General features: G+C 35.3%; 3 protein-coding genes and 1 pseudogene across 3 annotated transcripts; 2 read left to right on the forward strand and 2 right to left on the reverse strand.

The window, feature by feature from the left end:
• The first annotated feature begins 8,320 nt into the window (after positions 1–8,320).
• LOC115958973 (molybdate-anion transporter-like) lies at positions 8,321–14,132 on the forward strand. Its single transcript, XM_031077256.1, has 8 exons — positions 8,321–8,579; positions 10,104–10,248; positions 10,342–10,510; positions 11,571–11,841; positions 12,622–12,887; positions 12,974–13,189; positions 13,313–13,415; positions 13,650–14,132. Exons 1-8 carry the CDS (start codon positions 8,429–8,431, stop codon positions 13,709–13,711), a joined length of 1,383 nt encoding a protein of 460 aa, XP_030933116.1. The 5' UTR covers positions 8,321–8,428; the 3' UTR covers positions 13,712–14,132.
• A 1,434-nt stretch (positions 14,133–15,566) lies between these two features.
• Positions 15,567–22,397, forward strand: LOC115958974 (annotated as a pseudogene).
• Positions 22,398–24,758: 2,361 nt separating this feature from the next.
• Positions 24,759–27,503, reverse strand: LOC115959198. The gene is made up of 3 exons (XM_031077514.1): positions 27,321–27,503; positions 25,756–25,915; positions 24,759–25,114 (listed from the first exon to the last, which is right to left on the reverse strand). Exons 1-3 carry the CDS (start codon positions 27,397–27,399, stop codon positions 24,868–24,870), a joined length of 486 nt encoding a protein of 161 aa, XP_030933374.1. The 5' UTR covers positions 27,400–27,503; the 3' UTR covers positions 24,759–24,867.
• A 10,862-nt stretch (positions 27,504–38,365) lies between these two features.
• On the reverse strand, positions 38,366–40,579 carry LOC115961144 (putative protein TPRXL). Its single transcript, XM_031080176.1, has 7 exons — positions 40,460–40,579; positions 40,297–40,375; positions 39,548–39,687; positions 39,342–39,463; positions 39,149–39,221; positions 38,639–38,794; positions 38,366–38,554 (listed from the first exon to the last, which is right to left on the reverse strand). Exons 1-7 carry the CDS (start codon positions 40,577–40,579, stop codon positions 38,366–38,368), a joined length of 879 nt encoding a protein of 292 aa, XP_030936036.1.
• Positions 40,580–54,586: the final 14,007 nt, after the last annotated feature.

Here is a 54,586-nt window from a genome sequence, read left to right on the forward strand (position 1 = left end):
GTCCTACACCTGGAGGGCTAAGATCGCATTCCCAAGACTTCTGTCTCATCCGGAATGTACTAGTAAGTTTCTGCAGTGCAATCTGAGTTGTGCCACCGTTGGTCATGGTCATTTCATCATTAATGCGGTTAGATGAGTAGTTGTCATGCATTTAATGCGAAGGGGGATAGCTTTTACACCCTTCTCCTTTCATCTCCCTCGTAACCCGTGCCGAGTCTATTTTATTCCCTCTGTGATATTTTAACTTTATTCCCTCTTTGCTGATGATTTGGTTCTCTTTGCCAAGGCCACTCCTGAAAACTGTGAGGTAGTTAAAGAGGTGCTTGACATGTTCTGTAAGGCTTTAGGTCAAACAATTAGTGGTGCCAAGTCAAGAGTCTTTTTCTCTCTAAATATTGATCAAGATAGTAAGGAAGAGTTAAGCTCCACCCTCGGATTTCAGTCGACGGATTGCTTGGGGAAGTATCTTGGATTTCCTATTAAGCATCGTGGGAGATCCAATCAGGATTTTAATTTCGTCTTGGATAAAGTTAAGAAGAAGCTGGTTGGTTGGAAGGCGAACCTTTTGTCTTTGGCAGGAAGGGCAGTGCTTATCCAAGCTTCTTCTTCGACCATACCAGCTTATGTTATGCAGTGCAATATGCTTCCTGGTAGGGTTTTGGAGGGGATTGACAGAGTTAATAGGAACTTTCTTTGGGGTTCATCCGAAGATAGAAAAAAAATGCATTGGGTGGGTTGGAGGAAGGTAACAAGACCAAAAGAGCATGAAGGGCTGGGATTACAAACGGCCAAAGGAAGGAACACGACTTTGCTTGCGAAGTTGAATTGGAGATTTCATAGTGAAAAAAATGCTCCATGGGCAAGGGTCTTAAGACTGAAATATTGTAATCATCAACGAGTAAATTCGAGGAATGAGAACCAGCTGTCTAGCTCAAGAATTTGGAAGGGTTTGAAAAAAGGAAAGGATACTTTTAGGAAGGGTGTTAGATGGATTCCAGGGTCTGATAGCAATCTTGACTTCTGGCAAGATAATTGGTCAGCTCTCGGTCCCCTTAGACAATCCATCCAAGGCCCTTTGATCCGTGAATCATTGCATCTCAAGATTCAAGATGTTGGAAATCTGGGGGGGTGGGATTGGTCAAACATCCAAATGGATCTGCCAAACAACATTAAATGGGTCATCCAAACTACCCCAATCCCTCTAGTTTCTAGATCTGAAGATAAATTGGCTTGGAATTTGTCCCCTAAAGGTGTATTTGACATGAAATCAGCGTACCTTTTAACGCTAGAACCTGATATTGAAGCTCCATTCAGGGGGAAATGGATTTGGAAACTTAAAACCTTGCCTAGAATCCAAACCTTTGTATGGAAGTGTATGCACAAAAGCATTGGTGTGAGGGAATGCCTCTCGGCAAGAGGGCTGAACTTGGATACTGTTTGTCCTACCTGCTAGGTTGGTTCTGAATCGATTTTACATGCTTTACGTGACTGCCCCTTGGTCAGAAATATTTGGCAGCAACTTGGTGTATCACCAGTAGATCCATCCTTTTTTACAGAGAGTTTAGAAGATTGGCTCACCTCCAATTGTAAGGTTGATTCCAAGTCTAATGAAGGGCAGCCCCAATGGCATCAAGTGTTCCTATTTGCTATTTGGTTGATCACGAAAAATAGAAATCAATTTGTATTCAAAGGAAGACCTCAATGTCCTAATCTTGCTAAAGAAATAAAGGCCCAAGCATTGGAATATATGCATTGTGTGTGTAGCTTTACAGCTACCAAAAAATTGGTTTTGAGAAGGATCTGGTGGGAGAAGCCCGATACTAGATGGATGAAGCTTAATACGGACGGAGCATCTAGTGGGAGTCTTGGTTTGGCTGGAGGAGGAGGTGTAATTAGAGATGAGGAAGGGAATTGGGTCATTGGCTACGCTAGGAGAATTGGGTCAGCAAACAGTTTTCTTGCTGAGCTGTGGGCTCTTAGGGATGGCCTCTTCTTATGCTTACAAGCTCACATCCAAGCTGTGATCATTGAAATGGATGCCAAAGCCATTGTAGATGCATTCTCTCATCAGAAAAACTCTAATTCTATTATTTCCTCCCTCATGGATGATTGCCGGTAGTTGGTTTCTCAGATCCCTCAGTCAAGATTTAGACATGTCTATAGGGAAGTCAATAGATGCGCAAATTGTATGGCTAAGTTAGGCACTTCTATGGGTGCTGATTTTATTGTGTTCTCTAGTCCACCTGTGGACGTTATTCCTTTCTTTGAGGCTGATAGCCATGGTCTATTTGTAAACAAGCTGTGCCCTGAATCTTGGCTTTTGTTTAGTTTAATGTCATCCCCCTTTTTACCAAAAAAAGAAAAGAAGAAGAAGAAGAAGATATTTTAACTTCATGCACTTTTCATGGTCACTACTCATCCCCAAGGTCAGTTGGTGCTCATCTCGTGGTTAACCAATGCTTGTCCCCGAGGTCTGAGATGCATCCTTGGAAATGATCTTGGCAGTCCATTTAAATGAGATTAGGAGCCTCGTCCACACAATGATAATCTCAAAGAATGTGCTACGTGGCATAACCCATACTCTCCAGTCTCCAACATGAGGTCTATACTTTTATATTGACTAGTTGATTTCTAATTTCAATCATTGTATTCATTAAATATTTTTGAGAAAAAAAATCATATTATAAATTGGCTCACTTTAATAGGCTTGTAGCTTGATAGGCTCCTCCCATCCTTAGTTCATGCCTCCCTCTTCTACTTAAAGAAAAAAAAAAAAAAAAACTTAGTTTAAATCTTGATTCAAATTAATTTGATTTTTTTAGTTAATCCCACCTACATAGAATAATATTCTCAGATTTATATAATTGGCAAAATATACAATTGATTACTTAAAAAAAAAAGATTTAAAACTATGGTTATTTCATGATTATTATTCTTACCATGAGCTCAAGACATCAATTAATTTTTAATGTAAATAAGATTTTAATCTAAATCTTTTAGTTATAGACAATTTGTTTTTACCAATTTAACTTATTGAAATCTACCTATTCAATTAAATATTGATGTGCCCATATTAAGCTTGTTTGCCAAAAGATCAAAACATATAAGGAAAAATTTAATGGGTGCCTTAAGGCATTGATTTAGGAACTATTCATAAAAACTTTTTATAGGAAACTAATTTTTTTGATAGTTTTTTATATTTATCACATGACATCAATTAATTTTTAATATAAACAAGATTCAAATCTAAATATTTTAGTTATAGACAATTTTTTTTTTTTTTTTTTTTTATCAATTTAACTAATTGAAATTTACCTTTTCAATTAAGAGTAATTCTACAAGTACAAAATATTGTACAACATTTTTACAAAATGTTGATGTGGCTAACTTCTTATTGGTTTTCATCTAAGCCTATCATTAATATCACTTTTTCAATTACCAATAATTACTCATCACATTATATTTATCACATGACATCAATTAATTTTTAATATAAACAAGATTCAAATCTAAATATTTTAGTTATAGACATATTTTTTTATTATCAATTTAACTAATTGAAATTTACCTTTTCAATTAAGAGTAATGCTACAGACACAAACTATTTTACAACATTTTTACAAAATGTTGATGTGGCTAACCTCTTATTGGTTTTCATCTAGGCCTATCATTAATATCATCTTTTTCATTTACCAGTAATCACTCACCACATTAGTAATTTGTAAAATTTTTTGTAAAATAATTTGTATTTCTAGCATTATTCTTCAATTAAATACTGATGTGCGCATATTCAGCTCCTTTGCCTAAAGCTCAAAACATACAAGGAAAAAATGTTAATAGATGCCGTAAGGGCATTGATTTAGAAACTTGTGGGGCCCGAAATCTGAGGTCTCAGCCCACTTTGTATTAGAAGCCCAAGCCCAGGCCGAGGAGCCTTATTGCTAAGGACGCGCAATGAAAGCTCCTCGAAGGTCCAAGGATGTGGCCGAGGACGACTTTACGCCCAACATCTTACAGAAAGGCCTGAAGAAAAGGACAAATTCAGTACAAGATAAGCACAAGGGAGAAGGCTGCCAACGCCTTAATGTGGAGCCCATCGCCTGACAAACCCATACTCATATCCTGCTATCCAGCCTTCCCCAACCACTCTGACGTGAGGATTGACAAGACAGGTAACCACCCTGAACAATGAGAAACGGACACGTGGGTGAAGAATGGAAAGGAAATACTAGTATAAAAGGGAAGCTCGTCGCATTGATAGGAGGGGGCTTTTCCATGACCAAAGAAAGGGAGGAGAACGAACTCATAAAGGAGGAGGGTGGCGAGGACGAGATGCTCCTCGGACTAATTCCGAGGAGATAGATCTTCACACCACATCCGTATAAGGCTTAGCCATACAGGCCTAACCGTCGCCCAACGATCAAGGTCCAGCCTTTCCAAGCCCACTCTCTATAAATCGTATTGTTAGGGCCCCTTTGCTTACGAGCCCATCCACGGGTATTTAAAAAATTGTGTCCTTACAATTGGCGCCGTCTGTGGGAAATGCTTGCGCGTTGGCGCAGGTGGTGGTGGAGTCAACTCTCTAGCAAGCAGAGGTTCGCGGAGTTTCCTCCATCTCCGGCGACACGCAGTTGTTGCCTTGACATAAATTTCTGCCAGGAGCTACGCCTTGCAGTGCCAACGGCGCGGACAGCTCCAAGGGCTTCTGACCTCAAGCCGGCTCTCCCCGCCCTGGTCTAGGGGCTTACGTTTGAAAGTAAATAAGTACAAAAAATGAAAAACTACAAGTTTTGGACAGAACCAAGGCCTTGCATGGTCCTCGGACTCAAGCCTATGGGGAAACCAAGTACAAAAAAGAAAATCCACAAGTTTTGGACAGAACCAAGGCCTTGCATGGTCCTCGGACTCAAGCCTATGGGGAAACCAAGTACAAAAAAGAAAATCCACAAGTTTTGGACAGAACAAGGCTTGCATGGTTTCGGACTCAAGCCTATGGGGAAACCAAGTACAAAAAAGAAAATCCAAGTTTGGACAGAACCAAGGCCTTGCATGGTCCTCGGACTCAAGCCTATGGGGAAACCAAGTACAAAAAAGAAAATCCACAAGTTTTGGACAGAACCAAGGCCTTGCATGGTCCTCGGACTCAAGCCTATGGGGAAACCAAGTACAAAAAGAAATCCACAAGTTTTGGACAGAACCAAGGCCTTGCATGGTCCTCGGACTCAAGCCTATGGGGAAACCAAGTACAAAAAAGAAAATCCACAAGTTTTGGACAGAACCAAGGCCTTGCATGGTCCTCGGACTCAAGCCTATGGGGAAACCAAGTACAAAAAGAAATCCACAAGTTTTGGACAGAACCAAGGCCTTGCATGGTCTTCGGACTCAAACCTATGGGGAAACCAAGTACATAAAAGAAATCTCACAAGTTTTGGACAGAACCAAGGCCTTGCATGGTCTTCGGACTCAAGCCTATGGGGAAACCAAGTACATAAAAGAAATCTCACAAGTTTTGGACAGAACCAAGGCCTTGCATGGTCCTCGAACTCAAGCCTATGGGGAAACCAAGTACAAGAAATAAAAACTACAAGTTTCGGACAGAACCAAGGCCTTGCATGGTCCTCGGACTCAAGCCTATGGGGAAACCAAGTACAAGAAAGAAAAACTACAAGTTTCGGACAAAACCAAGGCCCTGCATGGTCCTCGGACTCAAGCCTATGGGGAAACCAAGTACAAGAAAGAAAAACTACGTTACATGGACCTTAGAATCTATCCGAGGAGAACTCCCCATTAGCAGGGGTTAATCCCTAAACTGCATGGACTCCTCAGTCTACTCTCGGATTCTCAGTACCAAAGGGATTGATGTAATATGGAGCAATATGCTACCAAAAACACAATCGAAGTCCCTCACTGCTCGGCTACCCTCTCGGATGAATTATTTAGAGTTTATCGTTCTCGGGCATTTATCTAGCATGCATCACACAGCGCTCGGCTGTTATCCCGGTTAGTTCCAAGAGTTTAATTTATTGAGAATTACCATTGTTATACTTGATAATGTCAATAAATTTAAAATAATAGGAATTTGTTTTAAGGCATTTTTCTGCTCTAAGTATCATTAAAGGCAAGCATATATTTAATATTCGTTCATAAAGTAATTGCTGCCAAAAGGAAAAGTATTTAGAAAGAAGTAAACTCATCTTTTATTAAGACAAAGAAATAGTACAGTGTACAATGAAAAGCTGGAATAAGCTTATACTAAAGCTAATTACATGAGTAAAAAGAAAAAATACAAGAGAATGAAGGTAAAACCGAAGAAGAAGTACAGATGAGAGGTTGGCTGCTGTTCCGAGGAGTTGCGTAAGAAAACCCTTCCTCAATACTTTTACATGCCCATAACTCAGGCAGCCAAAGAACCCAACGTGGGGCCTGCACCGTTGAAGAAAAGGTGCAGAGAACACCTGGCTTCGGGCTAGCGCCGTTGAAGAAAAGGTGCAGAGAACCCAACTGGAGGCCTGCACCGTTGAAGAAAAGGTGCAGGGAGCCGGAAGTTGAGGAGCCCCCACGAAAATTTGCCTGCGACAAGGCAGACGGCGCTGATGGCGGAAATTCCTTCTTTTGACATACCAAAGATCTGGCATGACCAGAACTTGCTTCGGATTTTGACTAAAAGAGGGGGGAATACCATCTTTCCCCTGTCAAAACGAAAAACTGGCTTGAATCTGTGCCATCCTTGTCCGTACCATATCACCTTGAGGATTCGGTGCCTCTGAAGCGTGCGGAGACCCTTCATCCCCATCCACGCCTCAAACATCTTGCTCTGAGGCAGAGTGGCACTAGAAATGCAGATCGTGAGTATGACAGAAGAAATATGATTCTGAGGGGAACAGGAGAGTTCATGTGCAAGTGGAGTGATCCCCTACCCTATTTATACACAGAAGTAAACCGGTGGCATTTAATTCATGCAAGTTTCCAAGGAACGCTACGGACGAAGCAGACTTGGCTCAATTTCCAACCTCATCCTCAGCCGTAGGATCTGAAGATCCTCGTGAAGGCGCGCCTCGAGTACCGAAATGTCAGAGGACCCCGCGTGAGTGAAAAATAAAGGAATGACCCTTATCTTGACACGCCTCCCATGTAAATGAAAAAATACAAATAATAGTGGAGTACTGGATTTGGGCGAGCCATAATGTGGGTTTAACGTCACCAAAACCCTCCTCCCCAACTAAAAAGCCGGGCAGCAGGATTTTGAGGGGCTATTGTGGGGCCCGAAATCTGAGGTCCCAGCCCACTTTGTATTAGAAGCCCAAGCCCAGGCCGAGGAGCCTTACTGCTAAGGACGCGCAATGAAAGCTCCTCGAAGGTCCAAGGATGTGGCCGAGGACAACTTTACGCCCAACATCTTACAAAAAGGCCTGAAGAAAAGGACAAATTCAGTACAAGATAAGCACAAGGGAGAAGGCTGCCAACGCCTTAATGTGGAGCCCATCGCCTGACAAACCCATACTCATATTCTGCTATCCAGCCTTCCCCAACCACTCTGACGTGAGGATTGACAAGACAGGTAACCACCCTGAACAATGAGAAACAGACACGTGGGTGAAGAATGGGAAGGAAATACTAGTATAAAAGGGAAGCTCGTCGCATTGATAGGAGGGGGCTTTTCCATGACTAGAGAAAGGGAGGAGAACGAACTCATAAAGGAGGAGGGTGGCGAGGACGAGACGCTCCTCGGACTAATTCCGAGGAGATAGATCTTCACACCACATCCGTATAAGGCTTAGCCATACAGGCCTAACCGTCGCCCAACGACCAAGGTCCAGCCTTTCCAAGCCCACTCTCTATAAATCGTATTGTTCGGGCCCCTTTGCTTACGAGCCCATCCACGGGTCGTTAAAAAATTGTGTCCTTACAAAACTATTTATAGAAATTTTTTATAGAAAAAGAAAAAATTAATTAACTTTTTTGACAACTTTCTATATTTTTTATGACAACGGTATTAAAACTTTCTTAAAATAAGTAGTAACAAATGTTCTAATAGCACCGGTTAACCGACCAGAGGAGAGACATGAGCACACAGCATAACTATTTTTTGATACCACTAAAACAGTCATTACACAAGTTCTGGAGTAATCCAGCTATGATTTCCTGGGATGGTAGCTGCTAGATCAGCTCAGCACACAGCATAACTTGAACATTCTTTAATAAACTTAAAAAAACCAAAAGTCAAAAGTACAACAACAGAAACATTGTACAACTACGAAGGAAAGCAGAGGATAAAAACCCCAATCTTCTTCCACCTATATATATATACCATACAAATCTCTCTTCACACGTATCTCACTCTGCAGAGAACACACATAACATTTTGCTCCGCCATTTCTATTCTTTCTCTCTAGTAACTGAGTGTGAAAACCCAAAAAGCAAACCAAAAATGGAAATTTTCTACTATTTGTTGTTTGGTGGATTGGGAGCAGTGGTGGCAGCAGTGGAGCTGAGCAAAAATAACAAAGATCGAATCACCACCACACCTGCTTTCAATTCCTTCAAGAACAATTACCTTCTTGTTTACTCTCTCATGATGGGTGAGTCACAGTTCCAAAAGCCAGAGCTTTACATTTATAATTCATTTATATATCATCTGGATCTTATTTAGTTTACCTCTCTTCAGATCTCACTGTATCTTTTTTAGTTACTTTGAGATCTCAATGTGTGTGCTTTTTTCTATGTTTATGTGTAATTATATGTCTGTATGTATGTGAGTTTGGTGAATTTAGATCTGATCTGGTCTCTGTGAATTACAAAGTCCCTTTAAAAGAAGAAAAGAATTTCTGGGTCTTTTTTGTTTTTTAGATTTGGGATATGGTGGCATTGTGTTGTGGTGATCTGGGTTTTGTTGATTGAACATTTTGGGAGCGCTTTTGTTGCTTTTGAAATGTGGGCAAAAGTGTTATTGAAAGTTTGTTGCTTTGATTTTGAAGTGGTTGAGACAGTGGATCTGGATTGCATTGCTGAAGTTGATGGTATCTGGTGTAGATTAGGAATTGAGAGAACAGAAGGTTTTGCTCAAACTGAGCTTTGTACCACTACTTGGCTTAGTTTGAAAGCTTTTACTTTTTGAGGATCCATAGCTGACCCAAAAATTTTGGGACATGCACCAATGGGTTTTGAACCCACAACTTTGCCCTCCACCCAATATTGTGGGAGGACGAAGTGCCATTTGAGCCACAGCTCTCTTTCATTGTTTTCTTGGGAACCAAGAGGAGTTTTGATGTTTTTGGACATCCTCTGTTCCTGTTGTTCCCTATGGTCATTGGCGTGGTATTATTATGTTCTGGTCTGTGAATGATTGAGTTGGTTGGATCTAGTTGGTTTCTAAACCATAATACTTGCTCCGCAGTGGATATATTATTATTTTCCTCATCAATATGTACTTTTTTGGTTTATGGTAAGCACTCTTATAAATCGACATTATTTTGGCTTATATTGAGTCACAGGGATTCATTAGGAAGAAACATGAAGTGGATATAGATAAAAATTTGAAGATCTAACACTAGTTACTCTAGAAAAAAATAAGTATTCGATATTGGACATTTTAATTTCTAGTTATGTAGTCACATGAACCCGTTTATATTTTGATAACAATTTTTTTTGTTTAATAAATATTGATGAATGAAAAACTATCTTAAAAGCAAATCAAAGTAAAGGGCTGAACTAGCCAAACTCAGGCTCAGGGTTTTACAGCCTACCAATTAGACTTAGCCCAAAAATAGATAAATGAATAAAAAGCTTAATGAATTGTCAGGTAACAATTATTACAGAGAAAGCAACCCAAGGGGAATCCCCTAATTCATACAAGGAGTCCTATTTCTTGTTGGAATCTTTTGTTCACCCAAAACTGGTAAGCCTGAATATTATATCTGCAATATTAGACTTCATGACTGCATCTTCATCATTATGGTAATCAAGGTGAATGATAAATTGAGCTTGCATGTAATTATAAATATCAATTCTGGTTTTAGTTGAAAAGGAAAAAAGTTGTTTATGTTGAAGTTTCTGGTGATAGTTGTAATTCTTTGCCTAATGGATTACTGTTTATGCGGCAATAGCTGGGGATTGGCTGCAGGGTCCTTATGTCTACTATCTTTATAGTCAATATGGTTTTGGAAAAGGGGAGATCGGACAGCTGTTTATTGCTGGGTTTGGTTCATCCATGTTATTTGGGACAATTGTTGGATCTCTGGCTGACAAACAGTGAGATTTTCTTAGAACTTTGTTGTATTTTGTCATGTGTTATTGATTGAATTCATTTTCTCATGATATTTTGACTTCATGCACTTAATGCAGGGGTCGAAAGAGGGCATGTGTGACGTACTGCATAGCATACATACTGAGCTGCATCACCAAGCATTCTCCTCAATACAAGGTTTTGATGTTGGGCCGTATTTTGGGAGGTATTGCCACTTCTCTCCTATTCTCAGCTTTTGAGTCATGGCTTGTAGCAGAACACAACAAGGTGAGGGGTTGTTGCTTTACCCTTTCATGTTGATTGTTAACTTGCAAATTCACATTCAGTTGTATGGTTGATATAAATGTTCTGCTGGGTAGTCAATGGGGACTGCTTATCACTTGCAGCTGATAATGTGGAGCCATTATGCTCTCTTTGTGTTTGAAGGTAGGTGAGTAATAACGTAAATGGTAACTTGTATGGTTTAACCCTCCAGGTATTTTGACCGACCAAGCAGAGTATACAGATTTTTAATTTTCCAAAATCTACGTAGTCTCTATTTATCCCCCACCCCCTTCCCCCAACAGGGAACCGGCAGGGTGGTCAGTGAAAAATTAATTTTGTATCTTTTCAATTCCATATTGACATAAAATTCTTTATATAATACCTATCAAAAAAAAAAAAAAACTTTATATAAGCAGATTTTCCATCTCTATAGTTAATCCAAGCGTCTCGTCTGATGCAGTCATCGGCAGTAAGATACCCAAAAGAGACCGTAAACATATAATTAATGAGAGTTCTCAATAAATTCAATGTAATTAGCAGAAATAGATATTTATGCTACTTGTCAAAAAAGAAAACATATTTATGCTGCTTATAAATTTTCCACACAATTATTTTAGAATTCCATTTGCCCACAAGTTGTTTTAAATTCTAGAATATTGTAATTAGAAGGAAAAATAGTACTAGTACTCCAAGGAAGAAAACAAAAAGAGGAAGAAAGAAAGGTTGCTTCCTTTCATGGGTGTCTGAAAGACTGACACCTGGAAGCTGGACTGTTTGAAATTTCTTCAATTTAACTGCCTCGTTCTGTCCTAATTTAATTATTTGGAAACTTTCACAATGCGATATTATCAGTGTCAGTGTCCTGCTCCTGCTTCTACTTCTACTTCCTGAATTCATTATTTGGTGTCTGAAGGATATAGTTTGGAAATTATCACATTTTCAGCTTTTTTTTTTTGTTAAACCAACTTCCAGTATAATTAACAACCGATATTTGATATCTTCTATGAATGTTATCTTCTCATATTAATAAACATTAATTGTGTTTTCCCCTTAATCTGTGCAGAGGGGCTTTGAACAACAATGGCTGTCAATCACATTCTCAAAGGCAATATTTTTTGGCAATGGTCTTGTTGCCATTATTTCTGGGTTGTTTGGTAATTTACTAGTTGATACGTTTGCTCTTGGCCCTGTGGCACCCTTCGATGCTGCTTCCTGCTTTCTTGCTATTGGTATGGCCATCATTTTATCATCATGGACAGAGAACTATGGAGATCCTTCTGAGAGCAAGGACTTGCTAACCCAATTCAGGGGTGCTGCTGTGGCGATCGCTTCCGGTAAAGTTCCATTTTTGATTATACATCTGTTTTATTCTTTTTAAATACAATCATAGCATGTGGATACTGAAAATAGATCTTCAAGAGTACATATCTTTAGAGAGTGTTTGAGCCTGCATCAAGGGCATATCTTCTGATTATTCCACCCAGCAATCAATTATGCCATTCAATTCTTGTTCAAAAGATTGTTATGCTTCTGATCCTTAACATGTCTTAAGATGGTCCCGTTTACTGTGGCAAGTTGTTGGGCCTGGTCAGCTATTAGCTTGCCATTTTTTCTTATGGTTTTGTTCAGCCTGTGTATGCATTTTATAAATACTTTCATGAAATCGTCACCTTCTCTTGGATCCAGGATATTGTGAATTAATAAGTCGATTTTGACAAAAATAAAAGATCATATAGCAGGCTAGTTTTGGTTTCTTTGCCTTGCTTGTTCTTCTGTCCTCCTTTAGTATTACCTTTTGTGGTTTAGATGAGAATATTGTGTTGCTCAGTGCAATACAGCTTGCCATTTTTTTCTTATGGTTATGTTCGGCCTGTGAATGCATTTTATAAATTCTTTCATGAAATCGTCACGTTCTCTTGGATCCAGGATATTGTGAATTAATAAGTTGATTTTGAGTAAAATAATAAATCATTTATCAGGCTGATTTTGGTTTCTTTGGCTTGCTTATTCTTTCTTCATTCTCATTGTGTATTTATATGTTTCCGTGAAGTTCATTTTCTTTATTTTGCTTCATTATGTTTCTCCCTCATTTAGTATTACCTTTCGTGGTTTAGATGAGAAAATTGCATTGCTTGGTGCAATACAGTCACTGTTTGAAGGTTCAATGTACACCTTTGTGTTTCTCTGGACTCCTGCTTTGAGCCCAAATGACGAGGACATCCCTCATGGTTTCATCTTTGCGACATTTATGTTGGCTTCAATGATGGGAAGCTCCCTTGCATCTCGGTTGATGGCCCGCTCATCACTCAGAGTAGAGAGCTACATGCAGATTGTTTTTGCAGTCTCTTCTGTCTCTCTCCTGCTTCCCATTGTGACCAGTGTATGTCATGTTTCCATTATAGCACTTTGATATTGACGTAGTCTTATACTCTTCTGGTGTCTTCTAACTTCAGTAATTCAAAACAGTTCATGGTGGCACCTTCCAAGGTGAAAGGTGGAAGCATCTCATTTGCAGGCTGTATTCAAGTTGTTGGCTTCTGTGCTTTTGAGGGTTGTGTGGGAATATTCTGGCCGTCCATTATGAAAATGAGGTCCCAGTACATTCCTGAGGAGGCCAGGAGCACCATCATGAACTTCTTCCGCATTCCTCTCAATATATTTGTGTGCATTGTGCTGTACAATGTATGTTTGCTTTCCTCTAAATACTTAAATATATTACTTGATTTGAGACTTTATTGGCTAGGGCATGTGTAGATAGCCTCCCACTGTTTGTCACTGACTAGTTCTTTTGGTTTGTCTTTAAAGGTTAATGCGTTCCCCATCACGGTTATGTTTGGCATGTGCTCAATTTTCCTCTTTGTAGCATGTTTGTTGCAGAGGCGGCTCATGGTGATAGCAGAAAAGCCAAGTATAATTCCTAAACTATGTAGTCTTGCTACTTTTATTCAGCTTTAGAATTGGATTGTATCATACTTCATTCAGGCTTGTGTTGTGTTGTAATTGTCCAAAATTAAGTCCATGAATTACAATATAACCCGAATTCTAATCCAAACTCTAAATGTATGTTCCTGGATCATCTGATTCCCGTTACTTATCATGGTATTTTGGTGCTTATAGTTGACTGTGTTTGTATTTGTTACAGAGACACAAGACTGGACATCATTGAAGGAAAAAGATACTGAGGCAGACCCATTAAACATCTAATTGATTTTGAGCAACAGAACTAGGAATTTTCGAGAGGTCGGAAGCGGCTGATTGAGGGTGTATTCATTTTATAGTGATGGCTACGTTATGTAAAGATAGTGCTCCACTCAGCAAAGGAAGGGAGAAGGGGTAGTCAATCTTTCTGTAATTGTTTTCTGGCTGTCACTAAATCAACATGGCAGTGGATTAGTTATCTCTTCAACCATTCTTCAGGGAAGAAAAGATTTGCTTTTCTAATGCTGATGCTATTCTTTTCTAATAGAGATCTATAATTCTATATAGTCTGTAATGATGGAGAGCAATATTTGTTTACATTTTTGTCCATTAATATGTTGATTGAAAGTGCACTCATGAATTAATGCTCTCAATACTTTTCCTTGAATAATGAGTAAATGTATCTTATCTTAGGTGTTCAATTCAATGTTGATGTCATTATTTTTTGTGTACAAAAATTTTATTATAAGTGGAAGGGAGATCACAATTCTCCCTTGGGGTATGGCTTATCAAACATTGACAAGTTTCATACAACCAATCATATATCATATATAATTATAAATCTCTCAATCAAGAGCACTTTGATTTTGTGCCATCTATCCTTCTAATGCCCTATTATTTGGAGCAAAGTGTGTTTAGATTTTAAAAGCACCCAAATTTTCTACCTAGTGTCCTAATTATACTCTAATTGTTTGTTAATTGTATGTACATGCAAATTCAAGTTTCTTAATGTAGAAAATATAAAAAGACTATTCGAATATATTATGCTTCTGTGAGCAGTTTTCTGCCAAATTTCTAGAGTTGGCTCTTGGATCTTGCCTTTTTAATTTTTTTTTTCAATAATATTTTTACTGCAATTTTTTTGGGTTAAAATACAAATTGTATGCGAAATTCATTTTAGTGCTATAACTTTATTTTCGTTTAATTGTATTTTTTAAGTATCAAATTTATTTAAATTCAGGCATTTCGCCTAATTTTGTTTTAAAAAAGTACCCTTAAAAAATATTATTTCACATGAAAAAAATCTATAGATTCACTAAAAATATTTTATAGATTTGTTTTTTTTTTCAAAAAAATCAAAGCCAAGTTCTCTTGAAAATTTACATTCATTGATTTGTTAGTGATTTGCAATTTTATGAAAGAGTGAAATGACTTGTTTGGTTGTGTTGTAGAGTGAAATGACTTGTTTGGTTGTGTTATTTAAACATGCTGTTTAAATAACACATGTATTTTCACTACATTTTTTACCTACACGTATTTCTATAATATTTACATAACGTTACTAGAACAATATTACCAAACAGGAAAAATTGCCCCTACGTTGGTGAGCGCGAGTCCATTGGTTAGCCTATTGTTTGAGATTGATAGTTTAAGATGGTACTGTTAATGGTCCCATAAGATAACTTCATTGAGTCATTCTAGACTACATGGAAATTGATAATGTTTAACCACGGATTCCCAATTACATTTCTAAAAATCAATCTTCCAAACGGACCAAACATCACTGGCAACATTAAACTGAAAATTCAATTAACTTCATTGGATACTGCTTATTACTGAGAACTAAAAATTGAAAATACTGTAATAAAATAATTTTTAAATGTGTGAATAGTACCGTGAGACCCAGTTTTAAAGTTAAATTTACATTTTTTATAAGTTGTAGGTCTCATGTACAGTAGCTATGAACCCACAAAAATGAAATGCAGACGCACTGAATAGTGCAAAAATGTGCTATCCAAACTCATACTTTGTGTGCCAGGTGAGTCATGAAAACAATGATCCAAAACTAAGTTAATCAGATAGTCATATGTGAGACCCATTCGGTTTGGACGGTAGATCATGAAAATTGAGTGATATCACTCCGTTTTCATGATATCTCTAACGTATTCATTCACGTCGTGCGTGAGTTGTATGGTTCCTCTCTTTCTCTCAGATATCTGTTCTTTTTACTTTCTTTCTCTTTCACCTGCACTTCTATAAATTTCCGGCTAGCTAGTCTATAACCCTGCAAACCCACCAGTGCTCTAAAAAAAAAATAATAATGCACACAAAACTCAGCCCCCATGACTTCTCTCCTTCTTTTTATCTTTCTCACATCTCCCACTGTAAGCACTCTGACTCTGACTCTGACTCTCACAAATAGATGGAAGTAGGATAATGCTTCCCGTTAATTGTGTTGGGTCAATGTGTTATAGATGTTTGTTATAATTTTAACGCCTATATATGTCTAGGAGTCCAATATATAGCCTGCAGTTTCATCAGTTACTCCCTCAGCTGCCCGCCACCCACGGCCACGGCAGACCAGAGATCCCATACCACCGGTATTTTCTTTCGGGAGTCGATGTTAAAGAAAGGGACGGTGATGCCAATGCCGTACATTAAAGATAAATTGCCAGAAAGGTCCTTTTTGCCGCGCTCCATTTCGTCCAAACTGCCGTTTTCTACGTCCAAAATCTCTGAGCTGAAGTGGGTTTTTCATGCGGGTGATAATTCCACCATGGAAACTATCATAGTTGAGACCTTGACTGATTGCGAGAAATGGAGCTTTCTCGCAATCAGTTATTGTGTCAACTATCATAGTGGTGCATGGCAGCAGTGGAGCTGAGCAAAAATAACAAAGATCGAATCACCACCACACCTGCTTTCAATTCCTTCAAGAACAATTACCTTCTTGTTTATTCTCTCATGATGGGTGAGTCACAGTTCCAAACACCAGAGCTTTACATGTATAATTCATTTATATACCATCTGGATCTTTTTTAGTTTACCTCTCTTCAGATCTCAATGTATTTTTTAGTTACTTTGAGATCTCAATGTGTGCGCTTTTTTCTATGTTTATGTGTAATTATATGTCTGTATGTATGTGGGTTTGGTGAATTTAGATCTGATCTGGTGTCTGTGAATTACAAAGGCCCTTTAGAAGAAGAAAAGAAATTCTGGGTCTTTTTTGTTTTTTGGGTTTGGGATATGGTGGCATTGTGTTTTAGTGATCTGGGTTTTGTTGATTGAACATTTTGGGAGTGCTTTTGTTGCTTTTGAAATGTGGGCAAAAGTGTTATTGAAAGTTTGTTGCTTTGATTTTGAAGTGGTTGAGACAGTGGATCTGGATTGCATTGCTGAAGTTGATGGTATCTGGTGTAGATTAGGAATTGAGAGAACAGAAGGTTTTGCTCAAACTGAGCTTTGTACCACTACTTGGCTTAGTTTGAAAGCTTTTACTCTTTGAGGATCCATAGCTGACCCAAAAAATTTGGGACATGCACCAATGGGTTTTGAACCCACAACTTTGCCCTCCACCCAATATTGTGGGAGGATGAAGTGCCATTTGAGCCACAGCACTCTTTCATTGTTTTCTTGGGAACCAAGAGGAGTGTTGATGTTTTTGGACATCCTCTGTTTCTGTTGTTCCCTATGGTCATTGGCGTGGTATTATTATGTTCTGGTCTGTGAATGATTGAGTTGGTTGGATCTAGTTAGTTTCTAAACCATAATACTTGCTCCGCAGTGTATATATTCATATTTTCCTCATCAATATGTACTTTTTTGGTTTATGGTAAGCACTCTTATAAATCTACATTATTTTGGCTTATATTGAGTCACAGGGATTCATTAGGAAGAAACATGAAGTGGATATAGATAAAAATTTGAAGATCTAATACTAGTTACTCTAGACAAAAATAAGTATTCAATATTGGACATTCTAATTTCTAGTTATGTAGTCACATAAACCCGTTTAAATTTTGATAACAATTTTTTTTGTTTAATAAATATTGATGAATGAAAAACTTTCTTAAAAGCAAATCAAAGTACAGGGCTGAACTAGCCAAACTCAGGCTCAGGGTTTTACAGCCTACCAATTAGACTTAGCCCAAAAATAGATAAATGAATAAAAAGCTTAATGAATAGACAGGTAACAATTATTGCAGAGAAAGCAACCCAAGGGGAATCCCCTAATTCATACAAGGAGTCCTATTTCTTGTTGGAATCTTTTGTTCACCCAAAACTGGTAAGCCTGAATATTATATCTGCAATATTAGACTTCATGACTGCATCTTCATCATTATGGTAATCAAGGTGAATGATAAATTGATCTTGCATGTCATTATAATTATCAATTCTGGTTTTAGTTGTTTATGTTGAAGTTTTTGGTGATATTTGTAATTCTTTGCCTAATGGATTACTGTTTATGCGGCAATAGCCGGGGATTGGCTGCAGGGTCCTTATGTCTACTATCTTTATAGTCAGTATGGTTTTGGAAAAGGGGAGATTGGACAGCTGTTTATTGCTGGGTTTGGTTCATCCATGTTATTTGGGACAATTGTTGGATCTCTGGCTGACAAACAGTGAGATTTTCGTAGAACTTGGTTGCATTTTGTCATGTGTTATTGATTGAATTCATTTTCTCATGATATTTTGCCTTCATGCACTTAATGCAGGGGTCGAAAGAGGGCATGTGTGATGTACTGCATAGCATACATAATGAGCTGCATCACCAAGCATTCTCCTCAATACAAGGTTTTGATGTTGGGCCGTATTTTGGGAGGTATCGCCACTTCTCTCCTATTCTCAGCTTTTGAGTCATGGCTTGTAGCAGAACACAACAAGGTGAGGGGTTGTTGCTTTACCCTTTCATGGTGATTGTTAAATTGCAAATTCACATTCAGTTGTATGGTTGATATAAAAGTTCTGCTGGGTAGTCAATGGGGACTGTTTATCACTTTCAGCTGATACTGTGGAGCCATTATGCTCTCTTTGTGTTTGAAGGTAGGTGAATAGTAACGTAAATGGTGACTTGTATGGTTGAACCCTCTAGGTCTTTTGACTGACCAAGCAGAGTATACAGATTTTTAATTTTCCAAAATCTAAGTAGTGTCTATTTATATCCCCCCACCCCCCACCCCCCCCCCCCCCAAGCAGGGAACCAGCAATTCCGTATTGACATAAAATTCTTTATATAATACCTAAAAAAAAAAAAAAAAACCTTTATATAAAGCAAATTTTCCATTTCTATAGTTAATCCTAGCATCTGGTCTGATGCAGTCCTCGGCAGTGAGATACCCAAAAGAGACTGTAAACATATAATTAATGAGAGTTCTCAATAAATTCAATGTAATTAGCAGAAATAGATATTTATGCTACTTGTCAAAAAAGAAAATATGTTTATGCTGCTTATAATTTTTCCACAGTTATTTTAGCATTCCATTTGCCCACAAGTTGTTTTAAATTCTAGAATATTGTAATTAGAAGGAAAAATAGTACTAGTACTCCAAGGAGGAAAACAAAAAAAGAGGAAGAAAGAAAGGTTGCTCCCTTTCCTGGGTGTCTGAAAGACTGAAATCTGGAACCTGGACTGTTTGAAATTTCCAAAATTTAACTGCCTTGTTCTGTCCTAGTTTAATTATTTGGAAACTCTTTCAGAATAGAGTATTATCAGTGTACGTGTCCTGCTCCTGCTTCTACTTCTACTCCCTGAATTCATTATTTGGTGTCTGAAGGATATAGTTTGGAAATTATCACATTTTCAGCTCTTTTTTTTTTGTTAAAACCAACTTCCAGTATAATTAACAACCGATATTTGATATCTTCTAGGAATGTTATCTTCTCATATTAATAAATATTAATTGTGTTTTCCCCTTAATCTGTGCAGAGGGGCTTTGAACAACAATGGTTGTCAATCACATTCTCAAAGGCAATATTTTTTGGCAATGGTCTTGTTGCCATTATTTCTGGGTTGTTTGGTAATTTACTAGTTGATGCGTTTGCTCTTGGCCCTGTGGCACCCTTTGATGCTGCTTCCTGCTTTCTTGCTATTGGTATGGCCATCATTTTTTCATCATGGACAGAGAACTATGGAGATCCTTCTGAGAACAAGGACTTGCTAACCCAATTCAGGGGTGCTGCTGTGGCGATTGCTTCTGGTAAAGTTCCATTTTTAATTATACATCTGTTTTATTCTGAACTATGGAAATCCTTCTGAGAGCAAGGACTTGCTAACCCAATTCAGGGGTGCTACTGTGGCGATTGCTTCCGGTAAAGTTCCATTTTTAATTATACATCTGTTTTATTCTTTTTAAATACAATCATAGCATGTGGATACTGAAAATAGATCTTCAAGAGTACATATCTTTAGAGAGTGTTCGAGCCTGCATCAAGGACATATCTTCTGATTATTCCACCCAGCAATCAATTATGCCATTCAATTCTTGTTCAAAAGATTGTTATGCTTCTGATCCTTAACATGTCTTAAGATGGTCCTGTTTACTGTGGCAAGCTGTTGGTCCTTGTTAGCTTTTAGCTTACCATTTTTTCTTATGGTTTTGTTCAGCCTGTGTATGCATTTTATAAATACTTTCACGAAATCATCACCTTCTCTTGGATCCAGGATATTGTGAATTAATAAGTCGATTTTGATTAAAATAAAAGATCATATAGCAGGCTAATTTTGGTTTCTTTGCCTTGCTTGTTCTTCTGTCTTCCTTATTGTGTATTATTTGTTTCCTTGAAGTTCATTTTCTTTATTTTGCTTCATTATGTTTGTCCCTCCTTTAGTATTACCTTTTGTGGTTTAGATGAGAATATTGTGTTGCTCAGTGCAATACAGCTTGCCATTTTTTTCTTATGGTTTTGTTCAGCCTGTGAATGCATTTTATAAATTCTTTCATGAAATCTTCACCTTCTCTTGGATCCAGGATATTGTGAATTAATAAGTTGATTTTGAGTAAAATAATAAATCATTTATCAGGCTAATTTTGGTTTCTTTGGCTTGCTTATTCTTCTGTCGTTCTCATTGTGTATTTATATGTTTCCGTGAAGTTCATTTTCTTTATTTTGCATCATTATGTTTGTCCCTCATTTAGTATTACCTTTCGTGGTTTAGATGAGAAAATTTAATTGCTTGGTGCAATACAGTCACTGTTTGAAGGTTCGATGTGAACCTTTGTGTTTCTCTGGACTCCTGCTTTGAGCCCAAATGACGAGGACAACCCTCATGGTTTCATCTTTGCGACATTTATGTTGGCTTCAATAATGGGAAGCTCCCTTGCATCTCGGTTGATGGCCCGCTCATCACCTAGAGTAGAGAGCTACATGCAGATTGTTTTTTCAGTCTCTTCTGCCTCTCTCTCCTGCTTCCCATTGTGACCAGTGTATGTCATGTTTCTATTATAGCACTTTGATATTGATGTGGTCTTATACTCTTCTGGTGTCTTCTAACTTCAGTAATTCAAAACGGTTCATGGTGGCACCTTCCAAGGTGAGGTGGAAGCATCTCATTTGCAGGCTGTATTCAAGTTGTTGGCTTCTGTGCTTTTGAGGGTTGTGTGGGAATATTCTGGCCGTCCATTATGAAAATGAGGTCCCAGTACATTCCTGAGGAGGCCAGGAGCACCATCATGAACTTCTTCCGCATTCCTCTCAATATTTTTGTGTGCATTGTGCTGTACAATGTATGTTTGCATTCCTCTAAATATTTAAATATGTTGGTTGATTTGAGACTTTATGTAGGGAATTAACCCGAAATTCCCAAACCTGTGAGAAACAAAATAGAGAAAACACACGCTAAAGAAAATAATCACATGCACAAGACACTATTTACGTGTTCGGCAATTTGCCTACGTCCACGGAGTTCCAGGGATTTCACTATTATCTAGGATTTTGCTATGGCTTAGGCCTGTCAGCCCAAGGTTTTGCTCCATGAACTAAGCCTCAGAAAATCTCCTATTAAAAACCACCCAACATTATTTCAGGTCGGGTCATCATCCGGATCAAATACAACTAGGCTCCACAAAGCCTAACACTTTATTGGCCAGAGCATGTGTAGATGGCCTCCCACTGTTTGTCACTGACTAGTTCTTTTGGTTTGTCTTTAAAGGTTGATGCATTCCCCATCACGGTTATGTTTAGCATGTGCTCAATTTTTCTCTTTGTAGCATGTTTGTTGCAGAGGTGGCTCATGGTGATAGCAGAAAAGCCAAGTGTAATTCCTAAACTTTCTAGTCTTGCTACTTTTATTCAGCTTTAGAATTGGATTGTATCATACTTCATTCAGGCTTGTGTTGTGTTGTAATTGTCCAAGATTAAGTCCATGAATTACAATATAACCTGAATTCTAATCCAAACTCTAAATTTATATTCCTGGATCATCTGATACCCATTACTTATCATGGTATTTTGGTGCTTATAGTTGACTGTGTTTGTATTTGTTACAGAAACACAAGACTGGACATCATTGAAGGAAAAAGATACCGAGGCAGACCCATTAAACATCTAATTGATTTTGAGCAATAGAACTAGGAATTTTTGAGAGGTTGGAAACGGCTGATTGAGGGTGTATTCATTTTATAGTGATGGCTACATTATGTAAAGATAGATAGTGCTCCACCCAGCAAAGGAAGGGAGAAGGGGTAGTCAATCTTTCTGTAATTGTTTTCTGGCTGTCACTAAATCAACATGGCAGTGGATTAGCTGTCTATTCAACCATTCGTCAAGGAAGAAAAGATTTGCTTTTCTAATGCTGATACTATTCTTTTCTAATAGAGATCTATAATTCTATATAGTCTGTACTATTGGAGAGCAATATTTGTTTACATTTTTGTCCATTAATATGTTGATTGAAAGTGCACTTATGAATTAATGCTCTCAATATTTTTCCTTGAATAATGAGTAAATGTATATTATCTGAGGTGTTCAATTCAATCTTGATGACATTATTTTTTATGTACAAAAATTTTGCTTTAAGTGGAAGGGAGATCACAAATCTCCCCTGCAGTATGCCTTATCAAACATTGATAAGTTTCAAATAAATATCATATATATTTATAAATCTCTCAATCAAGAGCACTTTGATTTTGTGCCATCTATCCTTCTAATGTCCTATTATTTGGAGCAAAGTGTGTTTAGATTTTAAAAGCACCCAAATTTTCTACCAAAGTGTCCTAATTATACTCTAATTGTGTGTCAATGGTATTTACATGCAAATTCAAGTTTCTTAATGTAGAAAATATAAAAAGACTCTATTCGAATATATTATGCTTCTATGTAATACCATGAATGTGTATAGTTTTAGTTTATTATTTATTAGGTAGAGACATTATATACACACACACACACACACACACACAAAATATATATGTATGTATGTATTACACCCTTGCATATATAGGGAATATAAGCTTGTCTTATACTCCCTTCATGTCAATTTATTTGTTCTCTATTCTATTTTGGAATGTCTCAAAATATTGTCATGTTTTTAAAAATAAAAATTATTAATTTACTAATGTTCCTATTATACCCCTATTTTATTTTCAAAACTATTTGAAAAGAAAACTAACAAATATTTAAAAATATCAATCTAATTGAAGCACATTTTTAGTTGCCTCATTAAGAATAACATTTTTTTTTTTTTTTTTAAAGTTGATAAATTTATTTAAGGGTAGTTTTATAAATTTATACATTTTTATAAGGCAAACAAGACAATAAATGATATTCTCTTAAAAAGTTTGATTTTTCAAATAAGACAAACAAATTGGGACATATGGAGTATTATACCCCTATTTTATTTTCAAAACTATTTGAAAAGAAAACTAACAAATATTTAAAAATATCAATCTAATTGAAGCACATTTTTAGTTGCTTCATTAAGAATAACACTTTAAAAAAAAAAAAAAGTTGATAAATTTATTTAAGGGTAATTTTGTAAATTTATGCATTTTTATAAAGCAGACAAAACAATAAATGATATTCTCTTAAAAAGTTTGATTTTTCAAACAAGACAAACAAATTGAGACATATGGAGTATTATACCTCTATTTTATTTTCAAAACTATTTGAAAAGAAAACTAACAAATATTTAAAAATATCAATCTAATTGAAGTACATTTTTAGTTGCCTCATTAAGAATAACACTCTTTTTTAAAAAAAAAATTGATAAATTTATTTAAGGGTAGTTTTGTAAATTTATACGTTTTTATAACGCAGACAAGACAATAAATGATATTCTCTTAAAAAGTTTGATTTTTCAAATAAGGCAAACAAACTAGGACATATGGAGTATTATATATGAGGACAACATTGTAAGTGGCTTGAGGGCAATATCTCGGCATGTACAGGACAAATTTTGAATAATTCCACTATTATTAAATCAATTATAACATTCTCTCAAGTTTATGTGTAACTTTAGATCCACATAAAATACAATAATCCCTCTCCTTAGAAATTTATGTGAACTCACCTTAGATCTTCACCCACTTTGAATACAACCACTTCCTAGGGTTGTAACATCCAAAAACTTCTCTCAAGAGAGGGAAAAAAAAAAAAAAAAAAAAAAGAAGCCAAATTATCTTCATTATATATGCTTACGGCTAAAGAAAAATCTTATTGGAATTTGAGACAATTTTCCAATAATCTCCACCTTAACTCATATTCCATCAAGTCATCTTCTTCTTCTTCTAGGATTAGCTCCACCTTAATCAAAGCAAACTTTTCTTAGACAAAAGAATCATCACTTCCTTAACTTAAGCCATACTTGTTCACACTTGGATCAAATTCCACAAGGTGCCACCAGTTCAATCATGGTTCTAGATGACTCATCCATCTTTAATTCACACAAACCACCAACTAATCAACCAAACTCTAATACCACTTGTTGGGGAGTAAGGCCTAGGTCTGATGATCTTTATGGATTCAATGCAACTGGATGCTAAACCCAATCCAAGTCTCTTGTTTAGGAGAGAACATTGGAGATAATATAATTAAGTAGTTAAAATAACATATGTGAACACACCACTTAAATTAAAAGCTTAAGCCAACGAGTGTAAGCTTAACTATATTATATTAACCACCTACTCTTCCCATTATTATACATGGTAGGACTTCACTCACACGTGTATTAGGACAATGTGACCTTTTTTTTTTTTTTTTTTTTTTTTTTAACCGCATGAACTTCTTGTGAAGTTGTCTATGTATATGATTCGGACAAAAAAAAAAAAAAAAATCTCATTTAAAGTTTTATATATAAGATGTTAAAATAAAAATCAATACAACAAAAAATTTACACTGCCACCAAGCTGGTTTTTTAAAAAATCACACTGAGCCGGTTCCACAGTAATGCATACATACAGAGACTTTACATCAATTTTCTTGTGAAGTTCAGATTTGAAATCCATTTACAGCACCCGGCCACGTTTTGCATCAGTAGAGGCAACTTCCAAATCCCCTATGAAAAAAAGTATTTTGTCCAAGATCCCTCTACAGGATCCCTCTTCTTGTGATCCTTCACCATTGAAATCTCTTTGTGAATCTAGAGTACAACTAATTGCACCTTTCCTTTGCCTCCTTGAACCCAGATAGCGTTGGATTTCACCTTGGTGAACAAGATAGTAGTCACCACCTTCTCTTATTATCTTCAGGCCTCTGGTAACATAAACAAGCATTATCATACGTGCGCCCAAGAATTAGAACCAGAATTATCATATTAATGACTGATTTTACTGTAACTCAAGCTCCAAGTCAGACATATTCAATCTGACTGAACCTCGAGATAGATCAAAGAAGATATGCACAAAACACAAAAAGATCAAACTACTATGATAATTACTTTGTCTTTTAAAATGCATCTTCCCTTCAAACAAACAATTTACAATGGGTTTGCACTTTGCATGATCTACCTACCTCTAAATAAGGAGAGGACCATCAGCAATTTCAATCATAAGAATTTCACAAAGCAGAAAACACTTTAATTTTTAACTTTTTAATCTCTCCAGTGTCATCAAATGCAATGCTAACAAACCAACATCAAATGCAAGCTTTTTAAATTTTTTATAGTTCACACGTTACAAGTGGGGGAGAAGGGATTTGAACCCTAACTCTCCTTATAAAAGATAGCCAGCAATGTGGGAAAGATGAAGAATGTAAACTTCTGATGCATGTGGGCATGTGGGCATGTGGGAAAGGCGAAGAGAGGGGGAAGGGGGGAGGTGGAAAAGAGAAGGTGAAGAATGAGGGGTGATGAATTTCTTAGAACTTAATCATACTAACTAGGGCTATGAACTTACAATCCAACTCGATGACAACGATCTTGAACCTCATACACATCTTTCCATGATTTTGAACCAACAGGAGCATAGAACATGGCATGATCTCCTCCCCATCTTTCCCTAAATAGGTTAGACCATAGATTGTTGTCAGAGGCCAAGCCCTTCCACTTCCTGCATACTTTACAGCAGCAAAATCCCATGTTTATTGAAAAAAAAAAGAAACTCAAGCTGTGAATCAGAAAAACGAAAAAGCAATGAAAACCAGCACTTAAAGCTGGAAGTTATAAATTATAGAATTATTACAGTCCAATCAAATCATTGTTCTGGAGACCAACAGACATCAGTTAAATCAATTTTAACCACATTTATGTTTGTTTTTCTTCATGCTTCCTACTTTATCATCACTAACCAAAGGATTTCAAGGCAGAAATCCAGCATTATGCAGTGGGTGATATCTTAACTTAGGCTAAGCACATAATGTTGTGGAAAATGATTTTTTCTATTTTGTTCACCATGCCAAATAAAGGGAAAATGGATGGCTAAGAGAACAAAAACACCAAACATAATCATAGAGAAATCTGAACTAAGATGAACCTGTTAATAAGATATTTTCCTTTAACAATATAAATAAGAATATAATTTTCACACAATATGTTGTAATCCTATGAATACAATAAGAAAATGCAAATGAAAACATTGAGTGTTTTGCGTATTGCAGCATATTGTATGAGGATTTTTCAGATGAAATTTTACTCTAGGTAGTAATTTAGATATTCCCAATGTTAATTCCCCTTGTTTGGTTAACACAGAACTTGATTAAAAAATTCTGCGAATTTTTTAACTTGATACTTACAAGCATCCAAATCCTAAGTTCAAATTCCTTGGGATAACGTGTTGTTTACAAATTTTACCAACATTACTATACCATGCACCCTCATCACTATTCGTACTGTTGTCCCCATCAACACCACGGTCACTGTCCATGCCATTGTTCCTGCTATCAATTGCTCTTTTTTGGGAAATAAAATAGCAGTTTTTTTTCACTTAAATTTAAAAACTTTCCTTCTGGTAAGTTGGCTACTCAAAATCCGTAACTGGAACTAGAACAATTCCTCTATTTGAGATCTGTATAACCGTGTTCACAATCAGGTTTTCAAACTTTCTAAGTTTCTATTACCAAATCGTCATTGATGATTGATCCCCAAGCATAATTTAGAACTTGCAAAAGCTCAATCAGTCATGAACATGATCCAATCAACACTAATACCACAATTAACAACCACCAGCTCTCTACTCTCAGACTCTGATCTATCCTAACCACTCAATCAAAAAGATAAATCGAACATACATCACACACCCCATTGACAATTAACAATTCCACTAATAAACAAAGTGGATTCAACAAACCCACTTCATATATCATAAATAAATAAAAATATCTAACAGACAAAATATAACATTTCAGGTTGAATTCTCAGAACCCAGTTCAGATCTGATCCCGAATTCAGAAATCAACACAAGAAAATAAAAATAGAAAAAGCCAAAATCTGGATTTAAGAGAGAAATTTTTTGAAGTTACTAACCTTGTTGTGCAATTGCAAGGTTCTGGTGATCCAAGAAACAGAAAATCTTAAGACAGATTTCCACTGGTAAACTCTCCATATCTATTCAATGAAAAAAGTCTTACGTAAGATCAAGCTCATGTGTGTCAGCAAAGATATCTAAGAGTTCTTTTTGATGATATGCTTTCTTTGTGGAACAGTTTCTAAAAATAGTTATTTATTACAGTTTCTTTCTATTACACGTGTAGCGTTTGTACTTTGTAGTGAGTAGTTAAAACCAGGCCACGTGTCTAAAAATTACCCAAAGAAGTCTGATTGGGACAAATTTTAGTTTACAGTGATTTTTTTTTTCAAAAATGAGGAAATATTTAGTGGATCAGTGTAAAAAATGTGTGCTGTTTTGTGGACTTGAATAAGGCCCACTAATAAGAAAAATTTATTTTGGACCAAGTAACTTAGTTTACAATCCTTATATAAGAACAATATTGACATGGCCCATCCCAAGTTTGGGCCAACCTAGTCTTGAGAAGGGATGGTTGAATTAAAAATTTTGTATGAAATCCCATATTTGATTTATTTATATGAATAAAATTGAATTACCTTAATAATATATACTAACCTCATCACACATGCAAGCATGTGTGATGAGGCTCTCTTTTTATTTTGGGTTTAATCTAATTTTTAAATCTAAAATTGTCTATTGTTAGTAAAGTTATATAGGAAATTTTTTTTAAGAAGTTAAAATTTAGGATTTTGAAAAGTAGTAAACTGCTATGCTAATTTTTAGGGAAAAATATATCAAACGTTATGTGTGTTAATTTTTAGGAAAAAAAGTTATTTTGGTAGTCTCTTTATATTATTTTGTTGAATTTCAATTTTAACCTTTTAAAAAAAAAAAAGGATTATCTTAATTATTAGATTAGAGGTATTTTTGAAAATTTTGAAGTTATAACTAACTTTATGAATCCTCTTAATATATAGAGATATGTGTGTATGTATTACTTACAACCTCAATATTATAATTTTTATTTTAAAACATCAATTATAAATAGGCGGAGGAGGGAAAGATGGGTTCAAACAACAAAAATGAGGCATCACAAATGATGCCATTACCACTAAGATATCAATTTGAACAAAAAAACCTTAAATGGAATTAATAATTAGAAGAGAGTGTTTCACTTGAATGAAGATAATCCATTTCACTATGGTGATTTTATTTCTTCAGCCCAACAGTGTGCATATCAAAACATCATTTAAATTTTAAATGACATTATATTTGATATACTTTTAGATTTGTAATATTTAATCTATATCATCAAATGGATCCATTTCAAATGGAGATAATGTTTATCTTAGTGGTTGCAAGAGATGAGAAAAAGATTTATTTTTGTTAGTTTAAGACTTAAAGGGACATTAAATTAAATCCCTAATTCTAAGAATGTTGATACTTTTAAAGGGACTTCACATTCCTATAAAGGTGAGACCATGGGTGTTTTTTCTTTAATGTTTGCAAAATATAAGAGCATGCAAAAAAATATTCTTAGGATTCACCAAGAATTCTAAAGAAAGATAATCCAAACCAAAATTTTACATAGGGTTCATGTGCATTAACTCTACTAGATTTACATAGGGTTCATGTCCTACTAGATTTACACAGTGGAGTTCGCCCCATATGAATTGCTTCAAATTGAATTTCGATGGGGCTTCTTTTCCGGAGTTGGGTAAGGCTGGACTGAAAGTGGCCGTCCATGATAGTCAAGGGAACATGATTGCTTCACTGTCGGAACAAGCGCCGCTACCATTCTCCTCAGATATCGTGGAAGCCATGGCAGCTGCAAGGGCTTTGGTTTTTGCTCAAGAACTGGGTATAGCTGAATTCGTTCTTGAAGGAGATTCAGAAGTGGTGATCAACTCCTTTCGCAGCAGTGAAGCCTCTTTCTCTTCGTTTGGACACCTACTGGAATCAGCTAAGTCCATGCTTGTGTCAAGTACTTGCATAAACTTCTCCCATGTACGTAGAAGTGGTAATAAAATAGCCCATAACCTAACTAGACATGCAAGAAATGTCAGAGGTTTGTCAGTGTGGATGGAGGATGTTCCACCACACTTAATTGATGTACTCTTCGCCGATCCTGGCTGATTTTATAAAATTTTTAGTCTTCTTTCTCAAAAAAAAAAAAAATACCTCTATGATTAGCAAAAATAAACTAGCTCTACAACCTTCTCTTCTCTCTCTCTCTCTCTCTCTCTCTCTCTCTCTTTTCTTTTTGAAAATAGTAACGGGTGTCTTAAGAGTATTAGTTTATGAAATATTTTTAAAAAAATTTTAATTGTAAAAAAAAAAAAACTTATTTTTTGACAATTTTTTTATATTTTCTATAAAAGTGGTATCATCAAAACTTTCCTAAAATTATTCATTAACAAATACCCAAGAGCATTTGCTTACAGGACCCTTTTTTTTAATCTAATGACACAAGATTTTATTAATGAGCTAGTGTTACTTCAGGTTTAAGACAACTTGCCAAAAAAAAATGTCACCTTCTCAATCCATACTTAAGCCTCTATTGCATATTGTGCATTAACAAATACCCAAGACCATTCGCTAACAGGAACCCTTTTTTTTTATCTAATGACGCAAGATTTTATTAATGAGCTAGTGTTACATACTTACATTAGGTTTAAGACAAATTGCCAAAAAAATTGTCACCTTCTCAATCCATACTTCAGCCTCTATTACATATTGTGCATGTCTAAGTGATTTGTGATCACTAAATTTTCAGCTAATATTCTCTTCAAACTGTTTAGTCAAGTTTTGAGTATTATCCACAATGCTTAGTTGAAAATAAATCATCTTATTTGTGCAACCGTGGAGAAGAGCTGTCTTAGCACCCCATAGTGGTCCGGCCCCTTGTCACGAAAGTCGTTGTACTTACTGTTCGACTAGAAACAGAGAAGATGTGGTATACATGGGATTAGAGACACTGGTATATATGAGATTGTTTACATGAAGAATTTAAAGAATGAACGGCGTGGAAATTTATTAAATGTATAACACTCACCTTCAATGCATTTAACCACGCTTCATCACTACCTTTGATGGTGTTAGTATTAGAATCCCATTCCATATCGGTTCTACCAATCAGTCGGGAAAACAAATTGTATTTGATTTTGAGCCGTTTAAGTTTTCCTTTTATTTGATTGACGCTATAATGTTTTCCAGCTCAGTTGTTAAACTCATCGGTGACAGCTTGCCCACAGTCTTTTTTTATTATCCCATTACGAACATTCCCTTTACCTGTTTCTTCTATCAAAGTTACAATGAACTTCTCTTCCAGTGGTGCAGGCCAGTTCGCAATATTGAGTGTCTCTGCCATCTAATAGGACATACACACTAAGAACAAATTTTAGTAACGGTAAACATACCATTTTTGAATTTAACAGAAACATTAAACACTTACCATAGGTGCAGGAACGGAGTTGGAGGAGGATGATGAAGATGGTGCAAAGACTGAGAAGGATGATGAAAATGGTGAATTGACTGAGGAGGAAGATGAAGATACAGTGTCTGAGAGCTCCATATAATGCCAACGCGGGGTATCTGATTTCATATATATCTACTTATGAGGACTTCATTAATGCGAATAGGCGTTCGTGGATAGAGGAGTAAATATGAATCTAAAGAATTTATGAAAATTTATGAGGTAGGAGTCCAAATGAATCTGTTGTGAAAGAGGGAGAGAGATGAGTTTGAAGAGAATATTATCCACAATGCTTAGCTGAAAATAAATCAAGTTTTGAATATTATCCACAATGTTTAGTTGAAAATAAATCATCTTATTTTTAACAGCGAACACAAAAGCACATTGCATAATCCTACTAGAGAAGCCATAACTCAAATCCAACGACAAGAGTTTCCCAAGTGGTTTAGAGAACGTGTAAGACATTTGAAATTTAATCACACACTAATAAATTTAAACATTTAATTGTATTCATCATTGCTTATTACTAATTAATATCACTTGTTGTATGCCATTATAGATGAATAGATTGAAAGTTAACGATTCATCAGAAGCTACTAAACAGTTATGGTCATTAGCAAATAGTCCTAAACCATATGTGAAGGAGTACATAGTTTGTATGGTCAATGGTGTAAAGTTCCATACAAGGGACCTAGACAATCATCGTGTAACCCAAAACAGTGGTGTATGTACCGAAGGGGACCATGAGGGAGAAATGCACGACTTCTATGGTCATGTGTGCAAAATTTGAGAATTAGAGTATATGTTTCGCCATAAAGTTGTTTTGTTTCAGTGTGAATGGTACAATACTGGTACTAATGGTCGAAGGAGAACGATACGAACCGATGCACACTGCACGAGCATTGATGTTACAAGTCGATGGTATCAAAATGACCTTTTTATACTTCCTAGTCAAGCGAAACAAGTTTTCTACCTTCCAGATACGAAATTGCGTGACCCTTAGAAAATTGTGCAATACATCCAACATAGGGGAGTGTTTGATGTCCCAGAAGACGGGGGCGGAGAATCCAATGATAATACAGAAGATAGTGACGCATTCCAACAAGAAACAATTGTTGATGTTGTCCCTATCAATGTTGAAGACAATATTATTGAGTATTGTATGGGTGATGTTGAAACTGAGGTTGTTCCTGAAGGTGAAACTTCAAGAGACACTAATCAAAATGAAGAGTATGACATACCTGATGTTGATCTTGATATGGATTATGATATGTAGAGTTATAATAATTGTCTTAAATGTTATGTGCTTGTCTTAAAGTTTTATGATTGTTTTAAAGTTTTATGCTTGTCTACGTTGCAATTGTTATTGAGATGTTTTGTACTTATCTTAAATTTGATATGGATATTAATGTGGTCATTTGTTGTGTTGAGTTAGTAGCAATTGTGTTCAAATTTTGCACTTGTGAATTGCTTGATATGGATAATGATGTGGACTATAATGTTAAGTTAGTAGCAATTATACTTATCTTTCATGTCAATACATAGTTTCAAAAAATGTCCAAAAAGGCCAAATACACTTATAATATACCGAGGTATGAGATGACAAGATTGAATAGAATGAGGCAAAACCAAGAGATAATTGATGCTTTGGGATTGAAGCACATCTCAACTTCTCTAAAGGATTCCGTTCAGTTCAATTGTGCAAAAATGAAAAGAAGTAGAGCTAGTGTTGTGGTAGATGATGATTATGTACCACCTATTGGTGACGATGAGAATGATATTGAGTCATCTAACTCTTTAATCCATAAGGTACAATAGATGTTTCATAGGGTATAATAGATAATAACTTTGTCGTTCTATTATTTGTAATGACTTTGTTGTTCCATTATATGTATGTTTATTAGTTACAGATGGCACCAGGACGACTTACACGCTCGCGAGGTGAGGCATCTATCCCGGTGGTCCAATCTACGGTTCAATCTATGGAAACACCTCTTGAAACAAATCCTCCCGTCCAAAGTTCTTCTAGTGCGGAGGCTACCGACGCATTAACTAGCACGACTGGTAATTACATAAAACATACTTAATTACAACTGCACCTTGTCTTTACTATTGAGATTATACTTAATGTACATAGAATGTATTATTTTATAACATTGATAATTTTTAAATAGGATCTACTAGCAGAAATACCCGTGGAACAACACGTGGTGTAGTAGTACGGACACTTGTTGAAAAAAGTGGTAAACTGCCAGTACGTATAGTTGCAGAGTATGATGCTCCTGTTGGGAAGAATGCGTGCAAGCTTGTCAATCAAATTGGCATACAAGTGCGAAGTAATTTGTCAAGTTACAATATAAAAAATTGGAAAAGTGTTGATGCTGCTATTAGAGATGTGGTGCTTCAAAGTGTCGAGGTAAATTTATATTGATAACGTCTAACTCGTCTTTGTTGTCACTAAGCATATTAAATTCATATAAGAATAATTTTATAATACATATATACTTCAATTTACAGGATCAGTTTGAGCTAGAAGGAGATTCCAACTTAGTAACAAAAACAATAAATACAAAATGTGGAAGATTATTGAGTAGCGGCTCTAACAAGTTGTATCAGACTTATAAAAAGCTCGTACAATCTCATGGTGCTGACCATGCAAAAACCCAGCGGCCAAAGAATGCCACACTTGCGCAGTAGACTATACTCATTGAAGGGAGATGGACCAATAAGTATTGGCAGGTAAATTATTTATGCGTATATTATTATTATTATCCAATATTTACTATATTATGTTGTCAAATGATTAGATTAATACTTAGATGAAGTAAATGTATATTGTTTTAGTCACGATCTAATAAATATCTTGAATGTTCTTTATTAGGAAAAATCAAGAATTAACTCTGAAAATAGGAGCAAAACTTTAGGCAAACATAGATGCGGGACAAAGGTACTTGCTGTTAGGGTTGATGAGGAGGTGTGTTTTTCATTTTCTTAAACCTTAAGTGTATTACATGTTGTGATTAATTAACTATAAATAACTAACACTTGAATGTTAATTAATTAGACAAATAATAATGGCGGTCAAGTTCCTGAATTGGCAAAATCTACAAAGATATTCATTTCAATCCAAATACAAATAGGTGGATACAGCCTGAGGATGAAGCGACATATGTAAGTGTATCATTTCATCCCTATTATTCCATCTTTATCATGTTTGTAAAGCTATAACATATGTAGTATTAATGTTGTGATTGCTTGTTTTTTTCTCTTTCAAATGGTACGAAACTATTCTCAAAGTGCAAGAGGATCATTGTCAAGATCCTAATGCAATTCCCCTTACACAAGAGGAGATCTCAAACTTGGTTTTTAAGAAGAAATCCGGTATTGTAAAAGGACTTGGCATGAGATCTTCCTCTTCTCTAGTAACCACTGCCTCATCTAGTTCCTCGGTGGAGTATATTCATCGGTTAGAAAGTGAGATAATTGAGCTCAAAGAGGCAAGAGCTAGGGACGAAGAGGAGCGAGCTAAGGAGCAAGAGGCGCAAGCTAAGCAAGATGAGGTCCAAAAGAATATTCTTAATTTTTTGAGGAGTAAGGGTTATGATGATGCTTTTACCTATGGAGGTGGTTCATCTTCAAGCTAAATCACTTATTGGTTAGTACTTTATCTTTAAATTAAAACACTTCATTTTTTATGCATCATTTGAAACTAATATTTGTCACATGATAGGTTATTCAATCTTTAGTTTATGATACTGAAGATATAGAAGTGAAATTTCTGTTGGCACTATGTAGAATTAAATTTGACTAAAGATTTATATTTAACTAAAGATTTATATTTGTGCAGATTTCTTATTGGCGGCTTTAGGGGATTTCTTTTAAGCATTATTTGAAGACATATAAGGACATCTTCCTTTAGTTCTAATTATATTATGATACATTTTTTTGTATTGTTAAAAAACATCTTAAGTTATTGTATGTGTTGCAAACAATTATTGTATGTGTTGCAAACACTTATTGTATGGAAGGAATTTGAATTGGATACTTACTTTAATTTTAACTTGTGGAATGTATGGATCGATTTTTTATAAATGTGTTGTTGAAATAAATGTGTTAACCAAATGTGAGGTTTTAATAATGTAATGATAGGTTACAGGTTAATATCAATGCCATGAAAATAATAAAAATAGAAAATAAGTTTTAGTGAAGAATTTTTTCGTCACAAATATGGCAACAAAAAATTGTTTTAGTGACGAAATATTTCGTCACTAAATACAGCGGCCAAAATGGCCAAATGGCCATTAAATCCTAACTATCTAGTTAGTAGTTCTGCTTTCTAAACTATATTTTTTACTAGCATTTCGAGTCAAAGAGACTCCATTTAGGGTCTATAAATCGAGTTTTTGGGACTCGATTTTCATGGGTTGTTCACGTCTGATGTGACACTTTTTTCACATGGCATCTACATGGAAATCGAGTTTCTAAGACTCCATTTACATTTAAAAAGAAAACAAAAAAAACCACAAGGACAACAGGAAAAGAAAACAACAACAACGTGTTCATCAGAGAAGACAGAAAAAAAAAAAAAAAAAAAAACCCAGAGAAGAATGTGTTCATAAAAAAAGAAAGATATTACTAAATAAACAACGGCATGGATGAGATTGTTTACATGAAGAATTTAAAGAATGAACGGCGTGGAAATTTATTAAATGTATAACACTCACCTTCAATGCATCTAACCACGCCGCATCACTACCTTTGATGGTTTAGTATTAGAATCTCATTCCATATTGGTTCTACCAATCAGTCAGGAAAACAAATTGTATTTGATTTTGAGCCGTTTAAGTTTTCCATTTATTTGATCGACGCTATAGTGTTTTCCAGCACGGTTGTTAAACTCATCAGTGACAGCTTGCCCACAGCCTTTCTTTATTATCCCATTACGAACATTCCCTTTACCTGTTTCTTCTATCAAAGTTATAATAAACTTCTCTTCCAGTGGTGCAAGCCAGTTCGCAGTATTGGGTGTCTCTGCCATCTAATAGGACATACACACTAAGAACAAATTTCAGTAATGGTAAACATACCATTTTTGAATTTAACAGAAACATTAAACGCTTACCTTAAGTGCAGGAACGGAGTTGGAGGAGGATGATGAAGATGGTGCAAAGACTGAGGAGGATGATGAAAATGGTGAATTGACTGAGGAGGAAGATGAAGATACAGTGTCTGAGAGCTTCATATAATGCCAACGCGGGGTATCTGATTCCATATATATCTACTTATGAGGCTGTGCGAGTAAATTCGGTGGTTGGGGAGGTAATCAGGCCGTACGATGTGTGAGATAACGTCTGATGTGACACTTTTTCCACGTGACATCTACATGAAAATCGAGTTTCTAAAACTCGATTTCCATTTAAAAAGAAAACAAAAAAATCCACAAGGACAACAGGAAAAGAAAACAACAACAACGTGTTCATCAGAAAAGAAAGAAAAAGAAAAAAAAAAACCCAGAGAAGAATGCGTTCATCAAAGAAGAAAGATATTACTAAATAAACAACGGCCTGGATGGGATTGTTTACATGAAGAATTTAAAGAATGAACGGCGTGAAAATTTATTAAATGTATAACACTCACCTTCAATGCATCTAACCACGCCGCATCACTACCTTTGATGGTGTTAGTATTAGAATCCCATTCCATATCGGTTCTACCAATCAGTCAGGAAAACAAATTGTATTTGATTTTGAGCCGTTTAAGTTTTCCTTTTATTTGATCGACGCTATAGTGTTTTCCAGCTCAGTTGTTAAACTCATCGGTGACAGCTTGCCCACAGTCTTTCTTTATTATCCCATTACAAACATTCCCTTTACCTGTTTCTTCTATCAAAGTTACAATGAACTTCTCTTCCAGTGGTGCAGGCCAGTTCGCAGTATTGGGTGTCTCTGCCATCTAATAGGACATACACACTAAGAACAAATTTTAGTAACGGTAAACATACCATTTTTTAAATTTAACAGAAACATTAAACACTTACCTTAAGTGTAAGAACGGAGTTGGAGGAGGATGATGAAGATGGTGCAAAGACTGAGGAGGATGATAAAAATGGTGAATTGACTGAGGAGGAAGATGAAGATACAGTGTCTGAGAGCTCCATATAATGCCAACGCGGGGTATCTGATTCCATATATATCTACTTATGAGGCTGTGCGAGTAAATTCGGTGGTTGGGGAGGTAATCAGGTCGTACGGTGTGTGAGATAACGTTTGATGTGGCACTTTTTCCACATGGCATCTACATGGAAATCGAGTTTCTAAGACTCGATTTACATTTAAAAAGAAAACAAAAAAACCACAAGGACAACAGGAAAAGAAAACAACAACAACGTGTTCATCAAAGAAGAAAGAAAAAAAAAAAAAAAACCCAGAGAAGAATGTGTTCATCAAAGAAGAAAGATATTACTAAATAAACAACGGCCTGGATGAGATTGTTTACATGAAGAATTTAAAGAATGAACGGCGTGAAAATTTTGTAAATGTATAACACTCACCTTCAATGCATCTAACCACGCCACATCACTACCTTTGATGGTGTTAGTATTAGAATCCCATTCCATATCGTTTCTATCAATCAGTCGGGAAAACAAACTGTATTTGATTTTGAGCCGTTTAAGTTTTCCCTTTATTTGATCGACGCTATAGTGTTTTCCAGCTCGGTTGTTAAACTCATCGGTGACAGCTTGCCCATAGTCTTTCTTTATTATCCCATTACAAACATTCCCTTTACCTGTTTCTTCTATCAAAGTTACAATGAAGTTTTCTTCCAGTGGTGCAGGCCAATTCGCAGTATTGGGTGTCTCTGCCATCTAATAGGACATACACACTAAGAACAAATTTCAGTAACGGTAAACATACCATTTTTGAATTTAACAGAAACATTAAACACTTACCTTAGGTGCAGGAACGGAGTTGGAGGAGGATGATGAAGATGGTGCAAAGACTGAGGAGGATGATGAAAATGGTGAATTGACTGAGGAGGAAGATGAAGATATAGTGTCTGAGAGCTCCATATAATGCCAACGCGGGGTATCTGATTCCATATATATCTACTTATGAGGCTGTGCGAGTAAATTCGGTGGTTGGGGAGGTAATCAGGCCGTACGGTGTGTGAGATAACGTCTGATGTGACACTTTTTCCACGTGGCATCTACATGGAAATCGAGTTTCTATGACTCGATTTACATTTAAAAAGAAAACAAAAAAAACCACAAGGACAACGGGAAAAGAAAACAACAACAACGTGTTCATCAGAGAAGAAAGAAAAAATAAAAAAATCTAGAGAAGAATGTGTTCATCAAAGAAGAAAGATATTACTAAATAAACAACGGCCTGGATGGGATTGTTTACATGAAGAATTTAAAGAATGAACGGCGTGGAAATTTATTAAATGTATAACACTCACCTTCAATGCATCTAACCACGCCACATCACTACCTTTGATGGTGTTAGTATTAGAATCTCATTCCATATCGGTTCTACCAATCAGTCAGGAAAACAAATTGTATTTGATTTTGACCCGTTTAAGTTTTCATTTTATTTGATCGACGCTATAGTGTTTTCCAGCTCGGTTGTTAAACTCATCGGTGACAGCTTGCCCACAGTCTTTCTTTATTATCCCATTACGAACATTCCCTTTACCTGTTTCTTCTATCAAAGTTACAATGAACTTCTCTTCCAGTGGTGCAGGCCAGTTCGCAGTATTGGGTGTCTCTGCCATCTAATAGGACATACACACTAAGAACAAATTTCAGTAACGGTAAACTTACCATTTTTGAATTTAACAAAAACATTAAACACTTACCTTAGGTGCAGGAACGGAGTTGGAGGAGGATGATGAAGATGGTGCAAAGACTGAGGAGGATGATGAAAATGGTGAATTGACTGAGGAGGAAGATGAAGATACAGTGTCTGAGAGCTCCATATAATGCCAACGCGGGGTATCTGATTCCATATATATCTACTTATGAGGCTGTGCGAGTAAATTCGGTGGTTGGGGAGGTAATCAGGCCGTACGGTGTGTGAGATAACGTCTGATGTGGCACTTTTTCCACGTGGTATCTACATGCAAATCGAGTTTCTAAGACTCGATTTACATTTAAAAAGAAAACAAAAAAAACCACAAGGACAACGGGAAAAGAAAACAACAACAACGTGTTCATCAGAGAAGAAAGAAAAAAAAAAAATCTAGAGAAGAATGTGTTCATCAAAGAAGAAAGATATTACTAAATAAACAACGGCCTGGATGTGATTGTTTACATGAAGAATTTAAAGAATGAATGGCGTGGAAATTTATTAAATGTATAACACTTACCTTCAATGCATCTAACCACGCCACATCACTAACTTTGATGGTGTTAGTATTAGAATCCCATTCCATATCGGTTCTACCAATCAGTCGGGAAAACAAATTGTATTTGCTTTTGAGCCGTTTAAGTTTTCCTTTTATTTGATCGACGCTATAGTGTTTTCCAGCTCGGTTGTTAAACTCATCGGTGACAGCTTACCCACAGTCTTTCTTTATTATCCCATTACGAACATTCCCTTTACCTGTTTCTTCTATCAAAGTTACAATGAACTTCTTTTCCAGTGGTGCAGGCCAGTTCGCAGTATTGGGTGTCTCTGCCATCTAATAGGACATACACACTAAGAACAAATTTCAGTAACGGTAAACTTACCATTTTTGAATTTAACAAAAATATTAAACACTTACCTTAGGTGCAGGAACGGAGTTGGAGGAGGATGATGAAGATGGTGCAAAGACTGAGGAGGATGATAAAAATGGTGAATTGACTGAGGAGGAAGATGAAGATACAGTGTCTGAGAGCTCCATATAATGCCAACGCGGGGTATCTGATTCCATATATATCTACTTATGAGGCTGTGCGAGTAAATTCGGTGGTTGGGGAGGTAATCAGGCCGTACGGTGTGTGAGATAACGTCTGATGTGACACTTTTTCCACGTGGCATCTACATGAAAATCGAGTTTCTATGACTCGATTTACATTTAAAAAGAAAACAAAAAAAAACCACAAGGACAACGGGAAAAGAAAACAACAACAACGTGTTCATCAGAGAAGAAAGAAAAAATAAAAAAATCTAGAGAAGAATGTGTTCATCAAAGAAGAAAGATATTACTAAATAAACAACGGCCTGGATGGGATTGTTTACATGAAGAATTTAAAGAATGAACGGCGTGGAAATTTATTAAATGTATAACACTCACCTTCAATGCATCTAACCACGCCACATCAGTACCTTTGATGGTGTTAGTATTAGAATCTCATTCCATATCGGTTCTACCAATCAGTCAGGAAAACAAATTGTATTTGATTTTGAGCCGTTTAAGTTTTCATTTTATTTGATCGACGCTATAGTGTTTTCCAGCTCGGTTGTTAAACTCATCGGTGACAGCTTACCCACAGTCTTTCTTTATTATCCCATTACGAACATTCCCTTTACCTGTTTCTTCTATCAAAGTTACAATGAACTTCGCTTCCAGTGGTGCAGGCCAGTTCGCAGTATTGGGTGTCTCTGCCATCTAATAGGACATACACACTAAGAACAAATTTTAGTAACGGTAAACTTACCATTTTTGAATTTAACAAAAACATTAAACACTTACCTTAGGTGCAGGAACGGAGTTGGAGGAGGATGATGAAGATGGTGCAAAGACTGAGGAGGATGATGAAAATGGTGAATTGACTGAGGAGGAAGATGAAGATACAGTGTCTGAGAGCTCCATATAATGCCAACGCGGGGTATCTGATTCCATATATATCTACTTATGAGGCTGTGCGAGTAAATTCGGTGGTTGAGGAGGTAATCAGGCCGTACGGTGTGTGAGATAACGTCTGATGTGGCACTTTTTCCACGTGGCATCTACATGCAAATCGAGTTTCTAAGACTCGATTTACATTTAAAAAGAAAACAAAAAAACCCACAAGGACAACGGGAAAAGAAAACAACAACAACGTGTTCATCAGAGAAGAAAGAAAAAAAAAAAATCTAGAGAAGAATGTGTTCATCAAAGAAGAAAGATATTACTAAATAAACAATGGCCTGGATGTGATTGTTTACATGAAGAATTTAAAGAATGAATGGCGTGGAAATTTATTAAATGTATAACACTTACCTTCAATGCATCTAACCACGCCACATCACTAACTTTGATGGTGTTAGTATTAGAATCCCATTCCATATCGGTTCTACCAATCAGTCGGGAAAACAAATTGTATTTGCTTTTGAGCCGTTTAAGTTTTCCTTTTATTTGATCGACGCTATAGTGTTTTCCAGCTCGGTTGTTAAACTCATCGGTGACAGCTTACCCACAGTCTTTCTTTATTATCCCATTACGAACATTCCCTTTACCTGTTTCTTCTATCAAAGTTACAATGACTTCTTTTCCAGTGGTGCAGGCCAGTTCGCAGTATTGGGTGTCTCTGCCATCTAATAGGACATACACACTAAGAACAAATTTCAGTAACGGTAAACTTACCATTTTTGAATTTAACAAAAACATTAAACACTTACCTTAGGTGCAGGAACGGAGTTGGAGGAGGATGATGAAGATGGTGCAAAGACTGAGGAGGATGATAAAAATGGTGAATTGACTGAGGAGGAAGATGAAGATACAGTGTCTGAGAGCTCCATATAATGCCAACGCGGGGTATCTGATTCCATATATATCTACTTATGAGGCTGTGCGAGTAAATTCGGTGGTTGGGGAGGTAATCAGGCCGTACGGTGTGTGAGATAACGTCTGATGTGACACTTTTTCCACGTGGCATCTACATGAAAATCGAGTTTCTATGACTCGATTTACATTTAAAAAGAAAACAAAAAAAACCACAAGGACAACGGGAAAAGAAAACAACAACAACGTGTTCATCAGAGAAGAAAGAAAAAATAAAAAAATCTAGAGAAGAATGTGTTCATCAAAGAAGAAAGATATTACTAAATAAACAACGGCCTGGATGGGATTGTTTACATGAAGAATTTAAAGAATGAACGGCGTGGAAATTTATTAAATGTATAACACTCACCTTCAATGCATCTAACCACGCCACATCACTACCTTTGATGGTGTTAGTATTAGAATCTCATTCCATATCGGTTCTACCAATCAGTCAGGAAAACAAATTGTATTTGATTTTGAGCCGTTTAAGTTTTCATTTTATTTGATCGACGCTATAGTGTTTTCCAGCTCGGTTGTTAAACTCATCGGTGACAGCTTGCCCACAGTCTTTCTTTATTATCCCATTACGAACATTCCCTTTACCTGTTTCTTCTATCAAAGTTACAATGAACTTCTCTTCCAGTGGTGCAGGCCAGTTCGCAGTATTGGGTGTCTCTGCCATCTAATAGGACATACACACTAAGAACAAATTTCAGTAACGGTAAACTTACCATTTTTGAATTTAACAAAAACATTAAACACTTACCTTAGGTGCAGGAACGGAGTTGGAGGAGGATGATGAAGATGGTGCAAAGACTGAGGAGGATGATGAAAATGGTGAATTGACTGAGGAGGAAGATGAAGATACAGTGTCTGAGAGCTCCATATAATGCCAACGCGGGGTATCTGATTCCATATATATCTACTTATGAGGCTGTGCGAGTAAATTCGGTGGTTGGGGAGGTAATCAGGCCGTACGGTGTGTGAGATAACGTCTGATGTGGCACTTTTTCCACGTGGCATCTACATGAAATCGAGTTTCTAAGACTCGATTTACATTTAAAAAGAAAACAAAAAAAACCACAAGGACAACGGGAAAAGAAAACAACAACAACGTGTTCATCAGAGAAGAAAGAAAAAAAAAAAAAATCTAGAGAAGAATGTGTTCATCAAAGAAGAAAGATATTACTAAATAAACAACGGCCTGGATGAGATTGTTTACATGAAGAATTTAAAGAATGAACGGCGTGGAAATTTATTAAATGTATAACACTCACCTTCAATGCATCTAACCACGCCACATCACTACCTTTGATGGTGTTAGTATTAGAATCCCATTCCATATCGGTTCTACCAATCAGTCGGGAAAACAAATTGTATTTGATTTTGAGCCGTTTAAGTTTTCTTTTATTTGATCGACGCTATAGTGTTTTCCAGCTCGGTTGTTAAACTCATCGGTGACAGCTTGCCCACAGTCTTTCTTTATTATCCCATTACGAACATTCCCTTTACCTGTTTCTTCTATCAAAGTTACAATGAACTTCTCTTCCAGTGGTGCAGGCCAGTTCGCAGTATTGGGTGTCTCTGCCATCTAATAGGACATACACACTAAGAACAAATTTCAGTAACGGTAAACTTACCATTTTTGAATTTAACAAAAACATTAAACACTTACCTTAGGTGCAGGAACGGAGTTGGAGGAGGATGATGAAGATGGTGCAAAGACTGAGGAGGATGATGAAAATGGTGAATTGACTGAGGAGGAAGATGAAGATACAGTGTCTGAGAGCTCCATATAATGCCAACGCGGGGTATCTGATTCCATATATATCTACTTATGAGGCTGTGCGAGTAAATTCGGTGGTTGGGGAGGTAATCAGGCCGTACGGTGTGTGAGATAACGTCTGATGTGGCACTTTTTCCACGTGGCATCTACATGAAATCGAGTTTCTAAGACTCGATTTACATTTAAAAAGAAAACAAAAAAAACCACAAGGACAACGGGAAAAGAAAACAACAACAACGTGTTCATCAGAGAAGAAAGAAAAAAAAAAAAAAAATCTAGAGAAGAATGTTTTCATCAAAGAAGAAAGATATTACTAAATAAACAACGGCCTGGATGAGATTGTTTACATGAAGACTTTAAAGAATGAACGGCGTGGAAATTTATTAAATGTATAACACTCACCTTCAATGCATCTAACCACGCCGCATCACTACCTTTGATGGTGTTAGTATTAGAATCCCATTCCATATTGGTTCTACCAATCAGTCGGGAAAACAAATTGGATTTGATTTTGAGCCGTTTATGTTTTCCTTTTATTTGATCGATGCTATAGTGTTTTCCAGCTCGGTTGTTAAACTCATCGGTGACAGCTTGCCCACAGTCTTTCTTTATTATCCCATTACGAACATTCCCTTTACATGTTTCTTCTATCAAAGTTATAATGAACTTCTCTTCTAGTGGTGCAAGCCAGTTTGCAGTATTGAGTGTCTCTGCCATATAATAGGACATACACACTAAGAACAAATTTCAGTAACGGTAAACATACCATTTTTGAATTTAACAGAATTAAACACTTACCTTTGGTGCAGGAATGGAGTTGGAGGAGGATGATGAAAATGGTGCAAAGATTGAGGAGGATGATGAAAATGGTGAATTGACTGAGGAGGAAGATGAAGATACAGTGTCTGAGAGCTCGATATAATGCCAACGCGGGGTATCTGATTCCATATATATCTACTTATGAGGCTGTGCGAGTAAATTCGGTAGTTGGGGAGGTAATCAGGCCGTACGATGTGTGAGATTAATGGAGGGTGTGGGAGAGGTGACGAGGGTGTGATGAATGGTGATGCAAAACTACCAGTAAAAGGTAAAACAATTCCTGAAACTGGGTTGACTTGCTTTGCCTTAATTTCTTTGCAAATTGCATAGAAATGCTGTATCTGATTCCATATATATCTACTTATGAAAGAATTTAAAGAATTAATGAATCTAAAGAATTTATGAAAATTTATGAGAAAGCTAGGAAGCATTTGTTAATAGATCTAAAGTAGGATTTGAATCAAAAAGACTTCATTAATGCGAATAGGCCGTTCGTGGATAGAGGTGTAAATATGAATCTAAAGAATTTATGAAAATTTATGAGGTAAGAGTCCAAATGAATCTGTTGTGAAAGAGGGAGAGAGATGAGTTTGAAGAGAATATTATCCACAATGCTTAACTGAAAATAAATCAAGTTGTGAATATTATCCACAATGCTTAGCTGAAAATAAATCATCTAATTTTTAACAGCGAACACAAAAGCACATTGCATAATCCTACTAGAGAAGCCATAACTCAAATCCAACGACAAGAGTTTCCCAAGTGGTTTAGAGAACGTGTAAGACATTTGAAATTTAATCACACACTAATAATTTAAACATTTAATTGTATTCGTCATTGCTTATTACTAATTAATATCACTTGTTGTATGTCATTATAGATGAACAGATTGAAAGTTAACGATTCATCAGAAGCTACTAAGCAGTTATGGTCATTAGCAAATAGTCCTAAACCGTATGTGAAGAAGTACATAGTTTGTATGGTCAATGGTGTAAAGTTCCATACAAGGGACCTAGACAATCATCGTGTAACTCAAAACAGTGGTGTATGTATCGAAAGAGACCATGAGGGGGAAATGCACGACTTCTATGGTCATATGTGCAAAATTTGAGAATTAGAGTATATGTTTCGCCATAAAGTTGTTTTGTTTAAGTGTGAATGGTACAATACTGGTATCAATGGTCGAAGGAGAACGATACGAACCAATGCACACTGCACGAGCATTGATGTTACAAATCGATGGTATCAAAATGACCTTTTTATACTTCCTAGTCAAGCGAAACAAGTTTTCTACCTTCAAGATATGAAATTGCATGACCCTTGGAAAATTGTGCAATACATCCAACATAGGGGAGTGTTTGATGTCCCGGAAGCCGGGGGCGGAGAATTCAATGATAATACAGAAGATAGTGATGCATTCCAACAAGAAGCAATTGTTGATGTTGTCCCTATCAATGTTGAAGACAATATTATTGAGTATTGTATGGGTGATGTTGAAACTGAGGTTGTTCCTGAAGGTGAAACTTCAAGAGACACTAATCAAAATGAAGAGCATGACATACCTGATGTTGATCTTGATATGAATTATGATATGTAGAGTTATAACAATTATCTTAAATGTTATGTGCTTGTCTTAAAGTTTTATACTTGTTTTAAAGTTTTATGCTTGTCTACGTTGCAATTGTTATTGAGATGTTTTGTACTTATCTTAAACTTGATATGGATATTAATGTGGTCATTTGTTGTGTCGAGTTAGTAGCAATTGTGTTCAAATTTTGCACTTGTAAATTGCTTGATATGGATAATGATGTGGACTATAATGTTAAGTTAGTAGCGATTATACTTATCTTTCATGTTAATACATAGTTTCAAAAAATGCCTAAAAAGGTCAAATACACTTATAATATACCAAGGTATGAGATGACAAGATTGGATAGAATGAGACAAAACCAAGAGATAATTGATGCTTTAGGATTGAAGTACCTCTCAACTTCTCTAAAGGATTCCGCTCAGTCCAATTGTGCAAAAAGGAAAAGAAGTAGAGCTAATAATATGTTTACCGTTGTTTATTTATGTCTTTTCTTGCTTTGTAGAGCTTAATTAAAATTGATCCTTTAGTAATATCTTTCTTGCTTTGTAATATCTAAATAAAATTGACCCATTCATCAGAGAACAAAGCAACGTTGTTTATTACAGCTCTACTTCTTTGTAGAGAAGAATGGGTCGCCGGCCTGGATCTGGCGCAGCTTGGGTCGGCTTGAGCTGATCTCTATTTCATCTTCTTCTTCTCTTTCTTTTTTTTTCTTTCTTTCTTTCCGCGTTTTTTTCCGCTATTTCTGCATTTTGGGTCATTAATAATATTATTTTTGGGTTAGAAATCGAGTCTTAGAGACTCGATTTCCATGTAGACACCACCTGAAAAAAGTGCCACATCAGATGTTAACAACTCATGAAAATCAAGTCCCAAAAACTCAATTTATAGACCCTAAATCGAGTATTTTAAACTCGAAATGCTAGTAAAAAATATAGTTTGGGAACCAGAACTACTAACTATATAGTTGAAATTTTATGGCCATTTGGCCATTTTGGCGGAATTTTGTAAGAAATGGTTTTAGTGACAAAAATTTTCGTCGCTATATGTGTTTAGATTTTTTTAAAAATAGTTTTAGTGACGAATTTTTTCATCACTATATATACCCGAAAATAGTTTTAGTGACGAAATTGTTCGTCACTAAATATGATTTAATAAACCGAAATGGTTTTAGTGACGAAATATTTTCGTCACTAAATACTGTTTTTAGTGACGAAAACGTTTCGTCGCTAAAAGTTTTTTATATAAAAAAAAATCGAACTTTTAGTGACAAAATTTTTCGTCGTCAGGACTTTTAGCAACGGGGCTACAGCGACGAAACGAATTTCGTCACTAAAAGTCCAATTTCGTCACTAAAGATTCTTAGTGACGAAAAACAGGACTTTTAGTGATGAATTTTTTCGTCACTAAAAATACATTTTCTTGTAATGTGAATAGCCATATTTCTCTTCTCTCAACATAAAACAAGCATATATAACCTTACATTCCCTTACATGAAAAGCCCATGACTCTTCATATACTTAACCATTTAACATATTGATGTGGGTAAACTATATAACTTTTGCAGGAGATAAAAATTGACAAAGCTAGCATCTCGCTTATGGGTCTGTTCTAATTTAAGTTAGAATTTAATTTATCATTAATGACAAATTTATCAAAGCAATTGACTAAATTTTTCCAAGTTAGAAATTACAATTTACTACAACAACAGCACCATTTAAAAAAAAAAAAATGATTTTTTTTAATAATTTTTTTTTGAAAAGCAAAAAACAACTTAGGATTTACATATATATTTTTTGTAAGTAAAAAATAATTCATATCCTGTATGATACTAGTGCAAGTGGATCTTCTACCAAGATTTCCAAGAGTTTTAGATAAAAGAAAGTTGAGTTCCATATGTCTTAGTAATATCAAAATTAATTATGAATGATATGGACCCAAGATGTGACATAAGGCATTGTAATTTTATATTTCATACACAAGGCTCCGAATCGGTTTCTGGCTTTTGGCTAGGGTTACAAACAAATCAAGTTATTTATAAATAGTTTCGGCTTTGGCAAAATTTTTTATAAAAAAAAAAAAAAATTGTTCATTTAAGAAATGAGCCAAACTTAAACCTAAAATTAGGCTTAATTATTAAACAAGTCAATCTCAAACATAAAAATGTGTTTGTGAATAAGTTCGTGAATCGTGAGTTCGGGACTTGATTAAATAAAGTGTATAATATTATTTTTAATATATAAATATTTAAAATATATTTAGACATACTTGAGATTTATATAGTATAAGTTTGTAAGCAAGTTCATAAGATATTAAATTAATTATTATTTATAATTAATAATTGAAGGGGTAAAAATTGGCTTGACGGACCTTCGTTATGTTGGGCCTGATGGATTCTAGCCCATGGGCCAATAGTGGGTAAGCCCAAGGCGCAGCAGAAGCCCTGACTTGAAATACTTGCTACTTGCTACACACGCCTGAATCCTCGTAGAATCCCAAAGGAAATAGGAATCCTAGAACAAGAAGAATTCCGGAAGATACGCACATTAATGAAGATCTTCTCTACAAGGAAAACTCTTGTCCATCACGTTTAAGATTATTTAAGAGGATTCATATAAGGAAAAGACTTTTATATCAAGGAAGAGAGGCCAACCTTCTTCTACTATAAAAGCCTCAATACCCTCACAAATCAAGGTATGCATAATTTACCCTTCTCTAACACTCTAGAGTTGTAAGAATAGTTTTAACTTGACTTTCGGAGGATATTTGGACGGCACCACACCGGTGCTCTCTGTTAGGTCGCTTCTCTCTTCTTGTAGGTTGTTATTTCAAGCGTGCGAGGATCGTGTAGCTCACTGGTGATTTTTACGGCATCATCAATAATAATATAAATAGTCCATGTTAAGGTACCTTTAAGGTGGTATAAGCTCGGATTCTTCACTGTAAACGCTTGAGTTTGAGTCTCATCAATAAGTGGAGTGAACGTACATGCTTAAGTCTAAAGTTTAAAACACTCTTATATTTGATCTGCGTAGCGTTATATGAGACGCTACCCTCATTTCACTTTCCGGATTTGTTTCAAAATTGATCGAGTCAATTGTTCTTTAGGTAGTCAATAAACCAAAAGAGGGGACCTTTTAATATTCATGGTAGGTATAGGTAGGTTAAAGAAGATTATCTTGTCCTATATATAGGTCCAGTTGATTAGATTTCCCTATATCTTTATATTATTTTCCTTCGAGAAATTAGCCACATTCCCTTCAGCTAGAGTAGAAAGACTGTAGAGAGAAAAGTTCCATTTGCTCAGCCAAAAAAAGAAGAAAAAATAAAAAACCATGAGAAACGTGGCCTATACAATACACAAGTAGTTGTCTATTTCTCATTCCATATGATTAGTCCTATTCTATCTGTAATAATTACTCATGCCACAAGTAGTAGAACCCTTCGTATGCTTTTCATTTTATTAGGTGTACTTAGTAGAACTTGCATGTTTTGTGGTGCGTGAACTAATAATAATAAACACACACACACATATATATATATATATATATTAGTTTGTGAATCACAATACTATCTGTAATATTGATCCTATTATTTATTTATGTCTTTTCTTGCTTTGTAGAGCTTAATTAAAATTAAAAAAAAAAAAAAAAATCTTATGATTGCATGTTTTGCACCCAAGTTCCAAGAGAACCTTGCTGCCTCTAATATTGACATATAAAAGTGCAATAAGTTAGTCACGATTAGCATTTTCCATAAAAGTTAGGCCATGCTAGACTTTGTCTTTTTCTTTCTTTCTTAATTTCTTGGGTAGAAACAAATTTTTTGGCAGAATGTGTGGAAACAAAATTAAAATGCACAAAAGGACACCTCTTTCGATTGTAGAATATATTTATTTGTCAAACTTCTCAATACACCTTGCTTATTTCAATATTTATATGGTTTCCAGAACATTGTAGGGAAAAAATAAAAAGCAAAAGGTAGGAATATCTCAAAAATAAAAAATAAATAAATAACCTGCAAGATTCCCATATAATTATTTGTCTCCTTTTCTCGATCTTTCTAGCAATTTAATGGATTCCTAGAAGATAATTCACTAAAAAATTGATTGAAATCCATATGTTTGAAATTTAAAGGATTCCTTGAAGATATTTCACTAGGAAATGGATCGAAATCCATATGTTTGAAATATAAAATTAGTATGCATGCAGGACGTAACCAGGATATTTTACTAGGGAGGCGAATTATATATTCTTATGTTAAATTTATAAATATATGGTATACAAATTGATTAAATTTTAAAAATAATAATATTATTTCTAAACTGAAATTAATGCATCGAAAACTAAAATTGAAAGGTAAAATTAGCTAGGGTAAATATGAAATGATGACGAAAAGATTAAATTTGTGAAGTAAAAAAACTCATAAGTTCAAGTAGTGTTGCCAATGCATAAAATATACAAAAGAACACAGTGCATTATTTATTTTATTTTATTTTTTGTTAACAATACTGTGTACTTTTAGATGCAAAGAACACAATACACTACACTTTTGTATGCTTATAAAAAAGAAAGGACACATGGCGTATTTGTTAGGTAATTATTGAGTATTGTCGGATTACCATAAATGTATACTCTCTTCTTTCACATAACTATGGGTCTCACTAATTAAATTTATGATGAGACTCATAATTTATGTGAGAAAATAGAATATGCATTTATGGTACTCTAGAAGTATTCAATCATTTTCCGAATTTGTTAAGCTTTGGTAAAAGTTTATGCTTTAATTGGGTGGAGTCTACTTGATAAACTAAGAATGATGCAAACTAACTAAAGGAACAATCCTTTGATTTTAAAGGAAAGAATAAGTAAACTTACGTAGACTGGAATTTATGAAATTTTTGTGAAGGTTAATCATTACAATTTTAACAACTCAGTCTATTTTAATATGGATTTCAAAGTTTGGAGAGGGGTGGGGGCATGGCCCCCATGTGCCGCCGCTCCTTCATGCATGATGTTATTTTTGCAACTATATATTTATAATTTTCTCGTTTTCTAGATCTTTCTAGCAATTTAATGGATTCCTAGAAGATAATTCACTAGGAAATTGATTGAAATCCATATTTTGAAATATAAAATTAGCATACATGATGTTATTATTGCAACTATATATCAACAATGGTTTTTTTTTTTTTGCTGAATGTATCAACAATGGTTTGGCTCAATGATTCAGTACCCCCATTCTCTGTGCATTTTTTACAGTTGCTAGCCATAACATGTTCATTCTTACACTATTTTTGGTAATGAAGCATGCAATTCGTACAATTTCACATGCGAGAATGATTCCACTAATAAGCAGGTTTCCTAAACAGTGAAAAAGACAGCTAGTGGTATTCGCATATTCTCATTATTATAATGTTTTTCCATTTTTCTTAGAAGTTTGGAATTGTACAGTACCCATATTGTTGCTTCTTGTTAATTATTAGCAACCACCAAAGTTTAAAGATTCAAAGTCTCAAACCCCTCTTCAGTCTTATTTATTGAGCCTCCAAAGTCCAAACTCTCCTAGCTATGCATTGAAGGAGATCATCATCAAAGTTGTAAGAAGCCATATCTGGGGAAGTAGACGTGCGTGATATTGATTTGGCTCTTCTTTCTCATCACATAAGAAAAGCTATGACTATATGAGATGAGCCGAATCAATATCACTCTTGTATGCTTTCCTTGCTTTGTTCTTCTTTTGAAATGGTGTATTACATATGCTTGATCATCACTGTACCCTCTGGAGTCCCTCTATTTTCTTTCATTTACATATGCTTTTAGATTTGCAGAGATGTTCAAACAAGAAATTGTTGCAGCAAGTGTCGTCTATATCCTCCATATTTGTAGCCAGAGAGAAGATACACTAGTTTCACATCAAACTCTCTCCAACACCATAAGTAGGGTACGTATTGAATCTGTATATATATACCTATGAGTTCATATGATTCTGAGTTTAAAATATTTTCATTGGTAATAACTTGTATAAACACGCTATTTGTTGACTACTTCAACCTGGTTTTATTTTCTCTCTCAGTTCATTGCACTTACAATTATTATTGTTGTTGTTATCATCATCTTTCTTTAATAATAAAACAAGAGCATAGCTTCATTACCTTAAAATAAAAAAAAACCTCACCTATAATCACTTTGTTGCCATACTCCTTATTCCTTTCAGTTGGTCTAAATAAATTAAGCAGACTTGTTGTTGAGTCGTAATGTTTGCATTTTAATGGTTGCTTTCAGAGACTAATTAAGAGATGGTAGCTAGATTTGTCAAATTTGTTTTCTGCACAATTGGTCATTTTCCCTTCTATATGATTGAAGCAATGTAACGAAACAGCTTCGACATTACACTTAATTTCAAGAGACATAAAATACTAATAAACTGATCCTAAATCTAATCTAAATCTGGATTTGATGAATGATTGAAAGTTTCAATGTAAGAAACTAAGTGGAAACTAATAATGAAGTGGATACAAGTATAGGTCCGTACGAATAAATAAAAGAGGATGCATAAAAACTTGCTAGTTTTAAGTACAATTGTAATTAATTCTAATATACTAAGCTCCGTATTTGCTTTTGGACCGAGCTATAAAATATTTATACAACGTTAGTCGTAGTTAAATTGACTTTAAGCTTTTGGTGTTTTCCTTTGTCCCCCACATGCAAATCCAAAATTTCATCATTAATTTGCAGATTCAAGTTTTATTTCTACTCTTGCAATTTTTTTTCAACCAAAATTATTGACCATATATAAGGAAGTAGAACAACAACCTTGGAATGAGTCTCCCTATTTTGTATTGGCTTGGAATATTTCTAGATGATCTCCAAAAAGTGTAGATTTGTCGGACCCTTGTAACTACCATGTTGTTTTTATCCTACTGTTAGTCTCTAGATGTCTTATAAAATAAATCACTCTAAATTTCTTATCTTTGGATCTGCTCAAACAATGAAATCTCCCAAATGCTGTGCTAAGCTTACCAGGAGACTGGTCTACGAACATTGACATTGAATCTATACTCTTTTTAAAGGAAAGGTGGGTTCACCCTTTTCTTCTTCACCAATGCAAGCTAGCTCTTGGTCAAAGTCCTTCATTTGATAATTGTGTCATGGTGCCAGCAAGGACTTGGTCCACTTGAAAAATCTATCATAGAGTGATGTACATTAAGGATACAACAAGTTTTACTATATAGATTTTACAAACAATGTGTCACCAATTAAACAAAAAAAAAAAAAAAAAAAAAACACACACACACACACACAAATTTTGACATTCGCTAGATTTCAATATTTGAAACCTTATTATTGTTTGAAACCTTATTATTTTACAAATCATTATTTCAATATTTTTTTTAACTGAATTTAAACTCTATTCTATATTTAAACATTCCTATAGAATCTTAGTAAGTCATATTTTATTTAAATAGTATAATATATAATTTCATTTACAAACACAAACATAATAAATATTTATAATACTAGAATATATAGTTCCATATAAAAAAATCATAATAAATGTTTATTAATAACCATTAACAAATTTAAATTATATTCTATATTTAAATCATCCATTAGAATTTTAGCACATTTTTATTTTTTTAAATGGTAGAATATATAGTTCCATACTTCTATATATAAAAAAAATCCTAATAAATGTTTAGTACTAGAACATGAGAGTCTTATAGCTGAATTGACACTTCCTCGTGCACAAAATGCTTGAGAGTTTAAGAGGAAAATTGTTCGAATTATGAAGTTAACAACATATTGTAATTACATTGTGAACTAGCTTTAACACTTACACTATCAAGGACATTGGTGGCTCTCGTCAATTCACTTTACAAACTAATTGCGATCATCCAAGAGGCAATGTCGAATTTTTTGGATTAGTGGGGATTTGGGTCATATAGTTTAATTGAAAAAGAAAAGTTTCTACATATTCTAATATTTAAATGAATCTATTTTTATTTAAATTAAATATTTATATATATTTTTAAAAACACTATAAATGTATTTAGGAATTAGGATTTAGCACTTAGCACTGATATCAAATTTTTTAAAATAGGATAATTAGAGGAGAAAATAAGGAAGCCAATTTCAAAAACACCCAATAAAACAACTCATGTCAGATTATCTATCCTTATCCTATTTTAGGATTTTCCTACAATGCTTCCTTATTCTTGAAGTCACTATTTTTTTTTTTTTTTTTTGGGTGTCTTGGACTGTTGGTAATTGTGATAAAGAAAAATGAACCTTTTGAAAAGTGAGAAAAAGAATAAAATTTAAATAAAATAGGGTTCAAAATAGAAGATTTGATATATGTGAAAATAAATAATTTGACTAAAATAGGAAGAAAAAAAAAGAGTAGATTTTGCTCTTAAGTAAGAGAAAATTTTTGGTAAAAATACTAATTTCATAAAGATTATAAATTAAAAGACAAAATTTAGATACAATACTTATGTCCTATGTTATTCTTTAATTTTTCATCTTAAGATTCAGCCATGTGACTTTTTTTTCATTGGATAAAAGTGTATTTTTAATTAAACAAAGTCATATAACTAAATTTTATGATAAGAACTTAAAAAACAATTTAAGTTATACTGTAATTAAATTTTACACTAAATTAAAAATCAAATAAACTCTCTCCATAAAAAAGAGATGGTATATATTATATGGATATTACTAACATTTGCCTTTAAGGTATACAATAATAAATTATTTTTATGAAAAAATAAAAAGATTTATGAACTTTATAAAAATGTATGATTAAAATATGGTCTTAAAGGCGGGCGGACCCATGAATTTAGTTAGGAACTTCCCGTCCACACAAGGCCACCTGT

Source organism: Quercus lobata, chromosome 9 (assembly GCF_001633185.2).
Source record: "Quercus lobata isolate SW786 chromosome 9, ValleyOak3.0 Primary Assembly, whole genome shotgun sequence".
Lineage (NCBI taxonomy): Eukaryota > Viridiplantae > Streptophyta > Magnoliopsida > Fagales > Fagaceae > Quercus > Quercus lobata.

Excerpts from the sequence above, each read along its gene's own strand:
- LOC115959198 (XM_031077514.1), bottom strand. The coding sequence starts at position 27,399 with ATGGAGAGTTTACCAGTGGAAATCTGTCTTAAGATTTTCTGTTTCTTG. Across the intron at positions 25,916-27,320 it reads CCTTGCAATTGCACAACAAG|TATGCAGGAAGTGGAAGGGC; the intron begins GTTAGTAACTTC and ends GCTGCTGTAAAG. Across the intron at positions 25,115-25,755 it reads CGTTGTCATCGAGTTGGATT|AGGCCTGAAGATAATAAGAG; the intron begins GTAAGTTCATAG and ends TTATGTTACCAG.
- LOC115961144 (XM_031080176.1), bottom strand. The coding sequence starts at position 40,579 with ATGGAGCTCTCAGACACTGTATCTTCATCTTCCTCCTCAGTCAATTCA. Across the intron at positions 40,376-40,459 it reads ACTCCGTTCCTGCACCTAAG|ATGGCAGAGACACCCAATAC; the intron begins GTAAGTGTTTAA and ends ATGTCCTATTAG. Across the intron at positions 39,222-39,341 it reads ATAATAAAGAAAGACTGTGG|AACCGATATGGAATGGGATT; the intron begins GTAAGCTGTCAC and ends ACTGATTGGTAG.
- LOC115958973 (XM_031077256.1), top strand. The coding sequence starts at position 8,429 with ATGGAAATTTTCTACTATTTGTTGTTTGGTGGATTGGGAGCAGTGGTG. Across the intron at positions 8,580-10,103 it reads TGTTTACTCTCTCATGATGG|CTGGGGATTGGCTGCAGGGT; the intron begins GTGAGTCACAGT and ends ATGCGGCAATAG. Across the intron at positions 12,888-12,973 it reads TGCTTCCCATTGTGACCAGT|TTCATGGTGGCACCTTCCAA; the intron begins GTATGTCATGTT and ends AATTCAAAACAG.